This window comes from Ruditapes philippinarum, unplaced genomic scaffold (assembly GCF_026571515.1).
Source record: "Ruditapes philippinarum isolate M1 unplaced genomic scaffold, ASM2657151v2 ctg5038_1_1_1_1, whole genome shotgun sequence".
Taxonomy (NCBI): Eukaryota; Metazoa; Mollusca; class Bivalvia; order Venerida; family Veneridae; genus Ruditapes; species Ruditapes philippinarum.
Window position 1 is genome coordinate 1 of NW_026855504.1, and position 62478 is coordinate 62478.

Consider the following 62478-nt stretch of genomic DNA (forward strand, 5'->3'; position numbering starts at 1 on the left):
TAGCTTTACTTTGATCTTGTTTTAAATTTCCTTTTAGCATTTTTATAGTTTGTAAAAGAAACACTGCATTTACCACGTGGTTTACCCTCAGATATCCAAATACGTCTAAGACGTCTCTGTTCACTATGCGCAAACTTAACTTCCGTAGTCCAATATGGTTTTGAGTGTTTGTTAAATTTAAATTTTGGAAGTGTTTTATCAGCTGCACAAAGTAATAGATTTTAACAAGATAAAGGTACATATTGTCTATCAAATTTATAGGGTCACATCTCACGGCGTTTTCAAGGTAGTCATTGACATCAATATATTGTTATATTTTCGAATTCCCGCTTTTCGTTTTCCGAACATTTGGACCAGTTTGTATTCGGATAAGAACTTTCTTGAAAGCTATACTTAGAAAAATTTGATGTTTAATATAGCGTGTATAGGATTATGATCCTGAAACATGAAAAAGATCTTTGTCTATTACTTACCCCCCCTTGCTACAATTGTCATTAAACTGATTGAACAAACCGAATCGTGTCTTTAAGGTAGGTCTAAACGTATGTTTTAAAAACCTGCAGTTTTTCAAAAAAAACATTTTTTTCTTTTTAAAGAAACTGCAACTAAGATGAGTTTTTCTGCAGGGGTGTTATAAAATCTTGGGGGCAAGATAAAATATGTATAAATGTCCTTTCTTAAAGGCTTTCCTAACGCACTCATAAACGCGCAGCAATCGTACTGTGCGACTAATAAGATCAGAAGATTTTATAGCCAAGACTGTTAATAAATAATGTAACCTTCGTTAAAAAATTAAATTCTATGGTGGCTGATTGGTGCATGTTGCATTTGCGCTCTGCAGGACGCCGGGCGACAACACAAAAATACGACAAAGCCAACACTTTGTCGTGTTTTCGCCCCGAGGAGCATAAATATGGCAAATTGCTCACTTTGTCATATGTTTGCGTTTTAGCCTGAGTGAGAAGCAACCAGTGCAGACCATGATCAGCTATGCGCCCGCTGATTCTGGTCTGCACTTGCAGAACCTGTTCCCCACAATATAGGCTAAGGTATATGCAATATAATAATATATTTGATTTTATCTTTATTGGTTTGTGTGTGTGCGCGTGCGTGTGCGCGTGCGTGTGCGTTTACGTGTGCGCGTGCGCGCGCGCGCGTGTGTTTGTTAGTTTGTTTGTTTGTGTTAGTGAAAAGAATAGATACAAAAATATTAAATAAATATTTGTATGATAATGACATAAATCTGGCTGTCCGAAATTTAGATAACGCATTTTAACATTATTTTGATAATCTATTAAATCAAAGCTTTATGTTGCAATAAAATTGAAATTTTTTCCTGATTATAGCAGTAAAAGTTTCTTTGGGGCAATTTTAGGAACATTTAAAAATTTTAAAACCCAAGAAAAATCTTTAAAGATAATTTCAAAAGGTTGTTTTTTAATTTTGTATGTGAGACATCTTTCTGGTAAATAGTTATATTCGTCCTACATGCACTTTATATTTTAACATTATTCGGCATTGTTGTGATAAAATCATTAAGAAAAAAAACATCACATGAACGTATTGTAATGTTACATCATCAATAATATAAACTCCTTTGTTTTGTCTTGTAAATATGTAGGCCACTATATATTTTAGAACTAAAATATTATATAGCTTTAGAATTTTAATATTAGCATTTTAATATGCATTACGTATAAAGGTAAATATGCATTATTTCTAAAATAAAATTCAGTAGCGTTACTAACGATTTTACCTTAACTTCAAAAACAATTTTAAATAAAAATTGAATTTGAAAAAAGGAAAGCAAAGAGTATATGGACACCTTATTCAATTGAAATAGTTATGACGATAATGAAATAACTTACGTGCACATATCTGATAGTGGTATTTCAGACCTGTTTAAATAGATGTGATATTTTAAATTCTGAATGTCAGTGTTGTACTGTCCTATACATGTCTGTAGTGTGTCTATCATTTCACAATGTGCCTCTGCAGCATAAAATACTGAAAAACATTAAAACATATTCTTCTTTATACATTAATATCTTGTATGTGAAATTAAGCATTAAAATTCAAAAGTGTTTGGTATTTATCTGGTTACATTGTGTTTTATTGTTAATTCATTTACTAAAAAAACTTTAATACAGAATATACCTGAGCTCTACTTAGGTCAAAAAAGTATAAAAACAAAAAATATGAATTTCTTGCATAGTGTACAAGTGGTTCAAGTGTTGATAAAAACATTTTGTTTCATGAAGAAATAAACAAAGAGTTAATTTTGCATGAATTTAGTCCGGTTTGAGAGAAAAGCGTTTCAATGTTTTTCTTTTTTTGGGTCTTTTTGCACAATAAAAATGATAATTTTGGGACAACACAGAAAATATATATCTAAAATCTTTCACACGAACTTTTATTTCATCAGATAGTCTAAATAACCTAAAATTGCCTTAAGTATGTAAAACAAAAGTTAAAAACATTTTCAGTTCCTTCATTTAAAAAGAACCTCAGTGGAATCCCTCTAGAGATGAATATTTCCATTTTTATTATTTTTCGGGGTAGGGAGTTGGGGTTAGATTTGTTGGGGACGGGATATTCGTACAACCAGACAGCAAACATTTTACCTGCCATAATAATACAATTTTAGCATTATAGTATTTCACTGCATATGTGGCTAGGTCCAGGGATAACTGGTTCAGTTCCCCATGGTAGTATTCTGACTAAAATACTATTAGTCTAAACAACTTACAAAAAAGAAAAGCAAAAACAACAACAAAATACACAAAAATCGAAGAGAAAAGAAATTATATATTGGAATGAGTCGTCCGTATTTTCCAATTATTACAATAAATAAACATATGTCATTCACACAGGTATTTTAGGTTGTTATATTTTGCTCATATCCGACAAGTCTATTAAGTCACAGACATAATATCTGTTTGTTATTAATGATGTATTTTATCGTCTGCGTTTGTCTTTAATTTATTTATTTAATTATATTTACAATGCTATGGACTGAGTCTGAATCAATATTCTTATAATTGGCTTTAAAATTATCTTTGTCTTAGCGTAGCAGAATAATTTTGTATTCGACGAGTTTAGTTTTTGTCTGCTTGTTTGTTCATTCGATTATTCATTTGATTTATCCGTTTTGAGCTGTTTTGTTTATTTTAATTTTGCGGATTTCTTCATCCTTCGTTTTTTCGTTTGTATCTTCCTTCCTTTATTTATTTATTTAGTATTTATTTATTCGTTTGTTTATTCGTTTGTTTATTCTCTTTGTTCTTCGTTTTTATAAGTCCGTCTGTTCGTTCGTTCGTTCGTTCGTTCGTTCATTCATTCATTCATTCATTCATTCATTCATTCATTCATTCATTCATTCATTCATTCATTCATTCATTCATTCATTCATTCATTCACTCACTCACTCACTCACTCACTCACTCACTCATTCATTCATTCATTCATTCATTCATTTGTTTCATTCATTCAATCATTTGTTCATTCATTCATTCATTCATTCATTCATTCATTCATTCATTCATTCATTTCATTTCATTTCATTTCATTTCATTTCGTTCGTTCGTTTGTTTGTTCATTTGTCCATTCACTTATTTCAGAATTACCTATTTACTAATTTATGATTAATTATGCTTTACAGATTTTTTAAACATCGCCTAACTGTAAACAGGCGACATTAAAGCTGTATGCCTCTAGATGAGCGAACACATTTCAAATAAATTAAACTTGTGAAAAATGTCTTAAGATTTTAACAAAAGTAAACAGATTTAAAATTTAAGTAATAATTTATATGTTATATGCGATTAATGACTGATTTTTGCAGTATTGACCACCTTATTGCTACTTCTATACTGACGCAGTAAGGGCTATTTTTTACATTTTTAACCTCATTTGTAATTTACGTGGATTGTAAATACTGTTTTCAATTTGGAAATTACTTTCTTTCCTTACTTCACAATAATCTTCTATCAAATACATTTTTAATTTAATTTTCTATGAATAAAAACATGAATCTGGAGACATGCTGCTTTAAGATGAGAAGTAAACTTACGGTTTCGATGGTTACATAAAGTTTCAAAGTTTCAAAGTTTATTTCAATCAAAACCATTAGGCTTAAAAGCCCATGAGGCATACATATACAAAACTTTATGACGAACAGTTTATACATTTAACAATAATTTCATTTTAACAATATATCTTGCAAACAAAGTTTACTTTGGAGAAGGTTTTTTCAACCTTATTCACCCTTACCAATTGTGACATATCTCGAACTAAACTAAATTTCATGTTACCTCTTTCCAGTTTTAAAGTCAACCTTTTAACGAAACGAAACATAAAGGCGACTGACTGGAGTGAACATAATACTAAGATAAACTACATGACCAATGTACTTTTCTGTGTTATAAGACCATTGTGCTACATATGAAAGACAACTTAACACAATACACATTAATATCCATTATATAGATACAGCACCAAAAGTGATAATGCATTCGATAAATTAAAACTTTACATGATTAACAATCTAGATAAATATTTGTATAACATATACCTTATTTCAATTACCATATAATATTTCGTTACGTTTTTTAAAAGCAGTATGTATGAAAGTTCCAAGCATTCTTACTATCATCTGGTTTTCGTTATTCATCAATTCTATAAATTTGTACATATTTGGCCGTCGCCAATATTTTGATAATATATATTTATGTCTAAGTTCATCGTACAACTTGCATTCAATAATAAAATGATACTCGTCTTCTAAGACGTTACAAAAGTTACATAATCTTTCATTTACTGGTATAGTCGCCGGTCTTGACCAACGACCTGCTTCTATTTGCAGTCTATGTGACGAAACTCTTAATCTAACAAAAGATTGACAAAATTTACTATTTGTAAAGTGTTCTAAGTAAGGTTGAAATCTAAAATTTGAAATAGTTCGATAAAACAATGCTCTACTAGAACTTTCTAATCTATCATGCCAATTCTGCTTGAACTGATCGTGTAATCTTTGTTTAGCTAATGACAAAAATAAATTACTATTACCAACATTTTGTTGCAACCATACATCATAAAATCCAAGTGTACAAAATAAGTTTTTTACTAAAGAGCACCAATTTACTTTACTCGGTGCATTTTCTAAATCATTTTTGAGCATATTATATACCAAAGACACATATTTATTTTCTTCTGTATGTACAACTTTGACCCAATATTTTATTATGTTATAATAGTGTATTGTCTTAAAACTAAATCTACCTAGTTCACCGTAAATAAAATCATTTTGTGCGGTCTTTTTCACTCCAAGTACTTTCTTGCAAAACTGTAAATGTACCCTTTCTATTGTCAAATTTTTAGCAAAACCACACACTTCACTTCCATAATTTAGAATAGGAGCTACTAATTTATCAAATAAATCAAATTTATGCTTAGGAGTTATATATGTGAATTTATACAAATATTTGTTTAACTTAAAAATAGCTTTTTGAGCTTGTCCAGCTAGTGTACTTTGTGCTGTAGATAAAGATCCACCACTTGTAAAAACAATACCTAAATAAGTAAACTTACTAACTATTTCAATTTCTTCATCGTCGCAATAAAATTTAAGATTTCTAGGAATGGTTCCACCTCGTCTAAATATCATTACTTTTGTTTTTGTTGTGTTTACTTTCATTTTCCAAGTTTTACAATAATCTGCTAATAAATTTATATTCTGTTGCAATTCTTCTGCAGAGTTACCAAAAATTACAATGTCATCTGCATATAGTAATATATATATTTTAAACATGCAAACATCTATTCCCTGTGATCCACTGTGGATGTAAATATCTTCTAAGTCATTGATACAAAGTGAAAAGAGGAAGGGAGATAAGCATTCCCCTTGTCTAACGCCAAGCATGCATGGGAAATCACTACTTAATTTATTCATATATTTTACTCTTGACTTAACTGATTGATACATAGACTTCATGATATTTAAAATATTTCCTCTAAGACCTAATTTTATTAATTTGTACCACAAATTCTCTCTAACCACATAATCAAAAGCTTTAGAAAAATCGACAAATAAAGCAAACAATTGTTTTCCTTGATTTAAAACATGATTAATTAGACTATTTAACACAAAAACATTATCTACTGTACTCATTTTTGACCGGAACCCAGCCTGAGCTTCAACATATACATTATAATTTTCAGCCCAATTCTTTAATCTATTGTTAAGTACATGCGTAAAAAGTTTACCCAGACAGCTCAATAGTGTAATGCCACGGTAATTATCTACAATATTAGCATTACCTTTTTTATATAAAGGGATAATATAGCCCTCTGACCAAGTCTCAGGAAAATATCCGATATCAAATATTCTATTAAAAAGCTTATGTAATACAGGCACTAATACAGTTTTACCGTTCGTAAAAAATTCATTTAATAAATAATCTGGACCACTAGACTTATTATTCTTTAACTGTTTTATAGCATGATTTATTTCATCATATGAAAAATTGTTGTTTAATTCCTCAAACATAACATTAAACTCATTATTCTCATAACGTTCTATAAAATGTATGACATCCTCATCTGGAACAAAAAATCTACTGTCAGGATTATTTATTGCCTTAAAATACATTTCAAAGGATGACAAAGATAAATTTGTAGTTTTAACACATGCAGTTTCTTTCAGCATGTTCCAATAAAGGCGTGCATTTTCAAACCTGGCATTAACAAGTTTAGATGTTTTTTTCTTTATCATAATTGAAACGACATTTTCTAACAGTACTCGAATATATTGACCGTGCTTGTACCATATTTGTTCTATTCAAATCACACGGGTCATTTCTATATCTATTCAGTAAGTTTAAAAATACATTTTTCTTTTCAACACATTCATTATCATACAACGGGCTATTATTTATATAACTAGGAATGCTTTCACAACCTTTCATAACAGTTTTTTTTAAATAATGGCGATGCAACTTTATCAATAATATTTTGAAAATTTTGTAAACAATCATCAATATCTTGTTTTATAGAACATAATGTGATATCATTTGACAACGAATCAAAACAACTTGACATATCAACACTAGACAATTCCTCAACAAACTGTGACTTATAATCATTATTCCAAACATAGCGAAAATTTACACATTCTTCATCATTCTCAGAAGTGTCACTGTTATGAACAACTATTCTCGATCTATCTAAACTAAACGTACAGCTTACAAGACAGTGATCTGATAATATATTTGGTATATCTATCTCAAATTCATTTATATTACAGAAAATTTCGGGTTTACACAAAACATAGTCTATAAGGCTACAACCACGATTGTTAACAAACGTATATTTTCCTATATGTAAATCATTACCCCTTCTGCCGTTTACTATACGTAGACCTGACTGTTTGCAAAAATCTAGTAATTGAATGCCATTATTATTAACATGGCCAGCATCTTGAGAAAAACGTTCAATTTCATTATCACATATATAATCTTCAGGGAGCATATGTAACATATTTAAATGTACGTCATTATCGTTTGTAACAAAGTCCGGTAATAATGACGTGCGTGCATTGTAATCGCCAAATAATGCATAATAACAATTGTTATTTGAGTTATTTTCTACATCAATAAGTGAATCTGTTATTCTGTCAAATATATTATTTTCAACCATAGCTTGCCTACTACTGTCATCCGGTAGAACATAACATAAGCACAAGTAAAAGTCTTTTTCAATTGATAATTTTTCCCCTGATATCTTAACCCATATTACATCATCCTGACTTGTGAAAAATAAAGTGTCATCCGAAATCAATTCATTTTTCATATAAATAACAATCCCTCCCGAATTACGTTTACTAGAACTTTTAATTAATTTTCTGTGTAGAATAAAATAACCAAACCCGTCAACATTTAAATCTGAAAATTCATCACTCCAGGTCTCAGTAAACATTACAATATCATTATTACAAAAGACACGTTTCAAATAGTCACTTTTTAGTTTGTTAGTTCTTTTTGTCACTAATCCTTGTATATTCAATGAAGCACATCGCAAATAAACCTTCTCCACGTTGTCCTAGTTATCAACATTGGAGTTCAATGGGTCAACCTCGTGCTGAAGTCTATTTTTAGTAACTGGGGATTTCCGTTCTCTGCTCTCAGATATACTTCGACAATAAGGCTTTGATGATTGTGTCCGCCTAACACTACGGTTACGCGCACGTGAAACATGTGCCACTCCTTTGTCCGCTCCTGTGTTATTAGTAGGATTTGACATAGTTGACTCAGTGATTTGTGCATTTGTGCCAGCGGATGAAGTTATACAGGTATTAATACTTGAATTTTCACAATCACTATGTTTATTAGGTAACTGCTGCACATTTCCATTGCTAGTAATACTGTGCTTTGTTAAATTTCCACTATTTTCCACAGACTCATCAAATATTTGATTTTCATGCTGGGACATTGTCAAGTTGGAAATATTTTGTGAGGGCATATTCACTGTTGTGGGAGGGGGCATATTCATTGTTGCATAGTTTTGAGGTGGCATATTCACTGTTAAGGGAGGGGGCGTGTTCATTGTTGGAAGAGTGTTCACATTCACTGTTGCTGGAGGACACATGTTCCCTGATGCTGGAGGAGGCATATTCACTGTTGAGGGAGGGGGCATGTTCATTATTAAGGGAGGGGGCATGTTCATTGTAGCATTATTTGGGGGTTGCATGGTGCCTAATGATGTATCATGATGTAACACAGAATTTTGAGAAATGCGTCCAGATGAATTCATATCGTATGAAGTAGAAGGTGGCATTTGAGCATTTAGACAGTTTGAATATTGCATAGGCACACATTGTGTCATATTAACATTTTGACTTGAGTTCATAGCCTGCATGTGCGGGGGAAAAGGGACAAACACAGGGGGAGAGCTAAAACGAACATTTGTATGAGTGTTATTATTTTGCATAACAGTGTTCAATTTCTTCAATTCTTAACGTGATTTACTGTCCGTCTTGTATCTGTCGCACATGTCACGTGACTATCGGTAAAATTTGAGGCACTCAGTGGGGGGAAATGGAACGCATTTGCGCACCGCTAGCGGGGTATTTAATTGTTTCCTTTTTGAAGTTTATTATTATTATCATCAGCATTATTATTGTATTATACCAGTGTCACTCTGCCTGTGTATTCGTGTCTGAAATTCCGTTATAATATAAAATAAAATAACAAAAAACTAAGCTTCTGACAGTCTTTTAAAGTCCATGGTAGATGTACAAATAAGAACGGGATATTATATATTTTTTCCACCAAATTGATAATGCTTCACATATTTTAATAGAAATAAAAGGTATTACTCGATCATTATGATCTGGCCTTCTTGACTTCTATTATGAATATCATCTATGCACGGCATAGAGATCCAGTTTCTACCGGGATAGACAATAAATTTCATCCAAGATTTATTAGTACTGTGTCCGATTTACTGGCGAACAATTTATTTCCACTGAGAATATATTTTAATATCTTTTTTTTTTATTTATAGAGAAATAATCATCCTTAAACAATCTAAAATGGTTTAGAAATTTGTCAGGGACACCTTAATTACCACAAGTCACATAGGCGTTTACATAAAAAAAATGTTGTCTGTTTTTGTTGTTGTTTTACTTGACATTGTTAGAAAACGAGGTTGAATGTAAAGTACGCCCTTGAATCCGTACAAAAGTCTATCAACTCAACGTAATATCTATCAGATTAACGGGACAGACAAATTATTTTCACACATTATGGATATTTTAGCAACTACATTTTTAATCAACCCCGTGGTGGTGCGATTTGCCGCTATGCTTAATTATTTATGTTTCATACATTATGTTACGTACATTGGCCGACAATTTCTTAATTTATAAAAAAGGCTAAATGTTGAGATATTCATAAAAGATGTACGTTAGTTGTACGATACATGTATTACGAGAAGTATGGACCAGTATGGACCTGTAATTCACGGATATATGGAACTACCGATTTCCCTCATTGATGCCTCAACAGGGGGCGGAGCGTTATCGATAATCGACAGGTTACGCGAATAGCAGATACAAATAGTATAGGTTCCGTTTTAAAACGTTTAAAAACACATTTTTTGGACTAACTGCTTCCAAAATTAAATCACGAATGTGTTCAGAAAAGGTTGTTAAATCTACTCAGCAAAAAATCTCATTTTAGGTATTTTCAGTGATAATTGACTCCGTTGTCACCTTAAGTGGACCAAGTCATTGACTTATAACTTCTGGCACCTCTCTTTTGAGAGTTCGAGTTCAGCAAAGGGTGCTTTGTTTTAATTTTATTGACGTTTCTGCTTCGAATTTTGCACTTTGGGGAAAATAATCAAACGACCTTAACCTTCAACTCTTAAAAAGTCAAGTAAACGTTCAGTATCTTACCGACATAAGTCGTACATGCTGTGTGTAAACAGGGTCAAATGTGCGGGCTGAGGAAGTCCAAACCTAAAGGCTTCTGTGAGGTTGTAATGCGCAAAGCAAGCGTTTTCTTTCTGACCAATCACCTTCGAGCTACAAGAATCATCCGTGAACGCTGTGACAGAGGTAAAACACGTTGCAATGACGACCACTGAAAAATAAAAGGTATGCCCGATTTATTTTATTTATCAAGTTTACAGGAAAAGGATAAATGTGTTATAAACCCACTGTTCGACCTATATGGAAAAACAACGTCTCAGCAAGAAGACATTATACTTGTTTGGAAATTTAAAAAATCCTGTATTAAATAACATTACCCACTTTTAATATGATATATAAGAGTTTAAGAATTATTAATATTACACGTATGATTATTAGATTAAAGCCAACAAGAAAATAAAGGACCTCCAATAATTATAAAAATAGGCAATTCCCACTTTATATTTAGAGCCTTAAAACTTTTGTTTAAACACTCTAAGATTGATTATTTCCATTAAATCGAACGGATATGATTTCATTAATGCTGATAAACAAACACAAACATATACAACAAATGGAACATAAAAAATAACATTAATTTTACAACTAAAGTGATCTTATTGATAATTTCAATACAAATACATATGTATTTATATCATCAAATTCAAAACTTTCTCATTTCGTGAATTTCTCGAACTTAAGTCTTATTAATTTTCTGTATACTAGTATCACATAACCACATACTCAGAACACTTTATTTTATTACTAGTGTAATTGTCTTAGTATTGGTACATTCGATTAAGACGATTCCGTTAGAAAACGAGTTCGTGCTATTTTATAATAAATAACAATAATATGTCAAATACTGACATTTGGTGGGTATATTCCGACAGGAAACCTTTCATGTGGAAATTGCTTCTGTAAAATACATGGCATTTGATAGATAGAACTTGATACTTTCTTATTATCTTGTCACTCACGGGTGAGTAAAACTCACAACCAGATTCGTTTTTCTTTTTAGATTTATGTCTAATAAGATTTATGTTTATTTATGTCTAATAAGATTTATGTCTGATCAGACTTATGTTTTACAAGATTAATGTCTGGTTAGAGATATGTCATTATGTCTGTTAATATTTATGTCTAATTAACTCTGTCTGGTAAGATTGATGTTTAATAAATTATGTCTCATAAAAATTTATATCTGATAAAATATCTGTGTAATAGAATTTATGTCTGATAAAATAAATGTCCGACCACGAGCTGATCAAACCATTTTATCAGGGGTACGAGTTTCACGCACTTTTGAATAACTATTGACATGAATCAGATCAGATTATAAACATATTTACACAATATAAATCACAGAACTTTGTCATCAATATGAAAGTGGTCGTTGTGGCGCCTTTATATGTCGCAACGACATTATTTATATTCGTATTATACCTTTATCCCACCATTTAGGCTTTAAACCATCATTTGTAATTTTTTCTGATCACAGTAAAAGGTACATCAAAAAGCTTTGTGTTAACAAAACAAGATTCGTTACGATCAAATTTTTCTTTGTATGTAAATAATCTGTTATGTCACTCACTGTTGAGTTCATAGACGTAGGGTCATTCGTTATGTTTTCATGCAATGTGCAATTGTATTGAATTGATGGACTACTGTGTGATTTGAAAGAATGTTAACTGTGTGTCGGTGCACCTATCGCATTAATAACTTTTCCATCTTGAGCAAATATAACAAATGAAAGTTTAAAGACATAGGCTACAGTTACATAAACATAAAGGCATAATGAAAACTGTATAATAGACTTTGTCTAAACTTTTGATTAGCTTAGATCAAAAGCAATTGTGTACATATGACTTTTGTTAAAGATCCTGTATCACATTGTTTTCATGGTTTTATTTCATAAATATGATGCTCAAATTCAGATTTGTCAATATTGTAAGTTCAAATAAGCATTATTTATAAAGATATTACCGAATTTGACATTTCTTGTAAATAAAGGGAGGTAATTAGAAATTTATTTTCTATAAATTCTAAGTACGAAATGAATGCATGTAGTTTATTGATTAAATATAATGTGCAAAAATATTTGCAGTACACATTTTACATATTCTTTGCTGTTTGAAAATTGTTTAATTTGCATAATTATATACATATATGACTTTTTTCAATTGTGGTATACACACAGTAACAATATCAATCACAAAACATACAGGACCTTTAACAACACCGCAACTTTACACCGCTGGAACGGAACCCAAATGATTTTACCAGTATAGAGATACAAGTATGCCAGTCAGTCTGAATATACGTGCAGACTGAACTGGTCAGGTATACTTATGGCTGACTAACTTTACAAATGTCTGCCCTTGTATTCCCAGATTGACAGATAGTTCCAAAAATATGGAAGCTTGCAACCCACCACATTATCTTTTTTTATTACTAAAGTTGAAAAAGGAAATTCAATGCGTACTTTGGCAAAAAGTGTGAAATATAAAATAGTTAATTAAAAAAAGTAAATCAAACCTAGACTCAAAATTTTCCAGGAAATTATTTGACTTTTTTTAAATTTCATAACGGACTAAAAAGGACGTAAACTGATACCCAGCTTGGTTTGAGTTATTGTTGTATATAAACCAATTCAAGCCATATCTGTTAGAATAAGCCTTCTTATCAGTAACAATTAGGTAATGGCATACATTTAAAGTCTGCCCTTTATTGTATAAAATGACGGACAACAATTTGTTTCTTTTTCGTAAGAGAAGGGAATTCATGTGATACGTGTATGTGGTCGCATTGCTACTTTCCTTACATGTTCATCGATACTTTTATAACTGCACGTTTGCAACGTCGCTTTTCATTGGATAATCGAGACGTTTATATAGTTTTTTTTATAATACTGCAGGTTTGTAACGTTGCTTTTCATTGGATAATCGTGACGTTTATATAGATTTATATACACGGCTGCTGTCGATATCTTACTTTTTCTCCACAAAATGATGCTTGCTGTATTATAAATTCGTTATAAAGATTGTTGACAGGTTATATGGCCGTATATAAACGGCTGTTTGCAATATAACCCTCGCCTAACGGCTCGGGTTATATTTACAAATAGCCGTTTATATAGGGCCATATAACCTGTCAACGATCTTTATAACTAATAATATACACGGCTGTTGTCGATTCATAAAGAAATCTTACTTTTTCCTCTAAAAATGATGCTTGCTGTATTATAAATTCGTTGTAAAGATTGTTGACAGGTTATATGACCGTATATAAACGTATATAAATGAATTGGTTTATATACAACAATAGTTACGCAAACAAAGCGGGGTATCATGTAACGTCCTTTTAACTTCGCTATGAAATTTTAGTAAGAGCATATTTAATTTCTTGGAAAATTTTAAGTTTGAAGTTTTTTCTACTTATCATTCTCTGTATAGAGCAGAATTATTCTAATTTTGCAAAACATTAACGTTTCAAATACGTTTCATACGCATCAGATATTGGAGATATATTTCACACGTTATTTTCAAATATAAACGGTTTAACCTGGGGGCATTTTTGCCAGAATATGCATTTAATTTCTATATTTGACTTGTTCTACTTGAAATAGGTAATAGAAAGAGCACCATAACACGAGGCTATCTGATTTGTACGAGGGGGCGTAGCCCCCGAGTATTAATCAGATTACCGAGTGTTTTGGTGTGCTTTCTCTTTTGTATCATAGTCAAACATAAAAGCACGTTCCCTGTTGTCACAATATGAAACCCCGGCAAAAATGAACCAATGAACGAACATCTGAATATGACATTTCTGTCGCTTTCCCTGTCTCTGCCGTCACAATATGTAAACCCCAGCAAAAATGAGCCAATCAATGGGCATGCTCTGGAGTGCGGGTAACTAATACCCGCACTCCAGTTACCGCACTGTGCATGTATATGTATACGATTTAACACTGACACATTTTCAACAGAAAGGTCTCCAAACTATGATACAAGAACGATATAATGCGATCGGCTGCAAGAAAATAGATTAAACTTGAGCAGCCGACAATTGTGACACTGGTAAGACTGTACATATTTGCAAGTCTTATCTTACCTCCTGAATTTGTACCCATTTTATCTCTTGGAATATCCAGAAAGACATTTCTAAAGTTAGTCAGCCATAAGTACAGAGCCTGTTTAGTCTGCACGGTTGTACAGCCTGGCATACATGTATTCTATACTGGTAAAATCATTTCAGTTCTAGTAGAGTTAAGGTGCAGTGCTGATAACAGTGGTCATATTTGATCTGTTTAAGGTAGAACGCGACACTTGCGAACTTTCGAGTAGCGTTTTGAAAATTGGCATGCAGAAAGTTGACCATATTTCTGATTTGATTCCGTTGATTTTATTACAATAGTTTCAGCCAATTTTTGTACACATGACGTCAAAGTTGACCACCAAAGCCCGTTTTTGAACAAGACGTCGTTGCGTATCCTTGGCAACTATTACGGGTATCACAACGCCATTGGCATTCGTTGATACAGTTTTTCAATATGATATTGTAGCATATGCCTTTTAACTTTCATTTGTTATATTTTCTCAAGATGCAAAAAATATCAATGGGATACGTGCATCGAAGAAACACTTTGTAATGACACACAGTTAACGTTATTTCAAATCACACAGGAGTCCATCAATTCAATACCATTGCACATTGCATGAAAACATAACAAATGACCCAACGTTTATGATCTCAACAGTGAGTGTCATAACAGATTATTTACATAGGAAATTTTGGTCATAGATAATCTTGTTACGTCCTGTAACTGCGTGTCAATAAAAGGCTTTTTTCGATGCATCTTTTACATTAACATTTTTCTGTCATCAAAATTTGTTAACAAAATATAAAAAATATGATAAAACAGTGAGCTTTTTTTCTGTCAGAATGTTAAAAAGTTTCAACACATTTGTCGTTATCAGAGGCAGCCTCGAAAAAAAATGTCTGCCTACAACAGCTAGAAATCACGACATCTGTGTTGTTATGAAAAACATTAACACACGTATTTCATCAATAGGGACCTCTTTGGCATGGATTGTGGTCGTCAATTTATAGTACCGACTAAGATGGCTTCAATTTCTACAAATTACTTTGTACATCACAGTCAACCCTTTCCTATCTGATAGATAGCTAGTCTCTAGATCACCTACATAACGTTAATATTGTCATGATACGAGTTGTTAAGCATGAATTTAGATATTGCTATATTTAACGGTTATGTTATGACATTTAACGGTAAGGGAAAATGGTGCGACATTTAACGGTAGTTTTGCGACATTTACCGGCAAAAAGTATTATAATATTTAGCGATGTTTGCGATATTTAGCGGCAATAGTGCGACATTTAGCGGTAAGTTCGGCATTTAGCGTTGTTGCGACATATAACGGCACATTAGTCGTTCTTCTTACTTGATGGCCCTTATGATACTCCGTAGTATAGAAAAGTTAATTTATTCATGAAATTCAACTATATGTAGGAAATAAAGTCACGATTCATAACTTTCTAATATCTGTGTACGTGACTTTTTAACCAATCAATTTCTTGTGACATTTATTAGAAACATTTTTTTAATCAAGGTTTGTTAAATGTATGTTATTTCCAATTTTTCAGACATACACGTTGTGTAAGATATGCTAAACAATGGGAATGTTACATGTACAAGCAAATACTTCTTACAAAATGTTCGTTCATTTACATATTTGACAACAGTCATCTATCAAAAAAATATTTCTGTATATTTTATGTAAGGATTATTGAAAATTCTATCGAAGTTTCATTTTAACCAGATTATCGCAAAATGACGAAATTACAGTACAGTCACACCTGTGAAAAGGACCATATCTAGACAATGAAAATATCGATGGTTTTCGAAGACGCTTTCCTGCAAACATTTCGATTCAACTACATGTAGTTAGAAGATTCTAAAACAAACACCTTCAAACTTTCAACTATGTTGAACTGTTTGTGTAAAAACGAAATAGAAATGATTTACTGAAAAACAACAACAACACTTTCTGAATTTCTGAACAGCGAATTTTGCATTAAAACAAAAAAAAATATTTTCAAGAATTTCAAGATTCCAACTAGTCTTGAGATATTTTAGGTTGTTAAAGACAGATTTGCAATTAAATTAATGATGCATATACTCTTAGCATTTATGTGCATTAGCTTTTAAACTAGACATACATACTGTATAATAAAAAATTGCTATATCCCTTTTGATGTCTTAAAGCTGCACGTGTCCAGATGAGCCAAAATATTTCAAGAAAATTTATCTTGAGAAAATGTTCTAAGACTTTAAGAAAAGTAAAAATATTCCCAATTCAAGAAATAATTTACATGTTATATCAAATTTATGACTGATTTCGCAGTATATGTCCATGCATATTGCTACTACATTACTAACGCAGTAACAGATATTCAGACCTACTTCGGGTAAATTTCTTAGATATTATGTACCGTTTGCAATAGATTACTTTCTATGATTACTTGACATTATTTTACTTTTAAAATTTTTAATTTGATTTTAAAATGTTTCATGACAATTAGCATGAATCTTGGTGCGCACTGCTTTAATAATATATATATTCAGTAAATTATAACTCCTCAAAAACAAAATATAGTTGATCCGTTCAAACCAACTAAAACACAACTCAATAAAAAGAACAATGACAATAAAAAGGCATTACTTACCTAGAATTGTCCCCGTCAATTGATAACCAAACCCGTTCATTTTCTCAAATTAAGAAAGGTAAACATGTCCTCTCCAACTATGAATTAATTCTATCAGTTCACATGCAGTATCGCCTAACGTTTTCACAAAATTTCTATAAAATAATTAGTTTCTGTTTTCTTTAGGACAGCAAATAATGTGCTTCACGTTTTCAACGAACTATTTAAAAAGATATATGTTAGTCCATATGTCCAAGCAACATAAAAAGCCCAACTAAACACAATGTTTGTGTTCTTGTTCAAAGATATATAGAAAAATATTTATTGAATTAAGCACTAGATCAAGTCTTTACTTAGCGTAACAGACAAGTTAGTTAAGCTCGGCGATTTTCTGCTTAATCAAAGATATGTAATACAAGTTATAACTTTAAAAGTCCAAATTCTGTTTAACACACAAACATATAAACAATATTTAACTATTAATTTTTTAGACGCAATTTGCGTAAAAATATCAAAGAACGCGTGTTGTATTAATGCGCGTGTCTCACTATCTAAGGAGAAACGTCGGTTATAGCAGTCTGTATGGATTTTATGAAATGATTTACAGCCATTGGTCACGTTTTATGTATTAGAGAGAGAGTCTGTAAAGTCAAATACTTGGTGTTAAGACACTGACAGAGACATACTAAAAGCGACAGATCACAAGTTTTTACTGCTTTAATTCCACGTAGTAATATCTATCAATTGTAAAAGCAAACTTACTTTTTCTTTTGTGACTGAAAATACAGTATCTTTTTATAAGATTTCTCCTCTGAAACCTTATATCAAAATACACCAAATACGGCAGTCAACGTGTTGAACGTCATGGACCAAAGTGGTCTTAATTGTGTGGTGGTCTGGCTAGTGAATATTGTTATATGTACAAAGGCATCTGTATTTTATGACCATATTGATTCAAACAATGTATATTTCAACCTTCAAATACTACTATTAGAAATATGTAATTATATTATTTTCTCTCTTATGAGAGAAGAATAAAATTCTGAAGGATTTTTATCAAATATTAAGTTCTCATTGTCTTGTTTCAATATTGAATGATTAACATAATTCACCTATTAAATCAGAAATTAATTCTTCACAAAACAGATGGACAGAAAGCAACATTAAACCAATCTAAAATTATTTTCTCATCTTAGTTTACACAACATTTCAATAATAACAGTTTGAACACATTGTTTCATCAAGACATCATGTCATGTCTATGAGCATTAAAGCAATTAATAGCAGCAAATTTGTGGTAATTGCATTATCAGGGTCTCAAACCACAAATATAACTGCTGCCTAAAAAATGTAATCATCCATATAATAAAAAAACTCACATAAAATAATTATACTCAATAAAAAAGAATTCTAAACCAGGTATACAAAACAGTAACTTTTACCCGAAAATTACGTTAAATTTAAAATAAAGTGGTCCAAAAAACAACAACAAAAAACAATGCCTTCAAACAGAAACTGGTGTTAGTTTTTCCAAATCTAAATAAGCTATTGATGGTACTAAGGTAACAAATGATGCTGTCAGAAAGGGAAACACTACAAGTTATTTTCTTGATTTTTGTGACCATTACTGACTGACTTGTTCTTTTAAAGTAGAAGTTAAGTGGTAATTTGACGACATAGACATAAAGCATTCATAAGGTCGAACTTTCACGTTGTCATGTGATGAACAGAAAGCAATGCAGAGATGACATTCTAGGAGAGCAACAATGATTAAAAGAAATACATGTATATAGAATATACTTCTAAATGATAATTTACTAATAACTTACTGAAAACGATAATGAGAATAAGCGTTGTTTTGAATTAATTAATGTAAGTTCGTAAATAATAAAATGCATCAATCATTGGGCTATTTCCAGTATAATTAATGTCAAATTATTATCCTTAGTCATTTATTACATAGAATTTATTTAAACTTGCATGAATTTGGAATATGTCAACAAAACTATTTTAGACAGAAATCAGTATAGAAGTACAAATTGGCTGGGTGTTTTTTACTTTATGTTTATGGGACCTCTTTGCCCGAGTGATTGAGGTTGTCCACTTCAAATTACTTGTCCTTCAACGTTGTGGGTTCTTGTCAGAAACTTTGCATTTTTGATGCGTAGAAGCTATCCAACTAGCTTGCAGAAGATCGACGTTCCTACACAGGTGTCTTTCTTGTGTCGGAAATGTGATACAAAGTGGTATTCACAGGTATGGCTGGAAAGCCGCAATATGGCCTTTATAAGGTCAATATGGCTTCAAATCAAACAAAACAGACAGTTACTAATTTTCGTATAGGATTGGATTTTCCGTAAGTTTTACCCATGCCAGAAATTTCTTCTGGCATAGGGGGGCCAGCTGAATCGCTGTTATATGTCACATCGCAAATGTTACACTTGACGCTAAATGTCGCGCTATTGCCGCTCAAAATATTTAGCTTAAAAGTCTCACAAATGTTTCTTACCGTTAACTCGTTATATGTCGCAATATCTTAATTCATGTTAAGCAACTGGTATTGTGTCAATATTAACGTTATGTGAGTGATCTGGGACTATTTATATATTAGATAGGATAGGATTTGCTGTGATGTACAAAATAATTGGTTGAAATTAAAGTCATCTTGTTTGTATTAAAAATTGACCACCATTATTTCTTCCAAAGAGCACATTAGTGCTTAAACATATCTGTTTTTTTTTCTTTTCATTTAGCAACCCAGTTGTTGAGGACTCTATCTATACGACATTAGCTTGAGATCTACGGCATTAGCTTGAGCTTTATCTAACACACCGAGAAGTTTATTTTAGAATGATTAGATTAAAATTCAATGTAAGATGTTTGCCCGTGTATGTGGTTGTGCTGTCACTTTCCTCGATCCCGTATGGTCGCATGGTCGAAAATCTCTAACAAAATAACCACGTTGTCAAAATCTGGTGCAAAATCTTAATGCTCTTCAAACATGTTTAACTCGTAATAAGGAGTTTTAAAATCCTAATTAGGATTTTTTTGCTCATTTTTAGGAGTTCTTAAAGCATAATAAGGATTATTTCACTATTAATGAGGAGTAATAAAAACCTAAATATTAGGTCTTTGATACTCCTAAATAGGTGAGATGAAAAACGATTTTAGAAGTGTGTTGTAATGTTTTTCTGGAAACACCTAGTGAGACGGGAGCCCACATATGTGCTCTTTCAACTTATTACACGGCCACGACCCCATCATACAACGGCATCACATCGTATGAATAATACTTTCTCAAAATAACCATATTTTGGATCTTTTGATAATTGTTATTGCCTATTAATAAAATAAGTGACAAAAAAATGATTACAACGCAGACGGTGGTGGATTTGATTGCAACGCGGTTCGATGGGCCCGATACCATTCGTGTATATTTTGAGGGTTTAACTTGACATTATGCACATTTCAATTGAATTCAACCCTTTTGTTACTTTGACTTCTGAGAAGCGTGTTTTCTCTCCGCCCCCCCCCCCTTTTTGACTTGCTAATCGACTTTCGCTTTGCGGGTCGCGGGGCGAAAACACAAATGGCACAAATCAGCCACCATACTGAAGCGTTATGAATAGCTCTCGGGATGCTGTTTTGAAGAAGGCATAATAGTGATATGAAGATAAAATTATTGAAATACATAGTTTGAATCAATATTGAATTGTTTTTCCAAATAAAAATAAAAGCTGAAGGTCGCACTTACACTATCTGTGTTTTCAATCAACATTGGTACGTGTTTTGCATTGTACAAACGAATTATTTGACGGCAGAACTGTGTCGATATATTGATTAGGGCCTACACTGTGGCATCTGAATATAAAAGTATTGTTTTAATTAACAATTACGTTAATTGCCTACTTCATTTGAATAAAGTGAATTTCAATGTCTTTTTAATGTAAATATTTTCCATTAATCAATTCTAATCTACCATAAATCATTTTATTTTTTTTCCTATTTATCAATTCCATTTCGAAGTGAATAAAATTATTACCATTCCCCCACCCCCGCTAAATTCAATACAAATCTTTTTTATGTGTTTTCGAATTGTCACCGTAGAAATAATCGCCTGTCCGACACATTTTCATCAGTGGTAAGTGTATATTCAATGACATTTAACATTCTGGCCAATTATGTTTCATCTCAAAAGCAAAAGTTTAAAAACGATAACACAAACTCACTAAATGCCTTGTGACTGTCACTGACTACTAAATGTTGACAAAAATCTTAAGTTAAAAGCAGACGACTTTCATTTCGTGCCCGCGCTTATGATATTAAGAAATGAAGCGGTAAATTGATGGAAGAGAATTATTTACTTTTACTCGCACAAAAGAACCAATATCCGTAAAATAATTCAACCAGAATTGCCGATTTGCATATTATCACAATAAAAGCAAATACTCATTTTCTTCTGCCTCTGTTATAACGCAACTTACGCAAGGGTCAATATCTGAATATCTCATTTACTTGTGAGGAACATTATCCTTATTATTCTTATTATTATTATGGTGGATGGTGGTTACGTCACATAGACACGACGATTTTTCAGTTTAACAGATAGGAAGGCCTAATGTACTCCTTTTTGCATTATTTCAGACACAAATGAGCAACTCATCTGAGTAGAGCCCCCGATATTCCTGCGTTTTACATGAAAGTCACTGGCGAGATATGAACATACAGGGGTGAGGGACAAGTAGATTCAAAATCGAAATCGTTAATGACGTTAATGATCGTGCAAATTTGCAAAACAATTTGAAGGGAGTGTTGGATGTCATCAGTGGTGATTATTTTTGCATTAACGATAATCTGCATCAATCAAACAAATAAACAATTATGACATGACTTGAAAAGTTTCTAATATTCAACATTATTTCTAACGTATATCCGAGAAAGGCCACTAATATGTAAATGATATTGTTAAAAAATAGGTGAGCTTATTGATTGATTGATTGATTGATTGATTGATTGATTTAATGATTTTGATTAGAGATTAATTTTGAAATTATACAAAAATGAACAGCAGGTGTCAAGTACGTGTGGAAATGAAGAACGTTGTCCCGTACCGCACTTTAGAGTTGTTCTATTTTTCTGGTCTTTCGGGATTATGGATTCCAGCAACTACAGTGTTGAGAATTGAGTACCGGCCGCTCAAGCCGGTGCTGGGGGCTTGAGGGATTTTGCATATTTTACTTATCCCTCATTTACATACTCAGTCAAAACGACTGTGCAATTTTCATGTTATTTTGTTGTGATTGTGACAATGTCAAAGAGATGACACTACCCAAGACATATGATATTAAGAAGAAATAAGGCAAATAAAAAATAAAATAAAATGATCAAGTATAAATATGTATTTAACTTAAGAGCATATAGAGCATATAAAAAGGAGAACATTACACAATATATATTCAAACTTACAAAATTACACAATAGCATTTCATAACTTGTTAAAACGTGTGGCAGTGTTTTAAGATTGCAGAATTAAAAATTCCAGGCGATTTCAAGCTTTGATAATAGTGCTAGGATAACATGCAGAAGTCTGTGGTTTTGAAGCAGACCTGAACTAAAGTACATTAATATTTGAATATCTTATTAAAAGCACGCAAATGTTTAATTGGTTTTTTTCTTATCATTTGGTTTAAACAGTATTTATTCTATAAAGTTCAAACATATAAACTTATGTACAACAACATGATATAATACAGGATTGAAAAGAAAGTCAAAGACATATGTAAATTTCTTTCCTGTGAAAAGTAAAAGTTAAGCATAATGTTCAACAACACGTATTAGTACGAAAGACCGGTGGGGACATTTCAACTTGATGAATATCCGATTTCTACTTCATGAATTCACGATTTAAACTTCACGAATTCATGAAGTAAAATCGTGAATTCGTGAAGTTGAAATCGCAAATTCATGAAGTTGAAATCGTGACATCATATTTACACACGTGCGTGAAACAATTAATGAACATGTACTTATTATTAATTATCATTACTGTTGGGAAAAGTCGTAAAATGAAAGAAAGAAACAAACAAATTAATTATCATTCAGAATCAATCAACACACATTTGTGCAGTATTAAAGTCATGCTCAAATAGAAATTAAGACGGAAACGTACGTCACATCTTCGAGAAACTTCGGAGTATTTCGCAACTTTCCATGTCTTACAGCGATCAAATAAGCGTGTAACATTAAATCTTTGTCAACTCGTTAAAAAAACGTTATTCAGATAAGTATACGATAAGGACTGTGACGAAATTAGCCGGAAATAAACGAGTTACCGATAAATATATTCATTCATTTATGAAATAAACTAAATCTTTTTCGCTATACTCTATATGCTATAATGTAAAATGAAATAAAACATTGGTGCTATCAAAACCATAAAGACATAATATTTTATTTATAAAAGTCAAAAATGTAAATAAAGACAAAAATTGTGAAACTGAAAAATGCACTCTTCTACAACTGTTCGTGTTGACGACGGCATTCTTGGAACAAACTGCCGGCAAAAATCTGCCCCGGTATAATGACGTCAGAAATTCACTCAGTTCGGGTTTACACTCGGCCGTTTCGTTGATATGAAAACAATTTCGGGTATTTTGAAGAACTCTGGAAAGAACAAAAATGTAATCGTTATTTGTAAATTTGTTCAAAAGCACGCTTTTAGACAACTTTTTTCATGAATAAAGCCTTAGCAATATTATTGATAGCAGTTTTTTTTATAAGATAACATTATTTTATAACGTAATCTCCTACACATTCAGGGAAAGAACATACAACATGCATAAGTTAGAGATTTCTGCAGTGGCGTTTATCAATCATTTGAGGGAAGATAAAATATCGTGATAAATGTCCTTTCTTAAAAGCATCCACAGCGCACTTATAAACGCGTGACAATCGTACGGTGCGATTACTAAGATCAATGGATTATGGCTGAGACTGTTAATCCCACATAAGTGTCTAAATATGTAACCTTCCTTTAATTAAGAAAAATCGAATTCTATGGTGGCTGAGTTGTGCCATGTCGTATTTGCGCTCTCCAGGACGTCGGACGCCAACACAAAAATACGACAAAGTCGACATTTGGTCGTATTTTCGTGTTTTTGTCTTGCGCCCCGCGGCACGAAAATACGATATGGCAAAAATCAGCCACCATAGAATTCCATAAAGAATATGTAATAACTGTTCTCTGAGTCAAATTGGAAATGAATATCACTTTTTTTGTTTTCATCTTCACACTCTACTGATCTTAGACACAATGTCTAACATTATTACTGTTCATGAGTTCACAAATTTGTTGTTAACTGAATCTTAAAGTCCTTTTGTATTTTTCGCATTTAATTAGGAAGAAACTGTTAGCTAGTTTCATTCCTGGATAATTAGGATCTCATTTATATGAATATATTTTATTCAGAATAGCATTTTATGCTCTTAATTCTGTCTTTATGTTCTATATGCTTTAAACATATATTCTATCTGCTAGAAATTTGAAATCTTTTAATCTGGACAAAACTATTTTAAAAAGTACCGACTGAGAAGCAAATGTACAGGCCATGATCAGACGTCACGGATGCGCTAGCTGATTTTTGTCTGCACTCGCGGCACATAGGTGGAACCTGTTATCGACAATAGGCTAAGGGAAATGCAATATAACAATTTATTTATTATTATCTTTATTTGTTTATTTATTTTTATATACTTTTTCAATATTATTATGATTCAAAAATATTAAATAAATATTTGTATGATAATGACATAAATCTGGCTCCGAACATTATGAGATAACGCATTTAACATTATATTGATTAATCTATTAAATCAAAGCTTGATGTTGCAATAATTGAATTTTCCTGATGTATAGCAGTAAAAGTTCTTTGGCAATTTTAGACATTTTAATTTTAAAACAAGAAAAGATCTTTAAAGATAATCAAAAGGTTGTTTTTTAATTTTGTATGTGAGACATCTTTCTGGTAAATAGTTATATTCGTCCTACATGCACTTTATATTTTAACATTATTCGGCATTGTTCTGAGAAAATCATAAAAAAAAATCATATGAACGTATGGTAATTTTACATCATCTATAAGCTTATTTTACAGTTATTTCTCTCAGTGTGGTTTGCTTTAAGTCATGACAAAATGCCGATAACCTTTGGCGCAAAAATTCAGTAATACATTTAACTGCTTTGTTTTGTCTTGTAAATATATAGGCCACTATGTATTTTTGAACTAAAATATTATATATTTTTTAACATTTTAATATGCATTACGTATAAAGGTAAATATGCATTATTTCTAAAATAAAATTCAGTAGCGTTACTAACGATTTTACCTTAACTTCAAAAAAAAAAAAAAATAAATAAATAAAAAAAATTGAAATTTGAAAAAAACAAAACAAAAACAAAGAGTATATGGACACCTTATTCAATTGAAATTGTTATGATGACAATGAATTAACTTACGTGCACATATCTGAAAGTGGTATTTCAGACCTGTTTAAATAGATGTGATATTTTAAATCCTGAATATCAGTGTTGTACTGTCCTATACATGTCTGTAGTGTGTCTATCATTTCACAATGCGTCTCTGCAGCATAAAATACTGAAAACATTAAAAAGAATATCCATCGAGATTTAAGAGCTCAATTGAGGTCAAACAGCATAAAACATAAAATTTGAAATTCTTACATGGATCATGCGAAGGACTTAAATTGGCAAAATATCCGAAGGATAAAAAAGAAATGGACTCAAATTTAAATTGAATATCGATTTTTTGTGTGTGTGGTCCTTAGCCCAATTTGAGTTAAAAGCGTTGCGGCGATTTTCATATTTTAAGTCATTTTGCACAATAAAATTTATTATTATTGCAAAACAGGGCAAAGGAATGAAATTTGCTCACAAGTTACTACTCCAGACCTAGATCAAATGGTACAAAAATCTCTGAAAAATATTTCCAGTCCCATCATGTAAAAAAAACCCAACCCCTCAGTGGTATCTCTTTAAGCTTCTTTATTCATCAATATCCAAAGTGTGGAATGAAAACATTAAATTATTAAAGTGTTTAGTATCATCCAGTTATACGTGCTTTACTACTGACCTTCTTGAAACTTTAATACAAAATTTATCTGATCTATACTGAGGTAAAAAAAGCAAAAGCAATAAATATAAAATTCTTGCATAGACTAAATGGTATTTTATATTTTGAAGAAATGTATTAAGAGTTAATCTTGCATGATTTCAGTCCGGTTTGATTCGTCCTTTTTAGGGTCATTTTGCACAATAAAAATAATTATTCTGGAATAACAGAAAGAATAATGATCTGGAATTTTGCACACGAACCTTTATTTCATCAAATTGCCTAAACATTCGAAAAAAAAGAAGAAGGAGGAAAAAAAAAAAAGATTTCCAGTCCCTTTATGTAAAAAAACTAACTCCCTTTAAACACGAACACTTTCCATTTTTATTATTTTTCGGTGTTTGGGGATTGGGTTGGTGGTGGAGGCTGTCTTCGCACCGCCTTTACAAAAAAATAGACAACAGCCCAAAAGGGACCGGAACACTATATTATCCACCATAAACAATTTTATAACATTATACATATATATAATTATTACAATAAATAAACATTTGTCATTCACACAGTTCTTTTATGTTGTTAAATTTTGTTCATATCCGACAAGTCTATTAAGTCACAGACATAATTAATATCTGTTTGTTATTAATGATGTATTTTATCGTCTGCGTTTATCTTTTATTTATTTATTGAATTATATTTACAATGCTATAAACTGAGTCGTCTGTCTGAATCAGTATTGTTATAATTGGCTTTGAAATTATCTTTCTCTTAGCGTAGCAGAATCATTTTTGTATTCGACCAGGTTATTATTTGTCTGCTCATTTGTTCTTTCGTTTGTTCATTCGTTTGTTCATTTGATTTTTTACGTACTGCGCTGTTTTGTATATTTGTCTATTTGTGGGGTATTTCATCCTCTTTTTATCTCCTTCGTTTGTACCTTCCTTCCTTCCTTCCTTCCTTCCTTCCTTCCTTCCTTCATTCCTTCTTTCCTTCCTTCCTTTGCTTCCTTCCTTCATTTATTTTTTTATTTATTTATTAGTTTTTTTATTCGTGTGTTTCTTTTCTTTGTACTCCATTTGTTTTAGTTCATCTGTTCATTAATTAATTAATGAATTAATATCCTTCCTTCCTTCCTTCCTTTCTTCCTTCCTTCCTTCCTTCCTTCCTATCCTTCCTTCCTTCCTTCCTTCCTTCCTTCATGCATGCATTCATTCATTTGTTTATTCACTTACTGCAGTATTACTAATTTACTAATTTATGATAAATTATGCTTTACAGAATTTTTAAACATCGCCCAACTGTAAACAGGCGGCATTGAAGCTGCAAGCCTCCAAATGAGCCAACATATTTCAAGTAAATAAAACAACTTGAAAAAAATGTACTAAGATTAAAAATAAAAGTAAACAGATTCAAGATTCATCCGTCTGTTAAGGAAGTACAGACCCCGGAATTGTCACCAGTCATGTCCTTAATTTTAATTTCAAATTTGAAGCACAAAGGGGTGATAATTTATCACCATGCAATTTCCGCAGAGTATTTGCCAAAGATATGAAATTTATGCCAAATGTAAGTCACTGTACGGCGGCCAATCTAAATGTACAGTAACCCGAGACAATATGAAAAGGAGTTAGCCCTGAAAAGGTGTTATTTCAGCAAAGGGCATGTCCTTCGTACCGTTACACTCTGTCCTAGAGGCTCACGTACACTAGCACACTTTCCTCGTCATCCATGCCTACTTTGAAGAGTCACTCGCCGCGGCTTTTGCCAGGACACAAGCAGCTAATTAAATACATTTTTAAATTTTCTATGAATATAAACATGAATCTGGAGGCATGCTGCTTTATGATGTGAAGTAACTTACGGTTTCTATGATTACAAATTTTGTTGATTGTATTGCTGTATGAGCTAAAATCAAAATATGGATCACCACATGTCGTCATCGCATCTTCTAAACATGATGTCAAGTTAACAATATTTCTGAAAGTAAAATAAAAATAAAGAACGCATAATGATGATTAATATTTAAATACAAAACAGGATATTACCTGGTTGAATTTGTTTATCAAAATTGATAATAAAAATAGACATAAAAAAGTGGATAAGGACATTGACTTATGACCTCTCGCATCTTCCTTATGAGAGTTCGAGTTCAGCAAAGGGTGTTTTGATTAAATCTTATTTACTTTCCTGCTTCGAATTTGCACTTTGGGGAAAATAATCAAACGACCTTGACCTTTAACCCTTAAAGAATCAAGTAAACGTTCAGTATCTTACCGGCATAAGTCGTACATGCTGTGTGTAAACAGGGTCAAATGTGCTGGCTGAGGAAGTCCAAACCTAAAGGCTTCTGTGAGATTGTAATGCGCAAAGCAAGCGTTCTCTTTCTGACCAATCACCTTTGAGCTACAAGAATCATCTGTGAACGCTGTGACAGAGGTAAAACACGTTGCAATGACAACCACTGAAAAATAAAAGGTATGCTCGATTTTTTTTATCAAGTTAATTATTTTAATTTGGTATAAACCCACTGTTCGACCTTTATGAAAAAACAACGTCTACGCAAGAAGATAATATACTTGTTTCGAATTAAAAAAATATCATGATTTAATTAACATAACGCACTTTTAATTGAAACAAATATTAGAGTTTAAGAATTATTTAGATTATTTTTATTATATTACAGCCAAAAAGAAAAAGGAATGACCTCCAATAATTATAAAAATAGGTCATTCCCATTTTTATATATATATTTCGAGCTCTGTAAATTTCTTTTTTTGAAAATTGGGTCTTTTTAGCAAAAATTAAATTTTTTCCCCTTTAAAACCCTTTAAAACAAAATTCTATTTTTTTAAAGCTGATAAACAATAAACAAACATAAAAAAAAATTTAAACGATCTAAATTTGGAAAAAAATTTTTATCATAACCACTAAAAAATTTTAAAGGAACTTTTCCATTAAAAAATTTTTATTTTCCTTCAGTTTCCCCCAAATTTTTCTCATTTCGTGAATTTCTCGGGCATAAGACTTATTAATTTTCTGTATACAAGTATCAGATAACCACTCTACACAGAACACTAGTGTAAATTTGTCATTTATACCGAAGAAACAGTATTGAATCAACAAAGAATCATTATTAAACGGTAGATTTTAAGATTTCCCTGTGATTTCTTTGTCTTAGTATTGGTACATTAGATTAAGACGGTTCCGTGAGAAAACGAGTTCGTGCTATTTTATAATAAATAACAATAATATGTCAAATACAAACATTTGGGAGCTTGTTTCGACAGGAAACCTTTCATATGGAAATTGCTCCTGAAAAATACATGGCATTTGATAGATAGAACTTGATACTTCCAAATTATCTTGTCACTCACGGGTGAATAAAACCCACAACCAGTTTTGTTTTTCTTTTTAGATTTATGTCTCATAAGATATATGTCTAATAAGATTTATGTCTAAAAAGATTTATATTTTACAATATTATTGTCTGGTTAGAGATATGCCTATGTTAATATTTATGTCTAATTAACTCTATGTCTGGTAAGATTCATGTTTAATAAGATTTATGTGTGATAAAGTATATGTCTAATAAAAATTTATGTCTGATAAAATATCTGTCTCATAGAAGTTATGTCTGATAAAATAAATGTTCGACCATAAGCTGATAAATAACTTATGAGGTGAGATAAACAAAGCTTTCTTAGCCAGTTTACGTAAGTTTTAATAAATAAAATCAATGTATATAACAAATTATTAAATTATTCAAAATCAAAGCAGTTCTACAGATAATTTTAACAGGGGTGACGTCACAACTGGTACGAATTTCACGCACTATTGAATAACTATTGGCATGAATCAGATCAGATTTTAAACATATTGACATAATATCAATCACAGAACTCTGCATAAATATGAAAGTGGTCGTTGTGGCGCCTTTATATGACGCAACGACGCTAAATGTCACCCTTGCCGGCTTATTGTCGCACTATTGCCGCTAAATGTCGCAAAAGGTAATCTTATTCGGTATTATAAATTGACGACCACAATTCATGCCAAAGAGGTCCTAATTGATAAAACACATTTGTATATGTTTTTTATAACAACCCAAATGTCGTGATTTCGAGCTACGACATTTTTTTTATTCGTATTTATACCTTTATACAGTATCCACCATTGTGGCTTTAAACTATTCATTTTGTATTTTTTTCTGATGACAGAAAAACATGTTAAGTAGTTAACATGTTTCGTATGTAAATAATCTGTTATGCCACTTAATGTTGAGATCATAAACGTAGGGGTCATTCGTTTTGTTTTCATGCAATGTGCAATAGTATTGAATTGATGTTGATTTGAAATAAGGTTTACTTTTGTCCCAAACTTCGATAAAAATTTTTCGCATTGATAATTTTTTTCATCTTGGAAAAATTATAAAAAATTTGAAATTTTTATTTAAAGGCATTTTTGCTAAAATTTAAACATAACATAAAGGGCAAAATTAAAAACTAAAAATGTTTAATTTTTTTTTTTTAAATTTTAAATTTTAGCTTAAAAAAAAAACCCAAAATTTAATGTACACCCTGACTTTTGGAACAACACTGAAACCTTCAGACCGAGGGGGCCCAAAAAATGATTTTACCAGTATATAGATACATGTATGTCAGGCTGCACATCTGTGCAGACTGAACCGGTTCGTACTTATGGCTGACTTACATTAGAAATATCTGCCTTTATATTCCCGGATTGATAGACAGTTTTAAAAAACGAAAGCTTGAAAAGTGCATTTTGCAAATTCAGTAGGTAAGGTACTTGCTAATAAGAGTTGCAAATATGAAAAGTCTAACCAGTGTCAGAATTGTCGGCTGCTCAAATTAAATATTTTTTCTTGCAACCCACCACATTATCTTTTTTTATTACAGAAGACGAATATATAAATTGAAGGTGCACTTTGGCAAAAATGCCAACAGATACGTATTTGAAAACAAAGTCTGAAATACATAATATTTAATTAAAATGTTTATGTTTTGCAAAATTAAAACAATTCCGTAAAATGCATAGAATGAAAAGTAGAACTGAAAATTTTCCATGAAATCAATTATGACTTTTTTTAAAAATTTCATAACGGACTAAAAAGGGCGTAAACTGATACCCAGTTTGGTTTGCGTTACTATTGTTGTATATAAAACAATTAAAGACACAACTCTAAAATAAACCCGTAAGGTAATGGCATACATTTAAAAGCTCCTCTTTATTGTATAAAATGACGGACAACAGGACAAGAATTTGTCCCTATCTCGTAAGAGAAAGGGAATCATGTGATGCGTGTGGGCGCACTGTTACTTTCCTTACATGTCATCGATGTATGTGGTCGCATGCTCGAAAATCTCTATAAAAAACGACAACGTTTTCTTGTATGAAACCATCTGGAGCAAAGTCATTAAGATCTAAAAACATTTTTAAAACCGTAAAAAAAGAAGTTTCATTACCACTTTATTACTTCTTTCCAGGAGTTTTGAAAGGCTAATAAGGACTTTTTCATTTATAATAAGGAGTATAATAAGGACTCTCATTTTCCTTAATATGAGAGATAAAATATCTTTTTACAATTAATGTCTGAAAACTAATTAGGACTATACATATCCTCGGTAGAAGTTTAAAAACCTATTAGGAAAAATGACCATATTAGTTCTAAGTATAAAAGAATAGAAAGTACAAATTAGGTTTTTATTTTATATTTAGGCTTTTCAAGCTGCTTCCAATTAAGATTTTATGCTTCAATTCCTAATAATATCTTTATTTCTCCTAATTAAGCTTTTAAAATTTTATAGTTACAAAGTTGTTATTACTAACAGGTTTAATTTCCCTAAAACTTAAAATTCTTATTTGGTTGAACCTGGTAGTACAAAATCCTAAAGTGGCTATTAACACTCTTTATTACAATTTCAAAAGATTTTTTATGAACATTCAGATTTTGCACCAGGCGAAAAAAAAACATAGAACCTTTGAAAACATTTTCATATTAGTAGCAAGTTTCGACCATGCGACCACATACATGCATCGAGGACTCCCATTCTCATACGAGAAAGGGACAAAGAGTTGTCCGCCCTTTCAAAAGGGCAGACGTTAAAAATTTTTTTTTTGTTTTTCATAAATTTATTCATGATATTTACAGATAAAAATCCTACTGTAAAGCAGTAGGACCCGGTTTTTAAAAGAGAAACTTAACAAATATATACATATAAGTGAAATCTAATTACAAATGATTGTCTTTACATACATGATAAGTATCCGCAATTCCACGCAAAGCGAGTCATTGCGGATACCAAACATGGATGGGATACCTAACACAAAATATTATAAACACATGCCTCATTCAAAATATGAAAATAGTGAAACTTTGGTATTTATAATGTCTGTATTGTTTCATAATGTCTCAATATACTGTATTAAAATCCAAATTAAATCAATAAAACATATGTATTTTGTGGAAACAACAGAGAGAAACCGGGTTTACAATATATGTTAGTAATAAATGATAAAAGATAAAGCTTGTATTTGCTCTGTATTTATAAATTTTAGAATAAATTTTGATCACGTTTTAATTAAACTAGCGAAATCAAATTTAGATATTGTTTAAAATAGAAAGAAAGTAAAAAAGCTATTTTGAAATAAACACAAAGACAAGTAACCTCCAGATCGCGCAACCCCAAAAATCCGGGTGGGAAAAGTCCGAACTCTCGGGGTGGCGCGAAATAGGCCCAACCTTGTGCCACCTATTACAGGTGTTAGACTCAGACGGGCTTCTGCGAATGACACACCCAGCTGACTGTCCCAAAGCCAGCCAACCCGGAGTATCACCGCCGAACCCCGTCTGACAAACGTGATATACAAAACGTAGGTTATTTTGAAACTTCAAAGAAAACTTAGCTTTGTCTTTAAAAAGAAAGGTTAGCCGAAAAAATATGATCCCAAAGCCACCATCGTTTCAACGAAAAACACACATACCTGAAATATACAAAATGTACTTTAAAGGATGAAAACATGTATATATAATTATGAAAGTAAATGAGTGATATGAGGTAATGATCCCAATGCTGGGTTACATATACAATGAAAATGGGTGAAATGAAATGATATATAAGGATAAATAAAATGAAATAATGATCCCTTGATTGGGTTACATTTGCAAATGATTTAGATGAAATATACGTAATTATATGTATATATGTATGCATGTACATTAAATCATTAGGAGATGTTAACCAGGTATGTGACTTAACGGAAAACTTAAAGCTAAAAATAATGAAACAGGAGTGTAACGAGACAGACCAACAAAAGCATGCAAGCTGGGCTGATCTGTCTCATACAGTTTTATAACATAATCCCAGGTAAAACTGTTATGCCGACTTCGGAATGTCTGTTCTGTCCGATGGGTTAAAACATCCCACCGACAACAGAAAAGTTTCTCCGTAAGGACGAAACGCACAACGAAGAATCCTCGTAAATTCAAAACAGAAATAAGGATAACTAAATACCTTATATGACTTGACTTTAATTAATTACATTATAGAATATATGTATTGAAGAATATATGTATTTATTATTTGTAGTTTATGAAAAGCGATTGAAAAGGGATTTACATGTACATACATGTATTATAAAAGTTTGGCATAATATTCAGAGTAGAGATTTTTATTAAAAGTAACATCTTCGGCATTTAAAGTGCAGATATCATGTTGGCTCCAATATTGTATAAATTTCAAGGCTGATAATCTTTTAAAATCTAAAATAATTCTAAATCTTAACAAAGAGAAAAATTTATTCAAAGTATCTTCTTTTGTTGCACTTCTTTTATTATAAATTTTCCGTGATCTAAAAAACCAAATAACATATCTCGAAATAGAGAGAATAACAATGCATGTATATTTTAGGTCTTTACTTAAATAAGGCAAATCAAAAAACCGAAATATTTTTTCTGAAAATTTAATTTTGTTATCACTAACAAGTTTTAAAAGATGTAAAGTAATCATGTTTATTGGTCGAAAAAACGTACATTCAATGAAAAGATGTGAAGTGGTTTCAATTTTCTTACAAAAGAAGCAATATTTTGTTTTTGACATTGACATTATAAAAGCTTTATAATTAGCAGTTATTGCGTCATGAGCCAACTTAAAACAAATGTTTCTATGACAAGGATCTATTGCATTTGAGTGAATGTTTTTAAAAATGTTTTTAAAATTAATATTAGGAAAATTCCTAACACATTTAACATACATGTCTTTATCTAATAAAATTCTATAAATCACGCTTGAAGGATATTTAACATCAAACGAAATATTCGGAAGAATATTTAATAGTTATTTAAATGCATTCATACAATGTTGATAGAATATTGGGACAGATTCACTTTTTGGATAATTATTTTTTGCTAAATCACTATTAAAAGTTCTAAGATCTAATCCAATCCAGTATCTAGCAAAAAAGCACCAGACTGCATCATGATTTTTAATAATTTTTTGACAATGAATTATTAATAAAGAATACCATTTTAGTTTTATATTAGGAATATTGAGTCCTCCTTCACGATAAGGCAAATATAAAGTTTTCCTGGAGATTCAAAAAAGGTTCAAAAAAGGAATTCCATAAAAATTTAAAACATGATTTTTGGAAAAGATTAATATAGTGTTCAGGTATAACACCAGCTGTAAGATAATACAGCAAATTTGAAAAAGCTAAAGAATTTATTACTGTGCTCTTGCCCTTAAAAGATATATTATTTTGTTTGTTTAGATTTAAAACTTTACCAAATTTTTTATATACACTTTGCCATATGTCATCCTCACTTAAATTGAATCCAAATTTATAACCTAATAATTTATTATGTTTGACCCATGAAATACCGAAAGGATGATCCGCTCTATTTTTCCATTTCCCTAAATACATACCGTTGGATTTTCGATAATTTATTTTTGAACCGGAAATTCTTTCGTATAGTTTTACTACATCAAAAAAATAACGCATTGATTTATCATCAGTTAAAATGGCCGTGTAATCATCTGCATACAATGACATTTTACACTCATATGAACCACCAGGAACGGTAATACCTTTTATATTGCAATCTTTTTGTACTTTTATGGCAAAGGGTTCGATACAAAGAACATACAAAAATGGAGATAAAGAGCAACCTTGCCTTATGGAACGATGTAATTTAAATGGAGAAGAAATGTGATTATTTACTATTACAGAAGATTCAATATCTTTATATAACGTACGAATCCATTTAATTATAAAATCACTAAAACCAAAGGCTTTTAAAGTTTTGAACATATAATCCCAAGAAACACGATCAAAAGCTTTTTCTTGGTCAAGGTTTATAAAACATGCAGATAGTTGCTTTTGTTCGACATAATCAAAAATGTTTCTAATTAAGTGTAAATTATCAAAAATAGAGCGACCTTTTATTGAACAAGTCTGGTGGATGCCAACAATTTTTGGCATAACTGAAGAAATGCGATTAGCTAAAATTTTTGAAACTATTTTCCTATCAACATTAAGAAGTGATATAGGTCTATAATTTTTCATACTTGTTGGATTATTTCTATCTTTACACAAAAGTGTGATGTACGATAACTTTTGAGACGGAGACATTTCGCCACACTTATATATTTTATCAAATAATTGAACAAAAATATCACCAAATAAATGAAAAAATGTAACGTAAAATAAGGACGATAAACCATCACAACCCGGGGAATGTGTATGATCCATCTGTTTTAAAGTTTTCAATATTTCATCTTTAGTAAAAGGTTTCGACAACAAAACTGTTATCTTCTGTACTAACTTGTGGTAATTCACTAAGAAAAAGGGGACACAAATCTTCATCAATAGGTTCTGAAGTATACAATTCTTTATAAAAATCTTTAAAACAACATGAAATATTTTCAGTATTATCATAAATAATGCCATTATTTTCAATTTTCAATATAGTTTTATCATAACTGTGCTTTTGTTCAACGCTACAAAAATAAGATGTAGGATTTTCATTTTCGTTTATCAGTTTCACTTTACTTCTAATTTTTGACCCGATTAACATTTCATTCTCTATTTGTTTAATCTCTAACAATAAATTTTGCTTATCTCAATATTTTCAAAGTTCTTGATACGTTTTACGAATTTTTTCAAACGATTGTACAAATTCTTATTTTTATGTTTAGAATAGTCAAAACAGAAATCTTTTATTTTCAATTTTCATATCATCCCACCATTTAAGTGTAATTTCATTTGTTCGAGATATGATGTGCCAATAATATTCAAAACCAAAAATAAAATCTTCGTCCTCTAAGACAGAGTTATTAAATTTCCAGTAAGACTTACCAAAAGAAATAATATTGTTTGTTTTTAATTTTAAGTAAACGAAGTCATGGTCAGATAAAGTGCATGGCAAAATATTACATTCTTTTATATTATCACAAAGAAGAGAACTAATGTAAATTCTGTCCAATCTACAACCAACAAAACCTTTGCTACAGTTCCTGAACCAAGTTATAGCCCTTTGTTTAGGAAAGCATTTTCTGTAACAGTCCACTAACTTGAATTCATTTACAATGTTGAAAATATTTTTGATCCACTTTGGCCTTTTTCTAAGTTACCACCTATTTTATCGAGACTTGTATTAAAAACAAAATTCATGTCACCTAAAAGTATCAAGTGATTAGACGAGACAAGATGAATTTTCAATGATTTAAAAAAATCATTTCTTTCAATTTCATCGGTGGGAGAATAAACGTTAAAAATTCTGAATGATTTATCATAATAACTAATATCAGCATATATGTATCTGCCATCGAAATCGGTATCAAACTTCTGACATATAATAGAAGGATTTATAAGTATAATGGCTACACCATTTCTTCTTTTAAAACCGTAACTCCAAAGAATTCTATCTTTGAAGCCCAAGTTTTCTTCACAAATTCTGGCGGAATAAAACGAGTTAATAAACGTTTCTTGAATACATAATATATCAATATTATTTCCTGAAATAAATTCTTTAAGATAATTCTGTCTATCCTTGGCCTTTAAGCCATTAATGTTTAGCGAATATATATTTAAATCCGTCATAATTATAGATAATTCTTAATAAACGCGCTATTCGAGTAACTTAATTTACAATCGGCAATACGATTAATAAAGTATAATATAAAATATATAATGAGGTCATGTGTTGACAGAACGAGAGCGTATACTTTAATTACTTTGAAAGAAATAATTTAATCTTTAAAAGTGAAAAAATAAAAAAGATAAATATGCCATATTCTTAGCTTTATTGATAAGTAGGCTTGATTTCTTAGATATATCTTGAATTGGTTTATATTCAACAATAGTAACGCAAACAAAGCGGGGTATCAGGTAACGTCCTTTTTACTTCGCTTTGAAAATTTAGTAAGAGAACATTTAATTTCTTGGAAAATTATTAGTTTGAAGTTTTTTCTACTTATCATTCTCTGTAAAGAACAGATTATTCTAATTTTGCAAAACATGAACGTTTCAAATACGTTTTATACGCATCATATATTGGAAATACATTTCACACTTTATTTTCAAATATAAACGGTTTAACCTGGGGGCATTTTTGCCAAAGTATGCATGTAATTTCTATATTTGACTTATTCTAATTGTAATTGGAAAGGTAATGTGATCGGCTGCAAGAAAAAAATAATAGATTAAACTTGAGCAGCTGACAATTTTGACTTACACTGGTAAGGCTGTACATATTTGCAAGTCTTATCTTACCTCCTGAATTTGTACTTATTTTATTTAGAACTGTTTATTAATCTTGGAATATCCAGAAAGACATTTCTAAAGTTAGTCAGCCATAAGTACAGAGCCTGTTCTGTCTGCACGGATGTGCAGCCTGACATACATGTATTCTATACTGGTAAAATCATTTCGGTTCCAGTAGTGTTAAGGTGCAGTGCTGATAACAGTGGTCATATTTGATGCAAGCTCATTAAAAGTTTAAACGCATTCTTTGATACAGTTTTCAGTCTGCCTCTCTGTCTATGAAACTGTAGCATTTGTCTTTAAACTTTCCTCAAGATGGATTATTTACATACATACGAATTTTGGGTCGTAGTGAATCTTGTTTTGTCCTGCAACTGCGTGTCAACAAAAAGCTTTTTGGATGCATCTTTCAGATGAACATTTTTCTGTCATCAATTTTTTTACAAATGTAACTTTAAAGCCTCAAATGTGGATAAAGTTACAATACGAATAAAATTTAATATAACAGTGAGCTTTATTTTCTGTCAGAATGTTAGCAAGTTTCAGAGCATTTTCCGTCAAAGGAAGCCTCGAAAATACATATCTGACTACAACAGCAGCATTTTCACTTCGGACGCCTATAACATTCTCAAGAACACATTGGGTTAATATTTAAATACGAGACTTTAGGTGATGATTGCATCAACGGAATTTGTAAAACTCTTATTTAATTGAGGCAAAGTAATAACACATATTGTATAATACCTTCAGATCGGCAAAACCGCAAAACATGCTTGTAGGTGAAAGGCCGGCACAAAATATTTTTTTTAAAAAGTCTTATCTATGATTTAACTTTAATTGAATTTCTCTAGAATAAACTTCTCGGTGTGTTGGATCCATCTCAAACTGATGCCGTAGCTTGAAATCACGACATCTGGATTGTTATAAAAAACGAATACACATGTTTCTTTATCAATAAGGGCCGTTTTAACATGAATTGTGGTCGTCAATTTATAATACCGTCTAAGATGACTTCCATTTCAACCAATAACTTCGTTCATCACAGCAACTCCTTTTCTATCTGATAGATAACTTGTCCCTAGATAAAATATACATTACGTTAATATTGTCATAATACGTGTTGTTAAACATGAATTTAGATATTGCGACATTTAGCGGTATTGTTATGACATTTAACGGTAAGACCTTTAACGGTAGTTTTGCGTTATTTACCATAAAATTGTTTTTAGACATTTAGCGATGATTACGATATTTAGCTGCAATAGTGCGACATTTAGGCGCAAGTGCGGTATTTAGATTGTTGCGACATATAACGGCGCCACAGTCGTTCTTCTTATTTGATGTCCATGATGATACTCCGTTGTATAGAAAATTCATAAATTTCAACTGTTTATAGGAAATAAAGTCACGATTCATACTATAACTTTCTTATATCTGTGTACGTGACATTTTAACCAATCATTATCTTGTGGCATTTAATAAGCCATATTTGAGAGAAAAAAAATCAAATTTTGTTATGTGTATGTTATTTTCAATTTTTCCAAATAAATACTATACATACACGTTGTGTAAAATATGCTAAACAATGGGAATGTTACATGTACAAATAAATACTTCTTACAAAATGCTCTTACATTTACATATTTGACAACAGTCACCTATCAAAAATATTTCTGTATATTTTTGCAACGATTATTGAAAATTCTTTTTTATTATCATTATAGCCAGAACACACAAAGTGACGGAATTGCAGTACAGTCACACCTGTGAGAAGGACCATATCTAGACAAAGAAAATATCGATGGTATTTCTAAATGTATAGGAGGAGATCGGTTCAAAAGAATAAGAGGTCGTTTAGACAACATCTGATAATGGATTTCTCCTAGCATTAGTACGACAGCATTGATAATGATTCTGCGCGCGTTACCCCACCCACTTTTGGTATAGTGACGAAAGTGCGTCGCCACTTGATTACTGGCAGACAACTGTGCAAAGAAGTTTTAAAGTGTTGAATAAAAAACAAAATTAATATCTAAGAAATGTTCCGAATTTCATTATTTTCTTTGTAAATTTCGGAATACTTGTTTACTGTTCGGGTATGTTAGTAGAGTGAAAAATAATATGGCCCTAAATATGTTTTAAAAACATATTCAGTATCATTTACTTAATATAACATCAAAGGAAAATAAATTTTTATTACAACATGTTTTTGTATTTTCTGATCGCAAGATCAGTAAATACATAGCTCACATCCACGGTCTAACACAAAATTTCCTTACAGACATAACAACGCAAAGTAGTTCTCACTCAAAACTGCTTAAAAACCAGCAATTTAAAAGAAAGAATAATTTTTAATTAGGCATTTAACGAATTACAGTGCATTAAAAGTTTGGATTAGTCAATAGAAATACGAGGTTACAATCACAAATTTCGCCGATGAATATCTTTTTTACCCAATGAAAAATGTTCGGCTTTTTCCGTAAAGCTTCGGATGCACTCGGATGAATATCATTTTAATCAATGAAAATGCTATTTTTAGCTATGTCGATTACCGAATACTCAAGAGCGTAGTACACAAATAAATCTGACTGTCGAGTAGTGGAATATATACATGTCGGACTGTTTTGGCGAGAAGATTTTCGCTAAATTATTTTCATCAGTGTTAAACAAAAGGTTTATCGTGGAAAAAATACCTCGAAATTAATAAGGATTACAAACACGAAATGGAAATTCTCAATTTAGAATTACATAATGTATTCGTTTTTATTCAAGGTACATACGTATTAACTTCACCGTAGTCTTGCAAAATTCCATATGTATCAATCTCAAACTGTTATAGAAAAAAATCTAAACGCTGTCGCTGCGTAATATGAACTATAGTATATAAAAATAAACTTATACAGGAAAATAATTACAGATAGTCTTGCAAAGATCAGAAAATACCATAGAGCTGCAGCCCTTTGAATGTTGTATATTTGACAATACATTTAGAATAACACTGATATTTCTTAAGAAAGCGTGGTAATTTTGACAGTTGGCATAAACGGCTAACCATGGAAACTGCCCGATACAAAAAAACTAATACGTCAACATATATTTTTATTTCTATTTTTGAATCCACCATTAAATGTTACTTGATATATCAATAATGTAGAAAATTCTATAAAAGAAATTTCTTTATAGCTTTAATTTTTACAGAATTCATGCTTATTTTTTCTCATTTTTTGTTTAGTTAAATATGTTCCAATTATCGTTTGTTATATACAAGCAAGCTTTGTATAAAATTATATTTATTGTATGTGTAATAAGCTGTTTTATACATTTTTATAACACAGTTTGGCTATTTGGACAATTTTGAGGTATACGGTTACCATGGAAACTGCCATTTTTCAAAAAATCCAACAATTTTCTTTTTTATTTTTTCGTCATTAAATTTAACACATTATACTAAAAAATTAGAAAATCCTATGAAAGAAATTTTTCAATATCTTTAATAAATCACAGAATTCATGTTTATTTTGCTCATGTTTTGTTCGGTTAAGGAACATGGAAAACTCATTTTTTAAAGAAATGTGTTCAGATTATCATTTGTTTCATACAGAATCATTGGATAAGGTTATATTTTCATAAAACAATGCTTGTTGTGTGTATTTACCTATCTTATACATGTTCTATTTGTTATAACACAGTTAGGCTATTTTGACAGTTTTGAGATATACGGTTACCATGGAAACTGCCATTTTACAAGAAATCCAACACGTCAACATATATTTTTCTTTTTATTTTTGAATTCGCCATTAAATTTTACTTATCATACAAAAAATTTAGGAAATTCTATGAAAGGATTAAATTTTCATTAAAAAAGTAGAAAATGTCTAACTTCAAACTTTCAACTATGTCTTCCTGTATGTGTAAAAATGAAATAGTAAAGATTTACTGAAAAAATACACTTTCTGAATTTCAGAACAGTGAATTTTGCATTAAAACAAAACAAGTATTTCCAAGAATTTCAAGTCTTGAGAAAAAATTTAGGCTGTAAAGACAGATTTGCAATGAAATAAATGATGCATGCTTTCTTGGCATTTATATACGCATCTGCTTTTAAACTAGACATACCTACAGTATAATAAATAAATTGCTATATCCCTTTTGATGTCTTAAAGCTGCATGTGTCCAGATAAACCAAAATATTTCATGAAAATTCATCTTGAGAAAACTGCTCTAAGACTGAAAGAAAAGCAAAAATATTCCTAATTCAAGACATAATTTACATGTTATATCCAATTAACGGCTGATTTTGCAGCAATTATGCGTGATTAACGTAGAGAGAAATATTTTTGCATATTCTGACCTATTTTGGGTTAAAATTCTTACATTTTAAGTGCCACTTGCAATGTGTAAATTACTTTATTTGTTCATTTGACAATATTTTACTTTTTAATACATTTTAAAGATTTTCATGAAATTAGCTTGAATCTGGAGGCTTGCTTCAGTAAATTATAACATCTCAACAACAAAATATAGTTGATCTGTTGAAACCATCTGTATTAAACACCACTCAATTAAAAGACAAATAATCATAAAAAAGACATTACTAACTTAGAATTGTCCCCGTTAATTGATAACCAAAAACGTCCATTTTCTCAAATTAAGAAAGGTAAACATGTCCTCTCCAAGCAAAAATTAATTCTGTCAGTTCACATGTAGTATCGCCTAGTGTTTTCACCAAATTTCTATAAAATAATTATTTTCATTTTCACGACAGCCGTAACAGTAATTCCGCTATAAAAGTTGTGTGGTTATTGATTAACCTCTAAATCATGGCATTTATTTCTTATTATATTATTTACTATAATTGGAAGAAACTGAGTAAACATAAGGTTTCTTACACACTTATAATTACTAGTATTATAATTAAACAAAGAAGAGTAAGTGTTTTTAATATTCCAGATACATTACTAATAACAGAAAAGTGAAACAATTTCTAACTAGCTTTCTGTAGGGCAGCAAATAAAGTGCCACAAATTGTCAACTAACTATTTATAAACATATGTGATACTCCATATGTCCAAGCAATATTAAAAGCCTATCTAATAAGAACACAGTGTTTGTGTTTTTGTTCAAAGATATATAGACAAATTATTTATTTGAATTAAGCACTAGATCAAGTATTGACGTACTGACAAGTCAGTTAAGCTCGGCGATTTTCTCCTGAATCAAAGATATGTAATACAAGTTATTAAATATAACTTTAAAAAGTCCAATTCCGTTTAATTTGTTAGACGCAATTTGCGTAAAAAATATCAAAGAACCCGTTTTGTATTAATGCGCGTGTCGCCACATCTAAGGAGAAACATCGGTAATAGCAAGTCTGTATGGATTTTATGAAATGATTTACAGCCATTGGTCACGTTTTTATGTATTAGAGAGAGAGCCTGTAAAGTCAAATACTTGGTGCTACGACACCGACAGAGAAATACTTAAATCGAGAGATTACAAGTTCTTACTACTTTAATTCCACGTCTATCGTGAAAACAAAACGTTAGCGCATTTACTTACCTTAAAAGGGTGTTGTTTTTTTTGATAATACTCCTCCCTCTGAAACCTTACATTAAAATTCACCGAAGACGGCAAAGAGTCAATGTTTTGTCTTGAAAACCCTATATTTAGACCACTAACAGGACTGGACCAAAGTGGTCTGAATTACGAGTGAATATTGTTAGCAAGGCATATATATTTTATTACCATATTCAAGTTAGGTCATTATATAAGAACATTTTCAAACAATTTATATTACAATCTTCAAATAACACTATGAGAAATATGTGAATATTTGAATAATAATATTTTTCTTATGAGATGAATAAATATCTGAAGGATTCTGTCAAATATTAAGTTCTCATTGTCTTGTTTCAATATTGATATTGAATTCATCTATCAAATAAAAAAAATATCTACAAAATAGATGGACAGAAAGCAACATGAAACCACTGTAAAATTATTTTTTCATCTTACTTTATACAAAATTCCAATAATAACAGTTTGAACACCAAGTTTCATCAAGACATCATGTCATGCCTGTGAGCATTAAAGCAATAATTAATAGCAGCAAATGTGTGGTGACTTCATAATCAGGGTGACAATAGAGGGGTCAAAAAAAAGAATTAAACAATGACTTCAAACTGAAACTTGTGGTCTTAATAGTGGATAAGCGGAGTGGTCTTACGAATTATTGTGGATCATGTTACCATAGACATAAAGAACAAAAATTAACTATTGATCTTAATATCTGTGCGGTCTTAATTCTTATGCGGTCTTAAGTAGGATTTCTGCTGTAAACTAATTCAACAAGCCCTAGCATTTTGCTTTGTTTAATTTGTGTAAAAGTTAAAGATCCTAAACCGAAGTTTGACGGAAAAGACTGAAAAATAGTGACCAGGAATATATGTGAGCATTGATATAAAACTGACATTTTTATCAAAATGTACGCAGTGTGCAAGCATCAGAGATAATCCGATTTTTCAAGAGTTTTTTCCAATTCTGAATAAGCTACTGATGGTACTAAGGTAACAAATGATGTTGTCAGAAAGGGAAACACTACAAGTCATTCTCTGGATTTTTGTGACCATTACCGACTGACTCGTTCTTATAAAGTAGAAGACAAGTGGTAATTTGGCGAAATAGACATAAAACATTCATAAGGTCGAACTTTCACGTTGTCACGTGATGAATAGAAAACAATTATGAGAGGACATTCTATGAGAGCAACAATGATTTAAAGAAATATATATATAGAATATACTTCTAAATGATAACTTGCAAAAAAGATTATAATGAGAATAAGCGTTATTTTGAATTAATTAATCTTAATTCGTAATTAATAAAAAAAATGCATCAATCATTGGGCTATTTCCAGTACATGTATAATAAATGTCAAATTATTATCCTCAGTCATTTATTACATAGAATTTATTTAAACTTGCATGAATTTGGAATATGCAATACACAACTATTTAAGTGTACCTCTTGGCCCCGGGTGATTTCGGTTGTTCCATGTTGTGGGTTTGAATCTTGTCAGTGACTTTGCATTTTGTGTGCGTAGAAGCTATCGAACTAGCTTGCGGAAGACCAGTGTTTCTACGTAGGTGTCCGCTTGTGTCAGAACTGATATACAAAGTTCCTTCACAACACAAGTAAAGTTGGAAAGCTGCAATATGGCCTTAATGTGAATGTTAAAATCAAACTAAACAAACTGTTGCTTTCTGCATATCATACTTTTCATTTAGCAACCAAGATGTGGATTTTAGCTACAACATTAGTTTGAGATGATTCTTAAACACCGAGAAGTCTATTCTAGAAAGATTCTATTAAAATTCAATCTATGATCAGAATGTTTATATTTTGTGTCAGCCTTTCACCTACAAGCATGTTTGCCTGCGTTTTTATTGGCTTGTCAAAACGGCAAAATTTAGATGTCACAACCTCGGTATGATTGAACCTGTTCATGGTCTAACTTCATACCAAAAATAATCAAGATCTGAGAAGTTGTCAAATTTCGGCCGGAAAGTAGCAAGCTACTTTAAAAAGACCGTGGCGATCTTCTATTTTTAGAAATGAACGTCAATGACACGTTATAAATAGCTTTCGAAGGTTTAATAGTGAAATTATGAAAATAAAAGCTGAAGGCGCACTAACACTATCTGTGTTTTCAATCAACATTGGTACATGTTTTGCATTGTAAACGAATTATTTGACGACAGAACTGTGTCGATATATTGATTTGGGCCTACACTGTCGTATCAGAATATAAAAGTATTGTTTTAATTAACAACTAAGTTAATTGCCTACTTCATTTGAATAAATTGAATTTCAATGCCTTTTTAATGTAAATATTTTCCATTTATCAATTGTAATTTACCATAAATCATTTTATTTTTTCCTGTTTATCAATTCCATTACGAAGTGAATAAATTATTACTATTACCCCCACCCCCGCTAAATCCAATACAAATCTTTTTTTATGTGTTTTCCAATTGTCACCGTAGAAATAATCGCCTGATCGACAGAATTTTACTGTGGAAAGTGGATATTCAATGACATTTAACATTCTGGCCAATGATGTTTCATCTCAAAAGCAAATGTTTAAAAACGATAACATCAACTCACTAAATGCCTTGTGACGGTCTTACTGATTACTAAATGTTGACGAAAATCTAAAGTTGCAAGCAGACGACTTTTATTTCGTGCCAGCGCTTATGATATTAAGTAACGAAGCGGTACATTGATGGAAGAGAATTAATTACTTTTACACAAAAGAAATAATATCCATAAAATAATTCAACCAGAAATGCCGATTTGCATATTATCACAATAAAAGCAAATACTCATTTTCTTCTGCCTCTTTTATAACGCAACTTACGCAAGGGTCAATATCTGAATATATAATTGACTTGTGAGGAACATTATTCTTATTCTTATTATTATTATGGTGGATGGTGGTTACGTCACATAGACACGACGATTTTTCAGTTTAACAGAGAGGAAGGCCTAATGTACTCCTTTTTGCATTATTTCAGACACAAATGGGCAACGCATCTGAGTAGAGCCCCCGATATTCCTTTAACTAGCTGGATAGCGTTTTACATGAAAGTCACTGGCGAGATATGAACATACAGGGGTGGGGGATAAGTAGATTCTAAATCGAAATCGTTATTGACGTTAATGATCGTGCAAATTTGCAAAACAGTTTGAAGGGGACGTTGGATGTCATCAGTGATAATTATTTTTGCATTAACGATAATCTGCATCAATCAAACATATAAACTTGAAATGTTTCTAATATTCAACATTATTTCTAAAGTATATCCGACAGAGACCAAAAGTATGTAAATGATATTGTTAAAATGGTGAGCTGATTGATTGATTGATTGTTTGATTAATTGATTGATTTAATGTTTAATTACAGATTAATTTTGAAATTATACAAAAATGAATAGCAGGTGTCAAGTACGTGTGGAAATGAAGAACGTTGTCCCGTACCGCATTTTAGAGTTGTTCTATTTTTCTGGTCTTTCGGGATTATTGATTCCAGCACTTACAGTGTTGAGAATTGAGTACCGGCCGCTCAAGCCGGTGCTAGGGGCTTGAGGGATTTTTCACATTTTCCTTATCCCTCATTTACAGACTCAGTCAAAACGACTGTGCAATTTTCATGTTATTTTGTTGTGATTGTGACAATGTCAAAGAGATGACACTATCCAAGACATATAATATTAAGAGGAAATAAGGCAATAACAATAAAAAATGATCAAATATAAATATGTATTTAACTTAAGAGCATATAGAGCATATAAAAAAGAGACCATTACACAATATATATTCAAACTTACAACATTACACAATAGCATTTCATAAATTGTTAAAACGTGTGGCATTGTTTTAAGATTGCAGAATTAAAAATTCCAGGCGATTTCAAGCTTTGATAATTTAGTGCTAGGATAACATGCAGAAGTCTGTGGTTTTGTAGCAGACCTGAACTAAAGTACATTAATATTTGAATATCTTATTAAAAGCACGCAAATGTTTAATTGGGTTTTTTTTCTTATCATTTGGTTTAAGCAGTATTTATTCTATAAAGTTCAAACATATAAACTTATGTACAACAACATTATATAATACGGGATTGAAAAGAAAGTCAAAGACATATGTAAATTTCTTTCCTGTGAAAAGTAAAAGTTAAGCATAATGTTCAACAACACATATTAGTACGAAAGACCGGTGGGAACATTTCATCTTCATGAATTCCCGATTTCTACTTCATAATTTCACGATTTCTACTTCATGAATTCACGATTTCAACTTCATGATTTCCCGATTTCTACTTTGTGAATTCACGATTTCAACTTCACGGATTCATGAAGTTGAATCGTGAATTCGAGAAGTTGAAATCGCAAATTCATGAAGTTGAAATCGTGACATCATATTTACACAGGTGCGTAAAACAATTAATGAACATGTTCTTATTATGAATTATCATTCATAATCAATCAATGCACATTTGTGCAGTATTAAAGTCATGCTCAAATAGAAATTCAGACGGAAACGTACGTCACGTCTTCGAGAAACTTCGGAGTATTTCGCAACTTTCCGTGTCTCACAGCGATCAAATAAGCGTGTAACATGAAATCTTTGTCAACTAAATGTTATTCAGATAAGTATACGATAAGGACTGTGACGAAATTGGCCGAAAATAAACGAGTTACCGATAAATATATACATTCATTTATGAAATGAACTAAATCTTAATTCGCTATACTCTGTATGCTATAATATAAAATGAAATAAAACATTGGTGTTATCAAAACAATAAAGACATAATGTTTTATTTATAAAAGTCAAAAATGTAAATAAAAACAAAAATTGTGAAACGGAAAAATGCACTCTTCTACAACAGTTTGTGTTGGTGACGGCGTTCTTGGAACAAACTGCTGGCAAAAATCTGCCTCGGTATAATGACGTCAGAAATTCACTCAGTTCGGGTTTACAGTCGGCCGTTTCGTTGATATGAAAACAATTTCGGGTATTTTGAAGAACTCTGAAACAACAAAAATATATCATTTACTTGTAAACTTGCTGTATAAAAGAAACCTTTTAGTCACTTTTTTTCATGAAAAAGTCTTAGCAATATCATTAAGTAAACATTATTTAATAACGTAATCTACAAATTCAAAGAAACAACATACATAAGAGAGAGGTTTCTGCAGTGGCTTTTTTTAATCATTTGAGACAAGATAAAATATCGTTATAAATGTCCTTTCTTAAAAGCATTCTGAGCGCACTTATAAACGCGCGGCAATCGTACTGTGCGACTAATAAGATCAATAGATTATGACTGAGATTGTTAATCCCAAGTAAGCTCTTCCTTAAAAATCAAATTCATTGGTGGCTGATTTGTGTCATGTCGTATTTGCGCTCTGCAGGTCGCCGGACAACAACACTAAAATACGACAGTCAACATTTTGTCGTATTTCGGGATTATGCCTTGCGCCCCGCGGAGCGAAAGTACGACAAAGTACACACTTTGTCATGTTTTCGTCTGGCGCCCCGCGGAACGAAAATACGACATGGCAAAAATCAGAGACAATAGAATTCCGTTAGTAAATTTAGTCTGTCATCTTACGAGTTGTCAATTAGTTAGACTAAAGAATATGTAATATTTGTTCTCTAAGTCAACTTGGAAATGAATATCACTTTTTGTTATATCACGATCCTGGGCACAATATCTTACATTATTACTGTGCTTGGGTGCTGACTGAATCTATATTAACTTGTATTTTACGCATCTAATCAGGAAGTAACAGTTTACTGTTAAAGAGTTTTATTAAAGGATAATTAGGATCTCAGCTGTATGAATATATTTCATTCAGAATATAGTGGATGTTCAATGTTGTTTTCTTTTAAATTTATACAGGATTTATTTTTATTAAGTGGTATGAAAATAAATATTTTATGAGTAACGGTAGCAACGCGTGACATATGATAATGTTCATACCACAATTTTTGTTTTTATACATTTTCTCTTTCTCTTGTGTGATTATGACAAAGATATTCCGAGCATTATAAGATAACACACGCATTTAACTTTCTATTGATTTATCTATTTAATCAAAGCTTGATGTTCCTATAATTTAATTTTCCTGCTTTATAGCAATAAAAGTTCTTTGGCAATTTTTGACATTTTTTTTAAATTCTGTATGTAAGACATCATTCAGGTAAATAAATGATTTGTTTAAAAATTCTTTATGTGAGACATCATTCGGGTAAATAGCTATTTTCGTCCTTTAACATTATTCGGCATTGTTCTAATAAAATCATAAAGAAAAAACATCATATGAACGTATGGTAATTTTACATCATCTTTTAGCTTATATTACACAATTATTTCTTTACGTGTGGTTCGCTAAAAGTCATGACAAAATGCCGATAACCTTTGGCGCAAAAAATCTGTAATACATTTCATTCCTTTGTTTTGCCTTGTAAATATATAGGCTACTATATATTTTAGAATTAAAATATTTAATTTTTAGAATTTAAATATTACGATTTCAATATGCATTACGTATAAAGTTAAATATGCATTATTTCTAAAATTAAATTCAATAGCGTTACTAACGTTTCTACCTTTACCTTAAAGAGAGTATTCGGACAGCTTATTCAATTGAAATAGTTATGACGATAATGAATTAACTTACGTGCACATATCTGATAGTGGTATTTCAGACTTGTTTAAATAGATGTGATATTTTAAATCCTGAATGTCTGTGTGGTACTGTCCTATACATGTTTGTAGTGTGTCTATCATTTCACAATGCGCCTCTGCAGCATAAAACACTGAAAAACATTAGAAAATATCCATCGAGATTTAAGAGCTCAATTGGGGTCAAAAAGCCTAAAACATAAAATTTGAAATTCTTACATGGATCATGCGAAGCACTTAAATTGGAAAAATATCCGAAGGATAAAAAAGAAATGGACTCAAATTTAAATTGAATATCGATTTTTTGTGTGTGTGGTCCTTAGCCCAATTGGAGTGAAAAGCGTTGCGACGATTTTTATATTTGGGTCATTTTGCACAATAAAATTTATTATTCTTGCAAAACAGGGCAAAGGAATGAAATTTGCTCACAAGTTACTACTCCAGACCTAGATCAAATGGTACAAAAATCTCGGAAAAATATTTCCAGTCCCATCATGTAAAAAAAACCCAACCCCTCAGTGGTATCTCTTTAAGCTTCTTTATTCATCAATATCCAAAGTGTGGAATTAAAGTGTTTGGTATCATCCAGTTAAACGTGCTTTACTACTGACCTTCTTGAAACTTTAATACAAATTTATCTGATCTATACTGAGGTAAAAAAGCAAAAGCAATAAATATGAAATTATTGCATAGACTAAATGGTATTTTATATTATGAAGAAATGTATTCAGAGTTAATCTTGCATAATTTCAGACCGGTTTGAGTGATCCTTTTTAGGGTCATTTTGCACAATAAAAATAATTATTCAGGGATAACAAAAAGAATAATGATCTGGAATTTTGCTCACGAACCTTTATTTCATCAAATTGCCTAAACTTTCGAAAAAGAAGAAGAAGAAAAAAAAAGATTTCCAGTCCCTTTATATAAAAAAAACCCAACTCCCTTTAAACAAGAACACTTTCCATTTTTATTATTTTTCGGTGTTGAGGGATTGGGTTGGTGGTGGAGGCTGTCTTCGCACCGCCTTTACAAAAATAGACAACAGCCCAAAAGGGACCGAAACACTATACTATCCACCATATATAATTTTATAACATTATATATATATTTTTTTTACAATAAATAAACATTTGTTATTCACACAGTTCTTTTATGTTGCTATATTTTGTTCATATCCGACAAGTCTATTAAGTCACAGACATAATATCTGTTTGTTATTAATGATGTATGGTATCGTCTGCGTTTGTCTTTAATTTATTTATTTAATTATATTTACAATGCTATAAACTGAGTCGTCTGTCTGAATCAATATTCTTATAATTGGCTTTAAAATTATCTTTCTCTTAGCGAAGCAGAATAGTTTTTGTATTCGACGAGTTGATTTTTTGTCTGCTTTTTTGTTCATTCGTTTGTCCGTTTGATTGTTCCGTTTGTTTTGAGGTGTTTTGTTCATTTGTTCATTTGGGATTTATTGATCCTTCCCTTTGCACGTTCGTCTGTATCTTCGTTCCTTTATTTATTTATCTGAAATCTATTATTTTTTTATTTATTCGTTTGTTTTTTCGTTTGTTACTTTTCTTTTTGAGTTCATTCATTCGTTCGTTCGTTCGTTCGTTCATTTATTCACTCCTTCTATCGTTCGTTCATAAATTCCTTGGTTCGTTCATTCGTCTATTCATTTAAGTTTCATCAGTTTACTCATTTACATGATGAATTATTCATATTTGTTTATACATCGCCCAACTGTAAACAGGCGGCATTAAAGCTACCACCAGATGAGCCAGCATATTTCAATTAAATCAAACTTGAAAAAATGTATTTTAAGAAAAGTAAACGGATTAAAAATTTAAGTAATAATTAACATGGTATATGCGATTAATGACTGATTAACCTTATTGCTACTGCGTAACTAGCGCAGTAATGGCTATTTTTACATTTTTTTAATCTCATTTGTAATTTACGTGTTGCATTGTGCAAATTTCTTTCCTTTCTTATTTCACAATAATCTACTATCAAATACATTTTCAATTTAATTCTCTATGAACATAAACATGAATCTGGGGACATGCTGCTTAAAGATGTGAGGTTAACTTACGGTTTCTTTGATTACATATTTTGTTGATTGTATTGCTGTATGAGCTAAAATCAAAATATGGATCTCCACACGTCGTCATCGCATCATCTAAACATGATGTCAAGTTAACAATATTTCTGAAAGTAAAATAAAAAGTAAACACATATAATAATGACTAATATTAAAATGAAAAAAAAAAGAAAAAAAAAACAAAAAGAGAATATAACATGGTTTTATTTGTTTATCAAAAATGATAATAAAAATAGACATAAAATAAAAGTGGATAAAGACATTGACTTATAATCTCTCGCATCTTCCTCTGAGAGTTCGAGTTCAGCAAAGGGTGTTTTGATTTAAATTTATTTACGTTTCTGCTTCGAATTTGCACTTTGGGTAAAATAATCAAACGACCTTGACATTTAACCCTTAAAGAATCAAGTAAACTTTCAGTATCTTACCGGCATAAGTTGTACATGCTGTGTGTAAACAGGGTCAAATGTGCGGGCTGAGGAAGTCCAAACATAAAGGCTTCTGTGAGATTGTAATGCGCAAAGCAAGCGTTCTCTTTCTGACCAATCACCTTCGAGCTACAAGAATCATCCGTGAACGCTGTGACAGAGGTAAAACACGTTGCAATGACGACCACTGAAAAATAGAAGGTATGTCCGATTTATTTTTTTATCAAGTTTACGGGATATAATTCCACGGTCCGACCTGTATGAAAAATCAACGTCTAAGCAAGAAGACAATATACTTGTTTGGGACTTAAAAAGTCCTGTATAATTAACATTACCCGCTTTTAATATAAAATATTAGAGTTTAAGAATTATTTAGATTATAATTATTATATTACAGCCAAAAAGAAAAAGGAATGACCTCCAATAATAATAAAAATAGGTCATTCCCACTTTATATTTCGAGCTCAGTTAATTTCTGTTTAACTTTAAACACTCTAGCATTGATTATTTCCATTAAATCTTACATATTCGATTTCTTTAATGCTGATAAACAAACACAAATATATACAACAAATGGAACGATCTCTTTTGACAAAAAAAACTTAAATTTTACAACTAAAGAGATCTTACGGATCATTTCAATACAAATACATATGTATTTATATCATCAAATTCGAAACTTTCTCATTTCGTGAATTTCTCGGACATAAGACCTTATTAATTTTCTGTATACTAGTATCACATAACCACATACTCAGAACACTTTATTTTATAACAAGTGTAACATTTGACATTTATACCGAAGCAACAGTATTGAATCAACAAATAATCATTATTAAACTGTAGAGTTTTTGATTTCCATGTGATTCCTATGTCTTAGTATTGGTACATTCGATTAAGACGATTCCGTAAGAAAACGAGTTCGTGCTATCTTACAATAAATAACAATAATATGTCAAAAAGTGACATTATGGGGGTATGTTTCGACAGGAAACCTTTCATATGGAAATTGCTCCTGTAAAATACATGGCATTTGATAGATAGAACTTGATACTTCCTAATTATCTTGTCACTCACGGGTGAGTAAAACTTACAACCAGATTTGTTCGTCTTTTGAGATTTATGTCTAATAAGATTAATGTCTAATAAGATTTTTGTTTACTTATGTCTAATAAGATTTTTGTCTGATAAGATTTATGTTTTACAAGTTAAATGTCTGGTTAGAGATATGTCATTATGTCTGTTAATATGTATGTCTAATTAACTCTATGTCTGGTAAGATTGATGTTTAATAAATTTCATGTCTGCTTTATGTCTAATAAAATTTATGTCTGATAAAATATATGTGTAATAGAATTTATATCTGATAAATAAATGTCCGACCACGAGCTGATCAAATCATTTTATCAGGGGTACGAATTTCACGCACTATCTAATAACTAATCAGATCAGATTATAAACATATTTACATAGACTCGTTAAGATCAAATTTTTCTTTGTATGTAAATAATCTGTAATGTCACTCACTGCAATTGTGCAATTGTATTGAATTGATGGACTCCTGTGTGATTTGAAAGAATGTTTACTGTGTGTCGGTGCACTACAATTACATAAACATAAAGGCATATTGAAAACTGTATAATAGAATTTGTTTAAACTTTGGATGAGCTTAGATCAAAAGCAATTGCACCTTTAAACCGCTGAAACCCAAATGATTTTACCAGTATAGAGATGCATGTTTGTCAGGCGGCTGCACATCTGTGCAGACTGAACCGGCCCTGTACTAATGGCTGACTAACTGTAGAAATGTCTGCCCTTAGATTACCAGATTGATAGACAGTTCTGAAAAAATGGAAGCTAGCAACCCATCACATTATCTGTTTTATTACTGAAGTTGAAAAAAGAAATTCAATGCGTACTTTGGCAAAAAGTGTGAAATATATAATATTTAATTAAAACGTTTATGTTTTGCAAACTTAAAACACTTCCGTAAAATGCATGGAATGAAAAGTAAATAAAAATTAGACTCAAAATTTTCCAAGTAATTATTTGACTTTTTTTAAATTTCATAACGGACTAAAAAGGACGTAAACTGATTCCTAGCTTGGTTTGCGTTACTATTGTTGTATATAAACAAATTCAAGCCATATCTGTTAGAATAAGCCTCCTTATCAGTAACAACAAGGTAATGGCATATATTTAAAGTTTGCCCTTTATTGTATAAAATAACTGACAACAATTTGTCCCTTTCTCGTCAAAGAAGGGGAATCCTGCGTTGCGTATGGTCGCACTGTTACTTTCCTTATATGTCATCGATGCATGTATGTGGTCGTATGGTCGAAAATCTCTGGAAAAAAACGACAACGTTTCCAAAGGTGTTTTGGTATGGAACCGTCTGGTGCAAAGTCATTAAAATCTAAAAACACTGTTGAACTTGTAAAAACAGAAGTTTTAAAAGCATCATTAACACTTTGTTACTTCCTTTTAGGAGTTTTGAAAGTCTATTAAGGACTTTTCATTTGAAATAAGGATTCTAATTAGTACTCTCATTTTCCTTAATATGAGAGATAAAATACCTTTTTACAATTAATGTCTGAAAACTAAATAGGACTATACATGTTCTCAGTAGAAGTATAATCAAAGGGCTGCAAGCTCTGTGGTATTTTCTGATTTTTGCAATCTAAATCGTACTGTATATCTGTATGTGTTTTCCTGTATAAGTTTATTTTTGGCGTCCGCGCCGAAGCGCGGCGCCTCTTATGGAATGAACTTAGATTTTGTGAAAGGGCGACAGCAACTTCTCGAGCCTTTTAGTCGGACATAATAAAGCCGATCATTTCGATCAGTATGAGGGTGCTTGATTATTAATTAAAAATGAAATGCGATATATACAATGAATAGCGAACTGGAGAATTTCGCAATGCAAACATTTTCAAATGAAATAACCTTTTCCGTCAATAAATCGTGCTCTTCGAAGTATTTTTATTGATCATTTTGTAGTACACAGTGGGTTATTATCGTACATAAATCCGAAAGCTGAATAGAATGATGAGTTGATGACCTAAATATTCCGAAAATCTTTTTATAGAGGGAGGTACTCCTATCGGTAATTCCCGGTCTTTTCTGGTCTATTTTGACCGGGATTTACTAGTGACCGGCGAATAGTACCACACGTTTATTGTCCGGTCTCTCCCGGTTTTGGAGTAGATGTTTGATATGAACAAATATTTTATAGTTATATAAGTTTTTGTTTTCAAAATGAATGCTTGTCACTTAGTTTGGTTACAATAATTAATAAACACAGATCAGCTCTCAAATTTATTGATTATTATTATACATAAATATACAATTCAAAAAAAAGAACCCAACAACAACAACAATAGCATGTTTTATTTTATCTTTAGGAGATAAAAACAATAAATATGTACAATAATTGAGAAAAAATGTACACTTTTATGGTATTAATATGACACTAATTTGTTATTCGTGTTTAGTAAAGATGCCGAGGAATTATTAGTTACAAATTAAATTTTATGAATTATTCAATTGATTGATAATTTATAAAATGATAAAGAAAAATACAAATGTACATGTATAAGAATAAACATGGTTTAAGAATAAACAATATTATATATTGAAAGATTAACCATAATTTACTGACTTTTTCCAGTTAAGTTTTTACTTATAATCGTCGGTCAATATGACAATTGTATTCTTTAAATAGTAGTAAACGTAAAAACTCAGTATTAAAATAGAGCATAAAAACCAAAAAAGAAAAGAAAACAATATTCATAAAATCTGTATTTTTTTTTTATCAAAATCTGCCATTAATAACCACGATCATAAAGAAATAACAAGTAATATTCTAATCTCTAGCATGCCAATCAAAGTTATTAATGAACAATGTCTTTCGTCCGTTCATTCATAAGTGATATACCATTCTGGTAAAAACCAATTGACCATTGAAAAGTTTATAATCATATATCTACTAGTTTTCACCTGCTGCATTTCTTGCTTGGACGCCCTTTGATGCTTTGCATCAATGCTTTTCTTGTTATGTACTATAATTCATCTTGCAGGGCACCAGAGTTTGATACATACGGAATTTTGCATAACTAGAATTGCATCAAAAAATCATTTATGTTCATTTTTTATGATAGCCACACACTTTATCCTTGCATATCGTGGTTATTTCCTTAACAAAGACACTAAAAAAAGAATTAAAAAATGTTGATTAGACTGGGATTTGAACTCCAGACCTCTCATATACTTAACGAGCGCGTTACCCCTGCACCACGGAGAAGTTATAAAAACAGTGGCTGAATAAAATAAAATCATTCTAAATTTAGAATTTCCATTGCATTTCGGGTTAGGGTAATTTCGAGGTATTTTGTTCAGGGTACATCTGTTTTTTAATAGAAGTAAATAATTTAGCCCAAACAGTCCGACATGTAGAAACTATATATATTCAACTACTCGGCAGTCAGATTTATTTGTGTAGTATTCGGTAATCGACATCGCTAAAAATAGCATTTTCATTGATTACAATCATATTCATCCGCGTAATTTGTGAGTGTGCATTTATTGACAATTCTATAAGCCAACGCTACTTTTAAAGTTTGAATGTGTAGTAATTTGTTGGACACTTGTAACAAAAAATTGTTCTTTCTTTTAAATTGCTGGTTTTTAAGCAGTTTTGAGTGAGAACTACTATGCGTTGTTAGGTCTGTTAGGAAAATTTGTGTTAGACCGTGGATGTTAGCTATGTATTTACTGATCTGCGATTAGAAAATACAAAACCTATCAAGTAAAATGACCCTATTTGTTTTGGCTGTGACTAAAAAAAGGATTGGAGCACCACACTAAATACCGTATTCCGGTATATACCGGACAAGGCGCTTGAATGATAAAATGCTTAATTCTTGTCTTTGTACCCAACGGAATGGACTTTAACAGGTCTAATTCATCTTTTCATCTTTTCACACCGAATCAAGTACGATAATCAAGGAAAAATGTAAAATTCGGCGAAAAAAACGATATTTGTCTATTTTGTGATCATGATTTCTGCAAGCGTCTAGAGGTACTGCTCCAATCCTGTATGTATTGAGCTAAATTCATTTGTTTTAAGTATAAAAGAACTTAAATAGAAAGTACAAATTAGGTTTTTATTTTATATTTAGGCTTTTGAAGCTGCTTCAAGTCAATATTTTATTCCTCAACTCCTAATAATATCTTTATTTCTTCTCATTAAGCTTTTAAAATGTTATATTTATAGTAACAAAGTTGTTATTACTAACAGGTTTACTTTCACTAAGATTTAAAATTCTTATTGGTACAAAATCCTTAAGAGGCTTTTAACACTCTTTATTACGATTTCAAAAGATTTTATAAGAACATTCCGATTTTGTCCCAGACGAAAAAAAAACTTAAAACCTTTGAAAACATTTGCATGTCAGTAACAATTTTCGACCATGCGACCACATACATGCATCGAGGACATGTTAGGGAGTGACCGTGCGACCACATACGCGCATCACAGGATTCCCCTTCTCATACGAGAAGGAGAGTTGTCCGCCCTTACAAAAGGGCAGACTTTAAAAATATGCCACATTCTTATCTTAATTGATAAGTTGGCTTGATTTCTTATATATATCTTGAATTGGTTTATATACAACAATAGTAACGCAAACAAAGCGGGGTTTCAGGTAATGTCCTTTTTACTTCATGTACTTCGCTATGAATTTTTAGTAAGAGCACATTTAATTTCTTGGAAAATTTTAAGTTTGAGGTTTTTTCCTACTTATCATTCTCTGTAAAGAACAAAATTATTCTAGTTTTGCAAAACATGAACGTTTCAAATACGTTTTATACGCTTCAGCCATTGGATATATATTTCACACTTTATTTTCAAATATAAACGGTTTAACCTGGGGGCATTTTTGCCAAAGTATGCATTTGATTTATTCTAGTTGTAATAGGAAAAGTGATGTGATGGACTGCAAGAAAAAATAGATTTAACTTGAGCAGCCGACAATTGTGAAACTGGTAAGACTGTACAAGTCTTTGCAAGTCTTATCTTACCTGCTGAATTTGTAAATTCACTTTTCAAGCACCCATTTTATTTAGAACTGTTTATTAATCTTGGAGAATATCCAAAAAGGTATTTCTAAAGTTAGTCGTACAGATGGCAAACATGTATTATATACTTGTAAAATCATTTCGGTTCCAGTAGTGTTAAGGTGCATTGCTGATAACAGTGGTTATATCTGATCTATGCTCATCCAAAGTTTAAACGCATTCTATGATACAGTTTTCAATCTGCAAACTGTCGCATTTGCCTTTAAACTTTCATTTGTTATATTTTCTGAAGAAGGAAAAGTTATTAATGCGATAGGTGCATCGAAGAAACACTTTTTAATGACACACAGTTAACTTTATTTCAAATCACTCAGGAGTCCATCAATTCAATACCATTGCACATTGCATAAAAACATAACGAATGTCTCTACATCTTTGAACTCAGCAGTGAGTGACATAACAGATTATTAACATACATAGGAAACTTTGGTCGTAGCGAATCTTGTTTTGTCCTGTAACTGCGTATCAACAAAAAGCATTTACGATGCACCTTTCACATTAACATTTTTCTGTCATTAGAAAAAATTAAAAATGTTAGATTAAAGCCTCAAGTGTGGATAAAGGCTCAATGCGAATAAAAAATAATAAAACAGTGAGCTTGGTTTTCTGTCAGAATGTAAGGAAGTTTCAGAGCATTTTCCTTCATCATAGGCAGCCTCGAAAATACATTCAGCATTTTCACTCCGGAAGTCTATAACATTATTTATACATGTCAACTATTTGCAGGAAATAGTCACGATCATTAATTTACATTTCTTATATCTATGTATGTGACTTTTCAACCATTCAATATCTTGAGACATTTAACAAGCCATATTTTAGTAATAATCAAGTTATGTTACATGTATGATATTTCATTTTTTCTGTAAATAAATACTATACATACACATTGTGTAAAATATGCTAAACAATGGGAATTTTACATGTACAAGCAAATACTTCTTACAAATGTTCGTTCATTTACATATTTGACAACAGTGATCTATCAAAAAAATATTTCTGTATATTTTATGTAAGGATTATTGAAAATTCTATTGAAGTATCAGTTAAGCCAGATTATGACGAAATTACATTACAGTCACACCTGTAAGAAGGACCATATCTAGACAAAGAAAATATTGATGGTTTTCGAAAAGACGCTTTCCTGCAAACATTTCGATTCAACTATACATGTATTTAGAAGCTTCTAAAATAATCACCTTCAAACTTTCAACTATGTTGAACTGTTTGGGTAAAAACGAAATAGAAATGATTTACTGAAAAATAACAACACTTTTTGAATTTCTAAACAGCGAATATTGCATTAAAACAAAAAAAAATATTTTCAAGAATTTCAAGTTTTCATCTAGTATTGAGATATTTTAGGCTGTTAAAAACAGTTTTGCAATTAAATAAATGATGCATATACTCTTAGCATTTATGTGCATTAGCTTTTAAACTAGACATACCTACTGTATAATAAAAATTGCTATATCCCTTTTGATGTCTTAAAGCTGCACGTGTCCAGATGAGCCAAAATATTTCAAGAAAATTTATCTTCAGAAAAATGTTCTAAGACTTTTAGAAAAGTAAAAATATTCCCAATTCAAGAAATAATTTACATGTTACATCAAATTTATGACTGATTTCGCAGTATATGTCCATGCATATTGCTACATTACATTACTAACGCAGTAACAGATATTCAGACCTACTTCGGGTAAATTTCTTAGATATTATGTACCGTTTGCAATAGATTACTTTCTATGATTACTTGACATTATTTTACTTTTAAAATTTTTAATTTGATTTTAAATGTTTCATGACAATTAGCATGAATCTTGGTGCGCACTGCTTTAATAATATATATATTCAGTAAATTATAACTCCTCAAAAACAAATATAGTTGATTCCGTTCAAAACCAACTAAAACACAACTCAATAAAAAGAACAATGACAATAAAAAGGCATTACTTACCTAGAATTGTCCCGTCAATTGATAACCAAACCCGTTCATTTTCTCAAATTAAGAAGGTAAACATGTCCTCTCCAACTATGAATTAATTCTGTCAGTTCACATGCAGTATCGCCTAACGTTTTCACAAAATTCTATAAAATAATTAGTTTTCTGTTTCTTTAGGACAGCAAATAATGTGCTTCACGTTTTCAACGAACTATTTAAAAAGATATATGTTAGTCCATATGTCCCAAGCAACATAAAAAGCCCAAACTAAACACAATGTTTGTGTTCTTGTTCAAAGATATATAGAAAAATATTTATTGAATAAGCACTAGATCAAGTCTTTACTTAGCGTAACAGACAAGTTAGTTAAGCTCGGCGATTTTCTGCTTAATCAAAAGATATGTAATACATGTTATATACTTTAAAAGTCCAAATTTTGTTTAAACAAACAAACATATAAACAATATTTAAACTATTAATTTTTTAGACGCAATTCGTAAAAAATCAAGAACGCGTGTTGTATTAATGCGCGTGTCTCACTATCTAAGGGAGAAACGTCGGTATAGCAGTCTGTATGGATTTTATGAAATGATTTTACAGCCATTGGGTCACGTTTATGTATTAGAGAGAGAGTCTGTAAAGTCAAATACTTGGTGTTAAGACACTGACAGAGACATACTAAAAGCGACAGATCACAAGTTTTTACTGCTTTAATTCACGTAGTAATATCTATCAATTGTAAAAGCAAACTTACTTTTTCTTTTGGACTGAAAAATACAGTATCTTTTTATAAGATTTCTCCTCTGAAACCTTATATCAAATACAGAGATACCAAATACCAGTCAACGTGTGTCATTTGAATAAGCTCATGGACCAAAGTGGTACCCTTAATTGGTGGTGGTCTGGCTAGTGAATATTGTTATAATGTACAAAGGCATCTGTATTTTATGACCATATTGGATTCAAACAATGTATATTTCAACCTTCAATACTACTATTAGAAATATGGTATTTATATTATTTTCTCTCTTATGAGAGAAGAAATAAAATTCTGAAGGATTTTTATCAAATATTAAGTTCTCATTGTCTTGTTTCAATATTGAATGATAAAAATAATTCACCTATTAAATCAGAAATTAATTCTTCACAAAACAGATGGAAAGAAAGCAACATTCAACCACTCTAAAATTATTTTCTCATCTTACTTTACACAACATTTCAATAATAACAGTTTGAACACCTAGTTTCATCAAGGCATCATGTCATGCCTATGACCATTAGAGCAGTTAATAGCAGCAAATTTGTGGTGACTGCATTATCAGGGTCTCAAACTACCTAACCACAAATTTAACTGCTGCCTAAAAAATATTATCATTCATATAATAAAAAACTCATAAGAATAATTGTACTCAATAAAAAAGAATATTTTGGACAAACAAAATTGTTTTTTTGGCCCCGAAAACATTTTAAACCAGGGTTTTCATTTTGAAAAAAAAAAAAC

General features: G+C 31.0%; 1 protein-coding gene across 1 annotated transcript; it reads right to left on the reverse strand.

Annotated features, from left to right (window-relative positions):
• Positions 1–1868: 1868 nt before the first annotated feature.
• Positions 1869–53084, reverse strand: LOC132743575 (uncharacterized; the record flags this gene model as incomplete). The annotated part of the gene is given in 3 exon segments (XM_060732110.1): positions 1869–2007; positions 28190–28305; positions 52898–53084. Coding segments are annotated over 3 exon segments (442 nt in total), but the record flags the coding sequence as incomplete, so codon positions are not given.
• Positions 53085–62478: the final 9394 nt, after the last annotated feature.